This window comes from Schistocerca piceifrons, chromosome X, assembly GCF_021461385.2.
Source record: "Schistocerca piceifrons isolate TAMUIC-IGC-003096 chromosome X, iqSchPice1.1, whole genome shotgun sequence".
In the NCBI taxonomy this organism is placed as follows: domain Eukaryota; kingdom Metazoa; phylum Arthropoda; class Insecta; order Orthoptera; family Acrididae; genus Schistocerca; species Schistocerca piceifrons.
Genome location: NC_060149.1, coordinates 542,389,396 through 542,461,484, shown reverse-complemented (window position 1 = coordinate 542,461,484; position 72,089 = coordinate 542,389,396).

The following is a 72,089-nucleotide window of genomic DNA, read 5'->3' as shown; positions in this document are numbered from 1 at the left end:
TAGGTTTCTCGCTTGAGGATCCATGCCGCGAACAGCCCGACGATGGTGGCTCCACAGATTCTCGATTAGCTTTAAATCCAGGGAGTTTGGTGGCCAGGTGAGTTCGCTGGACTCATCTTGGTGCTCTTTGAACCAGGCACGTACATTACAAGGTGTGTGAGACCTTGTATCGTCCTGCTGGTAGATACCAACATGCCGAGGGAGAACTAACTGCATGCAGGGATTGACATGATCCATGATGCATACTTGCATTGATCCAATGTTCCGTGCAGAATGACGAAATCACCCAGGAAATGCTCTCCCACCTGGACCCTTCCGACGGCTGTTGCTGGGTTTTTGCTTTTAGACTTCTCGCACCTTAAGCGCCGACAGGCTTCTCTCTGATGAAGCATAAAACGTGGTTCAATCTGAAAAGGCCACCTGTCGCCACTCAGTGGGCGTCCAGTTACGGTATTGGCATGCGCATCGCGGCCGTCGTCGCCGATGAACAGCACTCACCATGGGTACATGAGCCAGGAACCTATTGCAGAGGCCCATACACAGAATCTTCTAGTAAGCAGCTGTTTAGGAGACACTGTTGGTAGGTCTTTAGTTCATCAAGGTAATCAGCTGCTCAACGGCTGCACGGTTGTTCGCCCTGTACACCTCCACAGGCATCGTTCAGCAGTCATATCTATTGCCAGTAGTGCACCAAAGCTGTCGCAGCGCCGGATTTAGATAGGACCATTTTATATACCTATTACTTTAACAATGTGGCATGCGAACAGTTTACAGATTAGTCGTTTGGGAAATGTCTCCACCCTTTTCTCGATAGCCAATGATCGCACCCGTTTGGGCGTCGCATAAATCGCTCCGTTCCCTCGTTACAATAACAACTGCACCGTTCTCCGCATCTCCCCGATAAGTGTTATATACCCTCCATTGCTTTTGCTGCCACCTTCAGTCCGTGAGTGGCTATTGCACACTGACGCCAAACGTAGGTCGTACTCATATTAATGTGACGGGATCGCATATATTGTAATGATGAGGCAGACGTGGAAATAATTTTGTGACCGGACACATGTGAGATGAAATTTAATTATGGGAGCAGAGGTGAAAAGAGAGGTACGTATTAAAAAAGAAATCTACATGAGAAGAGGGTATAGTACATACAAGGATGGTACAGAAAGCATTGTGTGTGTGTGTGTGTGTGTGTGTGTGTGTGTGTGTGTGTGTGAGAGAGAGAGAGAGAGAGAGAGCAATTGAAAGACAAATCTTACAAAAATATCTTTGCCTTTAAAGGAAACACTGCAACTTCGCTCCGCCTTTACGCTGCATAATAGTATTATGCTCATAATATACGGATGTACATATGTGTATACAAATGTCTATGACTTCCACGAAAATAATGAGTATCTTTCAATTGGGTGCTATTTTTTGTGCCTCATTTTATCACTACGCTGTGATTGGCTGGAGAGGAGGAGGGTGTGAGGTAGAGAGCACAGCTGGGCATGTTGGACTTTTTTTAAATTTATTTTATTTATTGATACCAAAAAAGCCTGTGAACTTTCACAACTACATTCTGTAAGGATGGAGAGGGGGACTGGGTTGGGGAATAAACAACAGTTGAGGTAGATCTACCGTCTTGAATTTTACAGTTTCCAAGTAGCACAATACTTGCGTTTGATAGATTTCTCACCATTTCCCATCTTAGATTTCTAGATTTGCCTCCAATTTTTAAATTCATAGCATCAGCCAATCAGCCATTTTGGGAGTTTTAATATCCCCCTACCATCAGGGCACAAGCGACTGCAGTTCCTCGATTGTGTCACCATCTACTGTTGGAAATTTGAACTAAGGCCTATAACAACTATAAACATTCCACTAACGCAAATTCATATCTTTCAGACTACAACATCATTCAACCTACTTTAATTCCTATTGCCAGTAGATATCCAATGTTTCATATTTGGCTATTATGATTATACTAGCTGCAGCACCCGACTTCGCCCAGGGAATTCCCGCACCGGGAATTTTCTTTTAATATTAATGTTGATATCGTCGAAAATATTATTTTCAGCTGCCTAAATTACCCATTCAAATAGCCAGTCCGGACTGGTATAATTGTGAACGATGTTAGGAAAAATTTTGTGGATGAGTTCGGTTTCAACAGCGGCTATGTTGCAGAAGTCAGTGTTGAGCTCAATGAGGCCGGTCGGCCGGTCAGTAGGACATGTGCCTTCACCTATTTGTAAAAGGTGTTGAGCAAAGTGAACTAAAAGCTACTAACGAGCATGTTGAAAATATTGTAAAGAAAGTACAATCTGGAATCACACACAGCCATCGAAAGAAATTAGAGGCCATGCAACTAAAGCTGCATCAGCAACAGAACAACCAACCATTCAACAAAACACAGTTTTATGACAGAGTCATTAACTTAACTAACCTAATCTTCAGAGAAACGAACATCATCTACTCAGGAAAGGGCTGAAACACGATGTAAAACACAGATTAAGATTTTAAAGACCTCTTCTATAGTTGTTCTCTGTATATGTCAATTGTTTAATAATTAGATCTCTGTCCCCATGAATAAATTCATCTTTGATCACAGTATGTACAAAAACATCGGCGACGTTTTTACAGATACGTGTGTGCGAATGTGCCTCTTGAGTGAAGTGGTAAGTACGAACAGGATGGAGAAAAGTATGTATGATGATGCTAAAAAGTTAAAAACGCTTTTCTTGCGCTATGTGGTAGTCTCACACTCTTCATATTTTTCACTATTTCGCTCATATTTTCCGCCTTCGACTCACGAAATTTATAACTTAATAACTTAACATCAAACGTTTTCAAGACAAAAATATGCATTTCACTTCATTCAAGAGAAAAAATAAAGCGTTTATTACGACAAATTACACTGATGAGGGACCCACAGGGTCCGAAATGCATCGTGAATTTAATAAAACAGGAAATTTTGTGACTGATGCCGTTTATTAATTCACAATTCCAGTGTATAGAATACAATCATGTTTGAAGCTGTAAAATATGGAAAAAATTAAATTAAAATGTGCTGTTGTTTCGCCTTTCGATAATTCAGCTCTCATTTATTTTAGTCGCAGTATTTGTGTGTGTGTGGCCAGAGATGTGATTTTTTTTAAAGCATGCATTGAAATCATCTGCAGGTATTGGCTTGGGGATAACCGAAAGTGATTGTCGAAAATCTCCTCTGAGTATGAGCAGAACTCCTCCCACCATTACAGAGTTGTCTCGCAATTCTTAGAACGTTCTGTCCACGGCATTGAGTGATTTTTTATGTGCCACTGTGTGCTCGTCCGAGAAGATAATTTTAGCTTGCTGTAGAAGTTCACCCCGTCCAGATGCTCTTCAGATTGTACATAGCAAAAACTGTTCTTAGGGCGCAAGGGGTAGTTCATCCTCCTTCGATAAGTGTGTCACCAATGCCGAATGATGATCTGTTATTGTTGATCGGAGTGTCACCGGAAGAATCCATTTGAAAGCAGGCGTTGTACCCATTTTGAAGTAAGTGTTTTGATTCTGTAGTTTCCCCAATCACGTACTACCTACAATTCCTGCGGATGTGCTTGCATTAGTGGTAATCGAAATTTACCATTCATGTAAGAGAATCCTGGTGTTTCTGTAATGAATTTTTTCACATTGCAAAATCGGCAGATGTTATCCATTTTTCCGAAAACGAAGTGTTTGTTATATTCTATCGTCGGGTCGTAGTGGAGTGCAACATTTGTACTGTTTACTTGTCCGCTCTTCTCTTAGGGTGCCATTCTTAGGCCTGGCTTGAGTTCGCAGTCTTATATTGTAAGATTGTCATAATTCTTGTTTCTTCATTCCGTTTATTTCGTTGTTCTTCGGTTTCTCTGCTTCTCAAAGTGCTCATTCTCGTTCGTTGGGAACTTAAACGTGCGTCACGCTCTTGGTCTGTTCCGTTATTCACTGTTTTTCGTTTTCAGCGTTTTCTTCAGAACTGACAAGATGTTCTTCTATTTTAAGTATGGACATTGTCTGAAATATAAGTCAATACAAGTTTTTATTAACAAATACATTAAGTACACTTTCCAAATTTTACATATTTTTCATTTTCCATTTATAGTCAGTCACTGTATCACTCTGACTATTCACACTTCACTCCTTGTTTTTATACAGTCACTGAAATACTGTTTTGGTTCCTCCCCTTGTCAGTGATTAGAAACTGATGAGCAAACCAACGACGGATCTCATTTTATACACCCCTATCAATTGGTATCCCTACCATTGGTGATTTCCAGAAAATACCAAAAAGCCTTCGAATGGTTCACAATGTTTCAGAACATTCCACAACATTCGAGAGTGTTCTGGAATGTTCCACAATTAGCGTATGTTCCAGATCATTCCGAAATCTTACCAAATGCACCAGACTATTCCCGAACATACGAGAATATCCCGGAACATTCTGGAATGTTGTGGAATGTTATCCAATACTCTCGAATCTTCTCGAATGTTTGCGAATACTGCCAAATGTGGTGGAATCCAAAGTATACGGACACCTGGCTGAAAATGGTTTACAAGTCCATGGCATCCTCCATCGGTAATACTGGAATTCAATATGGTGTTGGCTGACCCTTAGCCTTGATGACAGCTTCCACTCTTTTCTCCTCAATAAGGTAGTGGAAGGGTTCTTGGGGAATGGCAGCCCATTCTTCACGGAATGCTGCAATGTGAAGAGGTATTGATGGCGGTCGGTGAAGCCTGGCACAAAGTCGGCATTCCATAACGTCCCAAAGGTGATCTAAGGGATTGAGCTTAGGACTCTGTGCAGGCCAGTCCATTACAGGGATGTTATTGTCGTGTAACCACTCCGCCACAGGCCGTGCATTATGAACAGGTGTTCGAACGTGTTGAAAGATGCAATCGCCATCGCTGAATTTCTCTTCAACAGTGGGAAGCAAAAAGCTGCTTAAAACATCAATGTAGGCCTGTGCTGTGCAAAACAACAATGGGTGCAAGCCCCCTCCATGAAAAACACGACCACACCGCAACACCACCGCCACCGAAATTTACTGTTGGTACTACACACGCTAGCAGATGACGTTCATTGGACATTCACCATACCTACACCCTGTCATCGGATCGCCACATTGTGTACCGTGATTCGTCGCTCCTTACACCAAGGGAGGCGTTGTTTGGCATTTACCGGCGTGATGTGTGGCTTATGAGCAGCCCTTCGACCATGATGTTTTCTCCTCTCTCACCTGACCGTCATAGTACTTGCAGTGGATCCTGATGCAGTCTGGAATTCCTGCGTGATGGTCTGGATAGAACTGCCGGCGGTCTTTGTCAGTCAACAGGCGAGGTCGGCCTATGCGCTTTTGTGCTGTACGTGTCTCTTCGCGTTTCCACTTCACTATCACATCGGAAACAGGGGACCTAGGGATGTTTTGGAATGTGGAAATCTCGCGTACAAACGTATCACACAAGTGAAACCCAATCACCTGACTATATTCGAAGTCCGTGAGTTCCGCAGAGCGCCCCATTCTGCTCTCTCACGATGTCTAATGACCACTGAGGTCGCTGATATGGAGTACCTGGCTGTAGGTGGCAGCACAATGCATTCAATATGAAGAACGTATGTTTTGGAGGATGTCCGAATACTTTTGATCACATAGTGCATATGTTTATTATAGCGTCTATATTCCCACTGTACAATGATCAACTGTAAGTTGCTCATTGCTACTCTCTTGATAGTGACAGAATCTTGTGAATGTTATTCATGTCCAGTGATGTTCAGTCTTTAATGCTACCCTGATATTTTCCGTTGCATGATTTCACACAAGCGCGTGTTCCGCGTTCGAGTTTCTCTTCTCACAGCAGAGACAGACTGCGTTCTTTACAGTGTTACTAGTGTCATTACTGATTTTGTTACAAGGCATAGTTTCTTCCAATCTGGGCCAGTAGGTTTATTACGTAGTAGAAAAACAATTCCTGAAATGGCCATACACTTCATAAATTAAAAGTGCTGGCTGGTCATCTGGCATCACAGAGACATCAAACGACTGTATACTGTCATCAGCAGATTTCACAATTTCGTGAATTGGTTTATTAGAGATATCAGCTTCTTCATAGACATGTGAGCCGGCTGTTTCGCAGTAAACTGACATCAACTGCCATTCAAAAGAAGTAAATGCTGATCACAGAAATATAACAAGCTTCATCGAAACATCAGCTGACTATGCCGACAAATGAACTGGCGTTATACGTACGTCAGTTGACTTTATGGAAAATTGGTTTGTTTCTTTTTTTTTAAAATTCTTTTGATCCTGCAGCAGCACAATCTAGTTTTATAGGATAAAAGTGCCTTTGAAGACACATCAACTGGTTTCACACAGATATAAATTGATTTTAGACAGAGTTACTGAATTTATTGATACGTAAAGTGAACGCAAAAAGGTAATGTCTTATAGCGCTTTTGGCTGGGAGACACCGAATGGCAGGTTCAGCTGCCTTATGAGAAAGGTTTTCTGTGCTTCGTACACAATGGTACTCTTCCTCTGTGAAGTGTGAGTGTTGTGCGTGTTCGAATCCTGCCTCGGGCATGGATGTGTGTGATGTCCTTAGGTTAGTTAGGTTTAATTAGTTCTAAGTTCTAGGCGACTGATGACCTCAAGTGTTAAGTCCCATAGTGCTCAGAGCCATTTGAACCACTGTTGTGCGTGTATCATTTAAAGGTGTCTGTCACGCCGGCCCTGGTGGCCGAGCAGTTCTAGGCGCTTCAGTCTGGAACCGCGCGACTGCTACGGTCGCAGGTTCGAATCCTACTTCGGGCATGGATGTTTCTGACGTCCTTAAGTTAGTTACGTTTAAGTAGTTCTAAGCTCTAGGGGACTGATGACCTCCGATGTTAAGTCCCATAGTGCTCACAGCCATTTGAACCATTTTGTCTGTCATGTATATGTGTAGTGTGGCGTCATGATCGTGTGGGTTGATTATGAGACAAAGAGAAGTGGGAGAAACCCAGTGCCAGTACATATCTTACTGTTCCTGAATAGCACTGGTCACTGGGCGCAATTCGAGGCGAAACTCTTCACTGGGGACAATTCTTCTCCAGTCAATGGGATTCGCAGCCGCAGACAACAACGAGTGATCGTCTGGATCCCTTTCGTTGTCATCTTCGAAACTCGTAAGTACAACGGTACGCCAACGATATTCTTCGCCTCATTTTGTTGCTCTTCAAGTTGAGCTATTCTGGGCTTACATTTTTGTCTTTCAGGAAGATAATGCACACTGCGCGGGTTTCTACTGCTGGTCACCGTGCTTGCCGAATACTAGCTTGGCTATAAATGTAGACGGATCTCTCGCCAGTTGAGAACATTTAGAGCATTCTGAGGAGCGTCGTACAATCACCTCGGAGTTGGGACGATCTAACACGCCAATTAGACAGTGTTCTGCATGATACCCCTCAGGAGGTTTTCCGACAACTCTATCAATCACTATCAAGTCGAATAACAGCTTGCATAAATGCTGGAGACGCTCCAATGCGTTACTCACTTGATCAATTGGTGAAGCTCTTTCTCTTGAATAAATCATCCAAGTTTTCTGAAACTGTAGTCTTTTAAGTTCTTCGAGTATTTGCTGCAATAATTAATTATAAAAAGTGTTGTTATTAAGCTGTTTTTAATCGTTTACAGTTGTTATAAATATAATCTAAATGTTGTTACATTAGTGGAAGTGATAATGAAGTATAAAATAAGATTAAACGGGGTAAGAAGCGTGTTTTTCTTCTCGCGCCTGTAGCACGAATCCTAGGCCTAATTTCACGCACGTGAATCGTAAGTAAGCAGTGAATTAAACTTATATTGTATTTATAGCAACTGGAAACGTTTACCTATAAGTGTTGTTACATTAGTGGAAGTGTTAGTGAAGTGTTAAAGAACATTAAACGTGGTAAGATGTTTATTTTCCTTCTCGCGCCTGTAACTCGGATTTTAGGCTTAATTTCACGCACGCGTATCGTAAGTAAACAGTGAGTTAAACTTATAAGAGCATCGAGTGACATTATACTGAGCGTACTATCCGAAAATTACCTCGAGCAATTAAACAGAGAACCGACTCGTGCAGATAACATCTTGGACCTACTGATAACAAACAGACCCGAACTTTTCGACTCTGTATGTGCAGAACAGGGAATCAGTGATCATAAGGCCGTTGCAGCATCCCTGAATATGGAAGGTAATAGGAACATAAAAAAAGGAAGGAAAGTTTATCTGTTTAGCAAGAGTAATAAAAGGCAGATTTCAGTCTACCTAACAGATTAAAACGAAAATTTCTGTTCCGACACTGACAGTGTTGAGTGTTTATGGAAAAAGTTCAAGGCAATCGTAAAATGCGTTTTAGACAGGTACGTGCCGAGTAAAACTGTGAGGGACGGGAAAAACCCATCGTGGTACAACAACAAAGTTAGGAAACTACTGCGAAAGCAAAGAGAGCTTCACTCGAAGTTTAAACGCTGCCAAAACCTCTCAGACAAACAGAAGCTAAACGATGTCAAAGTTAGCGTAAGGAGGGCTATGCGTGAAGCGTTCAGTGAATTCGAAAGTAAAATTCTATGAACAGACTTGAAAGAAAATCCTAGGAAGTTCTGGTCTTACGTTAAATCAGTATGTGGCTCGAAACAGCATATCCAGACACTCCGGGATGATGATGGCATTGAAACAGAGGATGACACGCGTAAAGCTGAAATACTAAACACCTTTTTCCAAAGCTGTTTCACAGAGGAAGACCGCACTGCAGTTCCTTCTCTAAATCCTCGCACAAACGAAAAAATGGCTGACATCGAAATAAGTGTCCAAGGAATAGAAAAGCAACTGGAATCACTCAACAGAGGAAAGTCCACTGGACCTGACGGGATACCAATTCGATTCTACACAGAGTACGCGAAAGAACTTGCCCCCCTTCTAACAGGCGTGTACCGCAAGTCTCTAGAGGAACGGAGGGTTCCAAATGATTGGGAAAGAGCACAGCTAGTCCCAGTCTTCAAGAAGGGTCGTCGAGCAGATGCGCAAAACTATAGACCTATATCACTTACGTCGATCTGTTGTAGAATTTTAGCACATGTTTTTTGCTCTAGTATCATGTCGTTTTTGGAAACCAAGAATCTACTCTGTAGGAATCAGCATGGATTCTGGAAACAGCGATCATGTGAGACCCAACTCGCTTTATTTGTTCATGAGACCCAGAAAATATTAGATAAAGGCTCCCAGGTAGATGCTATTTTCCTTGACTTCAGGAAGGCGTTCGATACAGTTCCGCACTGTCGCCTGATAAACAAAGCAAGAGCCTACGGAATATCAGACCAGCTGTGTGGCTGGATTGAAGAGTTTTTAGCAAACAGAACACAGCATGTTGTTCTCAATGGAGAGACGTCTACAGACGTTAAAGTAACTTCTGGCGTGCCACAGGGGAGTGTTATGGGACCATTGCTTTTCACAATATATATAAATGACCTAGTAGATAGTGTCGGAAGTTCCATGCGGCTTTTCGCGGATGATGCTGTAGTATACAGAGAAGTTGCAGCATTAGAAAATTGTAGCGAAATGCAGGAAGATCTGCAGCGGATAGGCACTTGGTGCAGGGAGTGGCAACTGACCCTTAACATAGACAAATGTAATGTATTGCGAATACATAGAAAGAAGGATCCTTTATTGTATGATTATATGATAGCGGAACAAACACTGGTAGCAGTTACTTCTGTAAAATATCTGGGAGTATGCGTGCGGAACGATTTGAAGTGGAAGGATCATATAAAATTAATTGTTGGTAAGGCGGGTACCAGGTTGAGATTCATTGGGAGAGTCCTTAGAAAATGTAGTGCATCAACAAAGGAGGTGGCTTACAAAACACTCGTTCGACCTATACTTGAGTATTGCTCATCAGTGTGGGATCCGTACCAGATCGGGTTGACGGAGGAGATAGAGAAGATCCAAAGAAGAGAGGCGCGTTTCGTCACAGGGTTATTTGGTAACCGTGATAGCGTTACGGAGATGTTTAACAAACTCAAGTAGCAGACTCTGCAAGAGAGGCGCTCTGAATCGCGGTGTAGCTTGCTTGCCAGGTTTCGAGAGGGTGCGTTTCTGGATGAGGTATCGAATATATTGCTTGCCCCTACTTATACCTCCCGAGGAGATCACAATTGTAAATTTAGAGATATTAGAGCGCGCACGGAGGCTTTCAGACAGTCGTTCTTCCCGCGAACCATACGCGACTGGAACAGGAAAGGGAGGTAATGACAGTGGTACGTAAAGTGCCCTCCGCCACACACCGTTGGGTGGCTTGCGGAGTATAAATGTAGATGTAGATGTAGATATGTAATCACCAGTTTTTTTATTCAGTACTCATTCAATTTATTTATATCTGCCTGAATAGTTTCAATGGACCTTTGTTTACGTTTAGTCAGTACTTAAATAAGTTTATACGATATCTGTTTTTACCATGAGTGAGAAGTGTGTGACATGCCGTAGGATCGTTAGTTCCGGGGTGTGGTGTGATGGGTGCTGTAGTTTCTTTCACTGGGGTGAATGTAGTGGCGTGGGAAATGGGGATATAAATGAGGCTCACCAGTGGTATTGTAGGATCTGCAGTAGAGATAGGAAAATACTGGAACAGGAAGGGAAAATTGCAGCTCTTCAAGCTGACTTAGACAAGGCAAGGGAGGATCTGGACAGGTTAAAGAGGGAGAAGGGTGAACAAGGTGTTAAGTGGCAACAGGTAATAAGGGGAACAGTCAAAGGAGAGCATCGGATAGCTTTGTCATAAATCTTGAAAATAGATTTGGCCTGTTGCCTCTGTCAGAATCGGATGAGCCTCATGTAGCTGAAGCTGTAGAAAGGGCACAACAAGCTTTCAAGGACTTGTAAATGGTAGGGAATTTTGTAAAGAGGAAGAAAGCTCTGTTGTTAGGTAGTTCCCATGGTAGAGGTGTTGGCGAACTACTGCAGGAAAATGTAGGTCCAGAGTACCAGGTCACAAACTTCTTCAAGCCTAGTGTAGATCTGGGTCAGGTAACAGAGGATGTAGGTTCTTTATGCAAGGATTTCACAAAGGAGGATGCCGTGGTTATAGTGGGTGGTCCGGGAAATAGCATTGAGAGAGACTCTGAATATTCATAGAGAGTGACCTGGTGAAGATAGCATCAGCAACGAAGCATACGAGGGTGGGATTTGTGTCTGTGTTGGGACGCCATGATCGGCCTCATTTGAACTCTTCCGTCGGGAGGGTGAACTTGGAGTTGGAGTGGCTGCTAAGGACGGATACAGGGTCCCATATTGGTTTGATTCCTGTGGATGCTATCGACAGGTGGGACTACACTAGGCATGGCCTTCATCTCAATAGGAAAGGGAAGGGAAAACTGTCTGGGTTGGTTGCAGAAAACTTAAGGGGGGACACTGTCACAAGTGGTAAAATACCAGTGGTCACAGGTGTCAGAGGGACGCCTTTTTTAGGATAGGGAAGGGGGAAAGAAAACGAGTTTTAAGAGAGATTGGCAGACACACTCAGTTTGAGAAAACAGATGAACAGGAGTCAGATTTTAGCATACAGCCTCCATTTAAACAATGTTTAACAGAAAGAAATCAGAAACTGCCAGTTCATCTTCGCCAAAGCAGCTATAATCCCATTAGTATGCAGTATCAGTTATCTTTATTACACCAGAACATTCCGGGACTCAGAAATAAAGTTGATGAACTAATCATTTGTATTGATTAAATGAATTCGTCTCACCAAATTGACATAATCTGCCTCTCTGAACATCAAGTGACCACTGGTATAGATATGTTAAACATTTCAGGATTTAAGCTCGCTTCCTACTTCTGCAGAGTAGATATGGATGGACGGGGTGTTGCCACATTTATTAAAAACTGCCATAAATTCAAGAACATTGACATTAATAAATCTGTGTAGAGCAGCATCTAGAAGCATGTGCAACAGAAGTAGAGTTCCATAACAGATCCTATATAATAGTAGCTACTTACCGAGCACTTGCAGGAAATTATAATCTATTCATAAATCATCTAGAAGCTCTTTTGGGTTATTTAACAGGAAGAAACAAAGAAATCTTCCAGTAAACATTTCCTGCTGTTAATAATGTTGCCTTTCAATCTAACTCACACCGTTAACTTTCCAACTAGGATCACTAAATCCTCAAAGACAGCCACTGATAACATTTTTATAGACATATAAAAGGAACAAAATCATATCGTAAAACCTGTAATAAATGGACTGTCAGATCATGACATGCAGCTCCTTGTTTTAGATGTAAATTCTAAGCTGATTATCAAGACTGCTAAATCTGAATACAGGAGAGTAGTCAATCAACAAAAAATTGAGAGTTTTAGAAAACTGCTCAAAGATATGAACTGGAAGGATATTTATAGTGCTCATGACATGAACGAAAAATATAACACATTCATGAACAATGTCAGTACCATGTTTGAAAACTGTTTTCCTCTAAAAGTTACTCCAATCAAACAGAAGTCTATAATAAAACCATGGATTACACAAGGAATAAAGGTTTCCCATAAGACAAAAAGGAAAATGTATCTGTCAACCAAGAATAGTTCCAATGCTGATGATTTAGCTAAATACAAGGAATACTGTAAAATATTTGAAAAAAAGTAATTCAGACATCTAAACAAATGCACTACGATAAGAAGATAGCAATGTCAGGGAACAAAATAAAAACAATATGGGGATATAGTGAAGGAGGAGACTGGTAGAACCAGAAAGGAACAGGAGCAAATAGCATTAAGGGTAGATGACACATTAGTAACCGATGGGCATAGTGTGGCAAATCTATTTAACAACTACTTTATATCCGTTACTGATAGGATGGGATTGTCAGGATCAGTAAATAATGCCCTTGAATATCTGAAACTAGCCTTTACAAATAGCTCCAGGTACATAATATGTCACTCACTTCACCAAAAGAAGTAACTTCCATAATAAAATCTTTAAAAACAAAGCATTCTAGCGGTTATCATGAAATATCAACAAAGTTAATTAAGGCATGTTCTTGTGAGTTTCGTACAATTCTAAGTTACTTGTGTAACCAGTCAATTATAACTGGGACATTTCCTGACTGGCTAAAATATCCAGATATTAAGCCTCTAGTCAAGAAAGGGGATAAAGAGATACCATCAAACTACAGACCGATATCACTTTTGCAAGAATTCTCAAAAATTTTAGAAAAAGTAATGTACAGGCAGCTTCTCAACCATCTGACCACAAATAACATATTATCAAGAACACAGTTTGGATATCTGAAGGGTTCTGATACCGAGAAGGCTATTTACACCTACAGTGAAAATGTACTTAATTTGTTAAATAACAAATTACAAGCAGCAGGTATTTACTGTGATTGGTCAAAGGCATTTGATTGTGTGCACCACAACATCCTTTTAAATAAATTAGAATTCTATGGTGTCACAGGCAGTGCTGCAAAATGGTTCCAGTCACACCTCGCTAACAGGAAGCAAAGGGTGTCAGTGCAAGGGACTGGTGAATTAAGTCATCAGTCATCATCAGAATGGGAAGAAATTACATGTGGTGTCCCACAAGGATCCATCTTAGGGCCATTGCTTTTTCTTGTGTCCATTAATGATCTCTCATCAGTTACACTGCCAGAAGCAGAGTTCATTTTGTTTGCAGATGACACAAGTATTGCAATAAATTGTATGTCGAGTGTAATTCTAGAAAGATCTGCTAATGATATTTTCATGGATATTAATAAATGGTTTAAAGCCAACTCACTGACATTAAACTTCGAAAAGACTCACTACATGCAATTCAGAACCTGTAAGAGGTTTCCACCCAGCATATGCATAAAGTATGAAGAAGAGCAGATAGAAGAGGTTGACAGCCTTAAATTCCTGGGATTACCACTTGATAATAAATTCAGTTGGGAGGAGCACAATACAGAATTGCAGAAACACGTTAACAAATCTGTATTTCCAATTCGAGTGTTAGCAGACATAGGCGACATAAAAATGAAAAAGCTTGCATACTTTGCGTACTTTCATTCCATAATGTCATATGGTATCATATATTGGGGTAACTCTACAAGTCAACCAAAAGTTTTCAGAGTCCAAAAGTGTGTAATACGTATTATTTGTGAAGTAAATTCACGGACATCCTGTAGAAACCTCTCCAAAGAACTGGGTATACTAACTACTGCCTCTCAGTATATTTACTCCTTAATGAAATTTGTCCTAAATAATATATCTCTTTTTCCAACAAACAGCTCAGTTCATACATACGATACCAGGAACAAAAATGATCTGCACAAGGACTTAAAAGCACTTACTTTTGTTCAAAAAGGGGTCCACTACTCAGGAACATTTATCTTCAATAATTTGCCAGCACACATAAAAAATTTAGTTACAAATAAAGATCAGTTTAAAAGGAGTCTGAAAGACTTACTAGTGGCCAACTCCTTCTACTCCATTGACAAATTATTCAATAGAAACAAATGATGTATTGTATATACTCATACCATTAGTATTGTTATTTCAGCTTAAAAAATGATGTATTGTATATACTCATACTATTAGTATAGTTATTTCAGCTTTAAAAAAAATTTACATGTTCCACATCCACAAGGATCTCCTCAGCACGGACCTATGGAACGAAAAACTAGTCTAATCTAATCTAGCACTAACTCATGTCGAACCAGGGTAAGAGTTACGAAACCTGCGTCTCTGAAAAAAAGTAACCGCCTACTACTGGCTTTTTTAAGTTTTCACGGAGGGGAAAGATGATTTGCTCTGAAGTCGTGTCACTTCCCACGACAACAACCGAACAGATACAATATTAAAAATCTTTATCTAAATCGCCTGTGCGTTGGAGCTTGTTAGCCATACATTTCTAAGACACTGAAGTTCTTATACAACTGAGGCGGCCAATGGAAGTGGTTCACAGGCCTATTTGCAGTATCAGCGAACACAAAAACTTCCGAATTTTTATTACACATGGCTCTGTACACAATGCCTGATTTACGACTCCACTGTGTAGACACGTTCCTTCAGTCCGTCGCCCCCAGCCCAGACTTCTGCTGGCGCCACTGCAGGTAGCTCGGCATTGTTATTTTGCAGACCTGTCTCGAGGAGTGGCTGCCCTGGCTGCCCTGTACAGCTGTGGACCTGTCCAGCAAGATTTACTGAGGGATGGGCTCGCCACCAATTGCTTTCAACTCCCAACATGCCATTTCTATGAGCCATAAAAGTACCTCATGCTCTTAGCACCCGACCAAGCTCCATGAATGTCTGCTCAGCATGTTAACTTTCTAGAGTCTCGCTCAAGGTGCGTCAGGTTGAAATAAGATCTTTAATAATTTTCTGTATGCGGAAAATCGGTGAGAGACTAACTTGTCCTCTCTCAGTGTCTATGGTGACATCGACTGGCTTGATGAAGGTATCAAAAGACTTGATAAACTGATTTTATAGTGTCAACAACTGGATTTACAGGGATACAAATGGAATTCATAAAAAAGTCAACCGACACAGAAATATGAACTGTGATTACATTGAGAAATAAAACAGCGAACGTAATTGAAATAAATATGTATATGTTCACCATGTGGCCATATGTTTCGCGGAGAAAGTATACTTCAATAAATGACTCATTCCACAACGTAGCAAGAGTTCACAGTGCTGATCAGAGGAGGAAGGAGCTAACTAGTCAACAAAAACTGGGTTAATGGGGACTTAGTTAGCTATACAGAAGCCTTACCGTGTATTTTGGTAGCAACAGTATCAAACATAACAAATGACGTTATTGTAAATGGCTTTATCGAAATATCATCTACCTTTACAGAGGTATCAAGTGGCATTACATAAACTTCAAGTGGTTTTATTGGCTTTGTATACACCTTCATTTGTAGCGATATCAGCTAGCTTTATAGTAACATCAAATGCGTTTATGGACACACCGTCAGAGAGATAGCAAACAGATTTAAAACAAAAAGAAGTGTCTTTGTATAAATGCCACCTGCCTTAATGAAGACATCAACTGGCTTCACAGAGACGACAACTGATTTTACAGACACTACAAGAGGCTTCTTAGAAACGTCCACTGGTTGGATAGAGGCGCAGTTGGCTGTGTACAGGCACAATATGCGTTTCTCTAAATGTTAACTGCCTTCACAGAGGCTTTATAATGCCATCAAGTGACGACATTATATTAACAGAAATAATGCATGTTTTACAATACTGTTAGCTTTAAAAAGACGCAGCAAGTCATTACAGTAACAGAAACCGAGTGCGTAACGACAGGAAATACTTCCATATGGAAACCAACTGACTTCATAAATATATCAAACGACTTTATAGAATACCATAAGTCTTCACTGTGACATCATCTGACTTCATGCAGAAACTAAATAGCTTTATGGAAATATCGATAGGTTTCGAAGGGATATTAACTGGGTTTACTGAGACAACTGGTTTCACTTAGGTATCAAAAGGCTTTATAGCAAAATGAACAATCTTTTATACAGTCGTCAAATAGTTTGACAGTGACCACTGGTGCATTTATAAATGTCTGCTATCTGTACAGAAGTTCAAATGCCTTTGTAAAGATATCAGATTAGTTTATGGCTAAATTGAAAGTCTTCTCAGGGCCAAGAACTCCCCAGTATAATAACATGTACCACACAGGATCAAATAGTTGTATAAAGACGGCAAAGGGTTTTATTGGTTCATTACAGACGCAGCCTGGCTTTACATAGATATCATCTGCTTTTATAGTGACATAAAGTGGCTTACATGTACATCAGCGTCCTTCATAGTAATGTCAATAGGCTCTATACCTACAACAAATTGATAAAAGATACGTTATTAACCTTTATAAAAACAGAACCTAGCGCCTTGGAGACGTTATCTGACTTTATATTGAATAGTAGATGTAATCAGTTTTGTATTAGTGAGGGTCACTACAAAACACTGAATCAACTAAATTGTCGACATTTCGACCGACTTTTTGCGTTCCTGAAGAGGAAGGACTGCAGCAACTCGTCGAAATGTCGGCAGTTTAGTTGCTTAAGTGTTTTATAATAACGTGGCCAAAGACCTAGAATTATTTTATTTTTATATTTATATTATCTGGTTTTCTAAAGACGTCTGCTGGATTCACATAGATTACAAATTGCCTTATATATAAATCAACTGGCTTGACGGAGAAATAAACCTAAAGTATATTTTTGCCTTTACAGAGACCTCGCTTGGATTTAAAGAGCTATCATCTGGCTCTGGAGTCATACTGCGTGGCTTTATAAACACGTACAGCACAAACTGGTACCATAGAGGTACTGAATAATTTTATAGAGACATGAATAGTTTTCCTACAGACCATCAGTGGCCATGAAGTGAATGATGCGTATATTATACGCTACTTTTGTTTCATAGATCAACGGTGTGGATATCCACAATGATGCTGTTTTAATACCGGTTGTTTATAATTAAACTGCGGCTACCCACGGAGGTCCAGTATGGGCTGTAAATCTCTTATGGCAGCTGAACTATGTTCATATGCTAATGCGTTAATGATGACTTGATTTACACTGGAAAACAAATTAGTTCGAATTGTGGCTACCAGGAGCAAATCTTGGGGGATACACTGTTTGTATGACGGTATGTCACCCACGCTCCCATTTGAAAAGCCACAACGTGAGTGAACTATGAGATGCGGAAAGTCGTTAAATGCTTTAAGAAGATGATAATGAAATTCGAAAACACGGATGAGGTAGGAATGGCACCTGGAGGCGGGAGTTCTTGAAGGTGGAAGTAATTGACGAGGTGGCTGTTGCTGCAACCGACCACGTACCAAGTGTCCAGGGTAGTGCTAGTGCTCATACAGGGTCATGAGAATTATCAATCCCATGGTCAACAGTACGTAAAATTATGCGGTCTGTTTTAAAGTGATAGCCTTACAAGATCCAGACAGTGCAGCAACTGAAACATCATGATCTGCTACGTTGTGAATTCGTTCCTCGGTTTCTGGCACGGATCGAAGTTGACGATACCCGACCGGGAAATATTCTATAGAGTGTCTAGGCACATTCTACCTACACGGTGCAGTGTATACACAAAATTGCCGAATTTGGGGTACTGTTAAACATCATACTGTGCACGAAGAGCCTTACACTCGCCGTATGTGATTATGTAGTGTGGACTAACAAGCACTTTTATTCCCTGTCCGTTCTTCTTTGAAAAGAATACACCCAGAGGACCTGTCAAGCCTACCGTGATGTCCGCAGGTTGTCGAGACCTCCTTGTACAGCCTGTGATTCCTGATTTGGAAGAGCGCAACTGTTTGGAAACCACAATTTTTATGTAAGATAGGGCAATACTTCATGTCGCTTGCCCTGTGGAAAATCTGCTTAATGCAGCCTCCCACCAACGTCTTACTTACAGAGGTTTTCTAGATGCATGACTTGCAATATCACCTGATCAGAGTCCATGTGACTTTTGGCTCTGGAGATCAAAAAGAACACTTTTACCAGGGATACATTTCGTCTCTACCTGATCTCAACACCAGTACACAGGAACACGTTGCTCAAATTCTAACGGAACTGCTGCGAGTAGCTTTTGAGTGCGTCGTTTTACGGATGCAGCATCTCATCGACGTCTCCGGTGTTCATGTTAACAAATTGTGTAAGCTGCGGTTGATAACAAATTAATTCAACATTATCCGTTTTTCAGTTGTTGATTTTTTCTATCCAAGTCCAGATCCTAATTCATTACTTGAGGAAACATATCTGTATAACCCTCTTGCATTCACAGTGCCGATTTGGACTTGTTGGATGAAGCAGGAAGTCATTATTTTTTCATCGTAAATCGGTTCCACCTTGACGCGTTGGAATACCTACCACATATCGCTGACATACGATAATTGCCACCCACACTGGACCGCTGTGGGTAACTGCACTTTCGTTATAACTACCTACTATTTACGATGTAAAAAAGGTATTAATCTGTGTTCATGTCAGGTAACAGGGATGATGTAAGATACTTACCTTACATCAGGCAACGGATAGTCAGAAAATCTTTTATTAGAAAATAACATAACAATCTTCCTCCGTCAAGCTCACTGACAAAAGTGATGGTGTACATTAGATATTATTTTACCCAATCTCGGCATGTAGCAGCCCTGTTCAGGGCAAATAACACGCAACGATTACCTTCACCAATCTGGTCACCCATCTTCCCCTATTCCCGATAAATTGAATCCTTTAACGTATATCCAAAACATTTTCGGTTCTGGCGTAAAACAAAGATGAAGAACGCAAGAGCGGAGACGGCGGTGAGACGACGTCGGTCAGTGCTGCGCTGATTAGGACCTGCATCACAACAGGAGCGCCCTCTAGCCGAAGAGAATATAAGTGCCGCTTCTGTCAGCCTCAGTGGGATAGTATTAGCACAGTACTAGCAGATAGCACTACGATAGCAGTGACGTGTGATCCATATCAATTGTTTACATGGACCTTGTATACAGCAAAGGACTTTGTTTGCATGTTTCTCGTCACTTGCGACACCATTGTAAATTAGAAGTATTGTCTATCTTCTTTATTGTAATAAAGCTTTTAATGTGATTTGCTTGAATTGTATTATAGCATTCCGAGAACGCAGCATGCTTTAAGCACCCTATTCGAGACGAGTGGGCAGGACCCCACATTTTCGTAGACAGATTACGCATTCTTGATACTCACTTTCTAACTGCAGGAAAGAGTCGACTGAGAATTATAGACCTTCATGAATGTAGTGATATATACACATTTTCAGAAAAAAAACAGAACACCATCTACGACTAGAGAGAGGACTTTCGTATGCATAGCACTTGTACAGTAGTATGTTATGCAAAAATGATAAGCATTTCGGTCACCATGGTATAGCATATTTCCTGTTACCAAGTGCTGGCGATTGTGGCCGAGCGGTTCTAGGCGCTTCAGTACGGAACCGCGCTGTTCCTACGGTCGCAGGTTCGAATCCTGCCTCGGGAATGGATGTGTGTGATGTCCTTAGGTTAGTTAGGTTCAAGTAGTTCTAAGTCTAGGGGACTGATGACCTCATATGTTCAGTCCCATAGTGCCCCGAGCCATTTGAGCCATTTGAGTCTGTTATCAAGCAGGCACAGGGTCTGACATGGGTCCTGGTTACATGTTCCATGCGCGATGGCATCGACGCATATAAAGCGCGAGTGGCGTCCTGTGGTATAGTCATCCATGCTGCCTTCACCTTTTCCAAAGTTCATCTGTGGTTGGCATTGCGTCACAGCGCTGCACCCATTGTTTCACCATATCCCCCACATTTTCGATTGGTTGCAAGTCTAGTGACCTGGCTGGTCAAGGCAAAAGGCTTACGTCATGTGACATCCAGAAGGCACGTTTTCGTGCAGAAACATATGGTCGTGCATAGTCTTGCTGAAAAATGGCGTGTGGGGTGTTTTGCAGAAAGGGCATGGCTACGGGTCGCAGGACCTCATTCACATAGGTCACACTGGTCAGATCGCCCTGGACACGCAGCAACTGTGATTAGTCGTCGTACCCAATAGCACCCCACACCATGAGGATTTGAGTTGGAGCTCTATGTTTTGTGCGAATACAGTCACTGTGATGCCGCTCCCCCTGTCTACAGCCAACCGAAAAGCAGCTATCTTTTTCAAACTAGCAGAACCTGTATTCTTGCGACAACACTATCTTATGCCATTCCTTCCCCAGTGACGTCGTTCGATACACAATGGCCATCTAGTATGTTTCTGCACATTCTTCAAAGGTAGGCGGAGAAGTGCACGACGTGCACCTAACCAGTGGCATAATAAACGACGACGGACTGTCACCTCTGATACTGTGAGCTGAGTTCCACTGTTGCTCCAGAGATGAAGAGCACGCAGATCAATCCTGCAATGCCATTCGGATGTGGTGTAGATCTTCTCGGGGAGTCTAGGTGGTGGGACCTGACACGCCTGTCTGCAGGTCAAAGCACTGCACCCATTAATTCACCATATCCCACACATTTTCAATTGGTTGCAAGTTTAGTGACCTGGCTGGACAGGGCAAAAGGCTTACGCCCTGTGACATCCAGAAGGCACGTGTTCTTCACACATCCGTTGCACTGTCGAAACATTTCGTCCCACACAAGCAGCTATTTCCTGGATGGATGCATCATATTCCTTCAAACCCTCTGATTTGACGGTACGGTTCGCGCGTACGTCTATTAGGTATTCTGCACATATTTTCAAGTCACACTGACCCATTATCTTCGGTTTATAGTGACACCGAGAGCCGCAGGCACATTTTACTGGTAGATGCGCTTGAACGCACAGGTATTATTTCTGTAAAACGTACTAACGTACGGGTCCTATGAATATAGACGCCCTATATCTAGTCGTTGAAGGTGTATTTTTTTTCTGAATATGACTGTTTTAACACATTAATTCTAGTTTATTTATGGTGAGTATTAGCAATGATTAAACCTCTGTAGTTCCTGTTTCTGTTGTCAGTCTCAGTCATTGATGTGAAGAGTTTATTGTTTCCGTTACTTGCTGCAGGCCTCTCGCAGAGAACGTTTTAGCCTATCTTAAATGTTGTGACCACAGTTTTGTAACAGAAATACAAGTTATGCTAACTGTCTGCTAAAATAACTAGTTCTTCGGATGTATTCATACTCCAAATCAACGTGTACTCTCAAATCTGTGTCAGTATTAGGTTAACATGTGTAGCAAATATTCCGAGAACCAAAATACAGTCGGTAGCATAAAGGCTGTTTGTCAAATGTTCTAATGTGTGTGATATCTTATGGGACTTAACTGCCAAGGTCTTCAGTCCATAAGCTTACACACTAATTAACCTAAATTAGCCTAAGGACAAACACACACACACCCATGCCCGAGGGAGAACTCGAACCTCCGCCGGGGCTGTTTGTCGTTTAGTCGGTATGCTTATTACATTATTACATTGTCAGTTGAAGCCCATAGAACAGTACATACCGCTTTTGTTGGCTTATAATACAGTCACACGTCATATTAGTGAGCAAGTTATGTAGTAATCGATTACTATGTTCAATCGAGACAGTGATGACGATGATTTCGGTTTGTGGGGCGCTCAGCAACTTGTTTGTCATCGCCCATACAAATCCCCATTCTTAGCTCTGTCCAGTCTCGCCAATTTCTATATGATGATGAATTAATGAGGATGTGTATTTGTGAATTAATACACTGCTCTGCAAAACTGGAGGACGAAACAGATAAAGTAACATAACACATCAACTACTACTGGGTGAAAATTAATGAATGTTTGGGAAAATGTGGCCAGAGGTATCGCTGTCGGGAACAGAAAATTTGACGTCACATGTCGTGAGTTCAGCGCAATAAAAGAGTCGAATGGGGCTGGCACCCTAACATGAGGCAGTTGAAGCAACGGGAAAAGACAACGTGTGTCGATCAGGGAGTAGTTAAGGTGCACTTTCGTGGTCTTCTTCATTACAGCATCACCCAGGGACCACATCTGGGTGACTTCACACTGGGAACAACTGTCGGGAAATTTCAACAAAGACAAAGTTTGACTGCTGTAGCTCAGGAAAGTTCTGTTGATCACAGCATAGTTTCACGTGCTTGGGGAGCATTTTGAACCACGGGCAGTGTTGCCCGAAGGAGAGGAGGTGGTCCACTAAGGTCAACTGCAGGAACAGATGACCGCTAAATTGCGCGTTAGGCAAGAAGGGATCCATGTCAGACAGCGGGTGCTACTGCAACAACATTTAACAGAATTTAAAGGTATGAAATCTCACGCTTCACAGTGTCAAAGTGACCTCATGGGCGTGGTGCCTTTCCTCAATGTCCAGTATATTGTGTTCTGTACACACCGGCACATCTGGGGCAACTTTTGAGATGGTGCCAAGAACATAGTGAGTGGACCAACGAAGAGTAGGGACGCATGCTCTACTCGAATGAGAGCACATTCAGTCTCAGTAGTGATTCTAGAGATAACCTCAGATGGTGATAGACAGGAAAGTATAATGCACAGATACATTGTCCGAAATGACCGTTTTGGTGGTCCAAGTGTTATAATGTGAAGAGGCATAATTTTGTATAGGCGTACTGACCTCCAGACCTTTGAACACGGTAAACTGACTGGTCACCGTTATTTTGACCATTCTCTCCTTGCACAAGTACGTCTTTCAGTGCCACAATCGCCCCTGACTTCATTTTTATGGATGATAATGCGCGACCCCATCAAACAGAGTAGATATACGTGCTCTTCTCACGAGAGGAGATTTGGCGATTTGACTGACCTGCCCATTTCCCAGCATACGACTGATCGAGCTCATGTGGGATGTTTTTAAGGGATGTACTTGAGCACATCGACATGCACCAACGAGTATCTAGCACTTGTCAACCACGCTGGAAGTGGTGTTGTTACGCCCTACCATAAAAACTCCTTACCAAACTAGCGGCGACCATGGGAGCACGTTGTAGGGCATCTGTTGCTGTCCTACCTATTGTCATGTCCAGGGGATGATCATAAATCGCAGTGGCCTCAGCATAATGTTTGAATAAAAGCGTTCGTCCTGTTTGCCTCGATGCTTATTTTTTACGGCTACCTTATGAACTACACTGAAGCAGTTTTTCCTATTTATGGTCCAAGTTTCATCAGGTTATATTACAGTGCAGTGAACATAATGCGAAAATTACTTTCGTCCTTAAGTTTTGCACACCATTGTATATGGTGATTAAATTCGTTTTGTATAACCACTTTCCAACAGCCAGCTCTTTTAAAACAATTCTCATCACTCTATAAGAGGCCAGGGCAAATATTATCGTGAATGAAATATTCTTAATTTAAAGTGTCCAATTTACGTAACAATAACGATTAGAAATACAAATATTTCATGTAACAGCTAAAAGTTTATGTTTCAGAGCCTGTTTCAGAGCCTGTTTCAGAGCCTTTACTTATAACCGCAGTGTGGAGCGTGGCGTGTAGAATGATTACGTGTTGCATTGAAAATGGTATCAACGAAAATAGTCTGGGGAACTTCATTCTGGATATCCAAACACTCCAGCAGTACTCGGGGAAGGGTCACTGATAAAACAAGTGGGTATAGGTTACACTGAACAGATAATGACTTCCTCCCATCAGGGAACCAACAACCTGCCCACACAACCTTTCACCACCCACTACCTTCTCCCCACCAACAAAATTCGAGCCCCAACTCTCCCCCTTCTCATCCCTTATAGCTACGCTAATTCAGTGGGAAGCATCGGTCTAGTTCTGAGCGGCATACGGAGACGATCAGTTTTCTTTGGGGTAGGATGTGAGTGTTTATTATAAATCATAACAAGAAATTACATTTGTTGTAATTACAGCTACACGAATTTTACCATCCGAAATATGTACTCTGTAGGGAGACGACCATGGAGTGAAGGAATTTGTTATAAACAACAAATTGATTAGATTATTATTCCAACCACGTGCGTTTCATCCCAGTGCCATCGACGTCGCGTTGCACTGAAATGCGTCACGTCGAATCTCTTTGGGTCAACACTAGTGTCAAATTGCTATCAGCAAGATGGAGGTAAAATGTTACTAGCTAATACAACGAGACATTGTAAATTAATGACGTCATGGCACGTTATGCTACATAGCGATAAGTATTAACGTAATTTATGATGTAAGGCACTACGGTAATGGATCGTGCGGCTATGTTAATGACTTCACAATACATTATGCAAAATGGCAACAAACACTAATGCAATTTATGGTGTAAGACACTACGACAACGCACTGTGTCCTTAAATTAATGACGTCATTGCATATTCGTTATAATATCGGTGCCGCGTGGGATAGCCGCGTGGTGTAAGGCGTCTTGTCACGGCCTGCGCGGCTCCCTCCGTCGGAGGTTCGAGCCCTCTCTCGGGCATGGGTGTGTGTGTTGTCCTTAGCGTAAGTTAGTTTAAGTTAGATTAAGTAGTGCGCAAGCTTAGTGACCGATGACCTTCGCAGTTTGGTCCCATAAGACCATGTCACAAAATTTCCAAAAAATCTTGATAAATATTAACAAGATGTATGACATGGGAGACAAGTATCTGACGCCATACCGAAATTCTCTAAGTACTGCACTTTTTACAATTTACAAGACCTGCACAAATACAGCATGTATGATAATTAGCAAAAATGGTTGAAATGGCTCTGAGCACTATGGGACTTAACTTCTGAGGTCATCAGTCCCCTAGAACTTAGAACTAATTAAACCTAACTAACCTAAGGATATCACACACATCCATGCCCGAGGCAGGATTCGAAACTGCGACCGTAGCGGCCGCGCGGTTCCAGACTGTAGCGCCTAGAACCGCTCGGCCACTCCGGCCGGCTGATAATTAGCACAGTACTACAAGTACGACCACAAAGATGTGAGCAGCGACATGTGGAAGCGGTTTAGAGTTGGCTACAATTCGCGAACCCAACTTCCAGCAATCTGCATTATTTAAACAATTTATGTGTATTCGTTTCCGACACGATTGACCCGGTTGATGGCATAAAAGGTTCTGCTACGGAATCTCGCATTCAGGGATGGCAACCCACACAGGTTAATAACTGCAGTCCTGTCGTAACTCGTTGATGCTTACGCGTTCGCCTGTGGTAATCCGTGAAAGGCTATGCAGATAAGAGTTGGTAATAGTACTCCCTCTTCCCCCTTTCTCTCTGAACCAATCAGAAACAAGTTCCCCCTCCCCGTTAATCATCCAGCTCATGCAGGGACGAGGTTAATTTTGATCAGTCAACCTTCCCAGGCAGAATAAAAAGGCACGCAATCACAATTAACATGCCGCTACATGATATTTAAACAAATAATCTCCTGCTACAGACAGATGCTAGATAGTTCTGTACACAGGTCAAGATCCTCCGTGTTTTTAAACGTGGTCATGACGACTCTTCCAATTATGAATCGTAAACTTCTATAACCAAATGTACGTTGGCGGTAGTAATGTTGTTCTGAACTCAGCTATAAATGGCAGTTCTCTAAATTTTCTCAATGCTCTTTTCACGAAGAGAACATCACCGAATTTTAGTTATCGAAGCATCTCCGTAATAGTCGTCTGTTGATCCAACCTACCAGTGGCAGGTCTATCTGACATAGCATTATGTGTCTGATTTAAAGGAAGCCCTCTACTATTTTATTCATCGGTGACTAAAGAATGTGTTACATCATTTTTTCAGATTTTTGCAAGCAACAAAAGAATTACTGCTACCAAAATTTTCCAAAGTGCGTCCAACGAACTTACAACACGGAAAGTAACACGATTACATAAAATTTAAAACGACAAGTGTTAACGAAATAAGCCTCGAAGAAATAAGTATTTTCCGCCTCCTAGACGATAATATTTGCAAGGTTTTCTGAGAACTGGAGAGATGTGTAACAAAGAATATTAGCGTGTGTCTAATACCGCTCTGTTGTAGCCCTTTTCGGCTGTTGGCGCCTTATCAAGCCCTTGCTTCCGACGAGAGCAAATGTCGGCTGTCTGTGGGCGTTGGGTTATTGCCCGCCTGATGTATCGTTTATGGTCACAGAGCGGGCTGCCTGTGCTCGGGGCACTGCCTGTTTCCACCGGTTAGGATCTCGTGGTCAGCTTCACAACGCATTTCTTCGTCAGCCAGCTACGGACGTAGGCCGCGCATGTAGGGTTCCTCATAATTTTTTACTAGGTTTTTAATGAAGTATATTTATCCACCATTCGCATCCAATGGCGGTGAGTCTATATTTCTCACGTTATTGTAGGACTTTTTCCGGATGTTACCGATAACCAATGAGTATGTGTTGAGGCCGTGGCGGTTCTCCGCCCCCCTCCCTCCCCCCCACACTCATCCACCGACCCTACGGTTAACGTACACACTCTCTCTGAAAGAAGCGACTGTGGCAGCGAGAGAGCGCTGTAATCGAGACTGCGTCTCTGGTGGGTGTAGTAACTTCGCACGTTAACACCAGTACTTCGTAAGCAGCCTTAGTTTTATTTATTGCAGTGCGTGTCACCTCTTCAGCCAAGCATATAGTGCGTTTTCTTGAAAAAACGAGGAGGCAGTCAGTCAAAATAATGTAAACAGTGATAGGTAGGTGTTCGTACATTGGATTATATACGCTATTGTTTTAACATTATGACACTGTACATTAACAGTTCATGTAAAATGTAGAAATGGTACTTAGAAAATGGATATTTGCTCTTAAGTAGTGCATTACGTAATATATTAAACATTCAAGCGTCTCTCATCATTCTACAGTAATAAGAGCTATTTGACGCATACTACGACTTCATACATTAACAACATTATAGGAGTGATTTTGCTTTGGTATGTAGCAAGTGTTTATTTGTTTGAATTTTGTGTTGTGGCATGTTAATTACGATTACGTGCCTTTTTATTCTGCCTGGGAACACTGGGTGATCAAAATTAATGTCGCCCATACACGAGCTCTAGTATTAAAAGTCCGATGCTTGGGGGAGTTTACTTTTTTTGGTTCAGGGAGAAATGGGAGAGTGCTTGGCGCTCCAACTATTAGCGAGGCTTATCTGCACGGCCGTCCACGTATTTCCGCTAGCGGTTGCGTAGTCATCAGCGAGTTACGGCAGCCTTGGGGTTATTGACGTGGGTGGGATGCCCTCCCTAAACGCTAGACTGCGTAGCTGTGCCTTTTATGCCATCAACTAAGCCAGTCGCGTCCGAAACGATTACACATAAATTGTCTGAATAATCCAACTTTCCCTTCCATAGCCCGGGGATTGTAGTCAACCCTACAAGGATCTCACACGCTGCTGGTCACCTCCTCAGGTGTGTATTTGTTCCAATGGTTCAAATGGGTCTGAGCACTATGGGACTAAACATCTGAGATCATCAGTCCCCTACACTTAGAACTACTTAAACCTAACTAACCTAAGGACATCACACACATCCATGCCCGAGGCAGGATTCGAACCAGCGACCGTAGCATCAGCGCGGTTCCGGACTGAAGTGCCTAGAACTGCTCGGCCATAGCGGCCGGCTGTATATTTGTAGTATTGTGCAGACGGTAATTATTCATGTCTTCGAAATCGGTGAACTGCAGTGCTAAGAGAATTTTCCTATTACGTCACATACTAGTGTCTTACGCCATACATTATGTAAGTACTTCACGAGATTTTGCATAATATGTGGTGACATCATTATTTCTCAATATGCCGTAACATCGTTATTTCTCCAGAAGGAGAACGTGCTCGTTTTAACACATACACTAGTAAAATAGGGATGACTTAGAAAGTTTTTATGCACTGCGGTGTGGTATTTGTCTTAGATTTTCCCTCTTGGCTAACTTTACTGATGTGATGAAAGCACGCAGTTCACCTAGAGGAGTGCGTAGACCAGTCCTCGTAAAAGCGCAGCCCATGGGACGCGTGCTACCCAAATCAAGAAATCGTGTGGCCCGCGGTTCTCAACCATATTTTATAATAACATGCATCTTGCAGCTAACAGTCTGATGTGATAACGGCAACTAACGTTAAGAGCGTCGTTTTCCTGCTCAGTAACAATGAAAAAGACTTACAGAGGCAGTATTTTAAGGCGTGTAAATTTGAAATTGAGGGTGGTAAATTTGGCCGTTTGCTAAATAAAGTAGGCCCCCACTTCAGGGACGGAGGAGTAAGCTGCATGGCCACTGCGGTATTAGAGGGCTTGAAAGGGAGAATGTTCTATAGCTAGTCTTTCCCTACTGACAACTCACTGGCGTGAGCGACTCGTACCCATCAGCTGATATTGTATCAATTTTCACAGGGAAGTAACGTGGATTCCTGAACGCTGATTACAGGAAAGATCATCTTCAAATGCGGTACTTATTTGCAGCATAGAATATAAAAGTAATTAAGGCTGGCCGCACGGGATTAGCCGATCGATCTCGGGCGCTGCAGTCATGGACTGTGCGGCTAGTCCCGGCGGAGGTTCGAGTCCTCCCTCGGGCATGGGCGTGTGTGTTTGTCCTTAGGATTATTTAGGTTAAGTAGTGTGTAAGCTTACTGACTGAAGAACTTAGCAGTTAAGTCCCGTAAGATTTCACACACATCTGAACATTTTTTAATTAAGGCTGCTGTAATACACTACACTGGGTAGAAGAAAAGCAGTATTTCAATCATTTGTGAAGCTTTAGAAGGACAGATACTATTATTTATGAAAGTTACTCACACTCAGATTGAAACCAACAACTCTTCATTACGCATCTATTGTGTCACAACTGTTAAATTTATCTAGCTGGCAGCAATCTGAAATATACAACAGTCAATACAAATTGTTTGGAATGGTACCGATATAAAGCAATCAGTATTTAGGGGCTTCAGATCAGCTACCCGTGTATCTTCAATTGAATAATACTATCAGTAATGAAAGAGACCAATAATTACGGAACTTCAGCTTTCGGGCGCTCTTCTAATTACAAAAATTTGTGAGATGGAGGTTTTAATTAAAATTTTCTCGATGTACTTATCACATCGTAAATGTCTTAGCACGCACAGAGAATTTTGTTCATCGTGTTGTAGCTTTTAATAGCAGCTATAGTGGATTTAAAATTGTGTTTCACTTGACAGTTAAGAGTACTCCACGCCTGTATCTGAATACGCCAGTAACATCTTGCAGTATAGCGTACGAACTCTGGATAGTTGGCATCCGCCTGGCGTGCCCTCTGTTGCAACTGTTGGTGCGCCGCTAAGCGTGACAACACAGTGCGTCCCTTCCGTCGACAGTCATCTGCAAAGTAATATTAATAGCACTATAATGAGAATTCTGTGTCACATGGTAGTCAAAGGTTCCGCATTTAGGAGCCACAATTAGGACTGTAATCTCGTACATTCGAATAGGTGCAAATTTGGACAAAAAAGCCAAAAAGTACATCAGAAGAAACGTTAATGAAACATTTTGTATGCTTAAATTTACCTTTAAAATACAAGTCCTCACCATTTTCAATTTTTGGCTTTAACTGACTCCGTTGTCGAATCAAAAAATGCTGGAGGAATTATAGCAGGTGAGAGAAAAGTAGGCCGGTTACCTGAGGAGCGGGCACAGGGGCAGATAGATTTGTCGTTGCAGGGTGAGGTGATTTTACAGGGGGAAAGTTATCTTTCTTATCTTCAAGTGCTGACAGCTCATGGGCGTGTTTTCCCCGCACCGATCAGCTATTATGGTATGAATTCCAAACGATAGCAACATGGATCCCTGAGTGTGCATTGTACAGACTGTCATTCTCAAATGCGGTACATATTTGCAGCAATGTATATGATACTAAATTTTGGTTGTTGTAATACAACGCAATGAGCAGAAGAAAAATAGCATTCAAAACATTTAGTAAATATCTGTAATCGTGTCACCTATTACATAATGCATTTAAAAATAAGTACAGTTTCTGTTATTAAACTCTTAATCATCCCCTTACACAGACAACGCAACAACGCATCGTCAGACAATTACGGGGCCACAATTTTAGGATCACTGAGGGTGTCAGGAATTTGAAGCAGAGGACGGCCAATACGAAGTGTTCCAAATCGTGTCAACTTTTAACGATTGGTAAGCGTACTTGGGGCCGGGCGGCCAATTAAATGCACAAATACTAGTCTTCTGGGGGCTTATAAAAGTTACAGGTTATTCATAAAAAGATCGGCACATATGTGGCTCGGGGTGTCGTCCCACATTGTCAGTATTGGTTTTTGAGTAAAAGATTTTGACAACCACTGTGTTTCATTCACGATGGTAACAGGTACATGTTTCTGCTGATGTTAGGCGACGTGAAATACTCCTATACGGCCCACGATGCATAGGTCGGGCAGAGCGTGTGCTTCGGCCTCCAGCAACCCCTGTTCTCATTAGACAAAATGGTTCAAATGGCTCTAAGCACAATTGTACTTAACATCTGATGTCATCAGTCCCCTAGACTTAGAACTACTTAAACCCAAGTAACCTAAGGACATCACACACATCCATGCCCGAGGCAGGATTCGAACCTGCGACCGTAGCAGCAGCGCGGTTCCGGACTGAAGCGCCTAGAACCGCTGGGCCGCAGCGCATTAGACAAAACTTACTAAACCAGGTAATAGGCAGTACATGGGAATTAAATCCTCCCACGACCTTCTACAACTGTAAAACACGTATCCGAGGCATCCTCACATGTGCCCTAGGCTCAGTACATCGTCTTAATCTGCCAAGAAGTTTAAAACATCGCACACTCGGCTGCAGAGTGAAAATTCTTTCTGATAACGATCAGTATATAAAATAACACAAACATGTATGTGTTATGGTTCATTCTGAAGATGGTTCGGAGATTCGCACCCGAAATACCACAAGAGATGAAGTAGTATGGCTGCATTTCCAGAACGTCATGGATCAATGTATAAAAATGGTACACAAAATACATTTTCAGAAAAACGTATTCAAATAAGCTCAAAACAGGTGTACCGCCTACCATGATTATCATTACATGCTCTGTGACTGTTTCAGTTAGTCGAGCATGGGAAGATTGTATTTCATTTGGTGAAACGAAACAGTAATTCACGTTAGCACTTCAGCTCTGGTGGCAACTAGAGTAAGATTAGCTGCAATAGGTCTAACAATGAAAAAGAAAACTGGATTGCAATTAGACTACTACGAACACTACAGTGGATGTATTATCATAGGCAAAACAGACACGAATCCAACACTCGCCACAGTCTGAAAAATGTAAAGTTTCACTGCCAACAGCTGCTGAGAAATATTCTTTATGGACAACCAGGTTTGGACTAACGACCATCATCAGGTTCAGAAAACATTTACATCATACTAGGTGTTATAAACTCAATGACTTCAAATACTAAAATTCATGAATTCATCACTGTTGTCAAATAGTAATACAAAGGCCGACCGGAGTGGCAGTGCGGTTCTAGGCGCTACAGTCTGGAACCGAGCGACCGCTACCGTCGCAGGTTCGAATCCTGCCTCGGGCATGGATATGTGTGATGTCCTTAGGTTAGTTAGGTTCAATTAGTTCTAGGTTCTAGGCGACTGATGACCTCGGCAGTTAAGTCGCATAGTGCTCACAGTCATTTGAACTAGTAATACAAAGAACATCGTCAAAAATATTAATGTGCCAAACAGTTTACTCATTCATGTTGCATAAACTGTCAGTACTAACGTTATGAATGAAGGTATACTTCGTACCGGAATATTGGCGAATTCATGGATTTTTTTGGTTGGCACAATTGATCGTCAGTATGAACAAACATCGTGAGTTTTGCATAGTTTCCAACACAAAGTTGTAACAGCGAATAGATTATTGGCGAGGAGCCCGGTGGTGGTCAAGGAAACTTACTTGATGGCCCAGTATGAATATAATTCAACAAGTAACTGAAAACGCAGTAAATCCATCTGTCTTTGACGTTCCCTCAGAATGTCCATTCATTAGCTCAGGAAGCTCTTCGCATTAATGTTTCTGAAATCACGCAATGTACGACCATATTGGACCGTTTGGTTCAAAAGTGGTGTATACCAAGTTTTAATCAATATTTTTGCTTTCACTGAAATGATTCTTCGCGAACGGCAAATGAGATTCAGTGGCAGGCCTTAATTGTCTCTCAAAAATGCTACCAGGTAAACCGTAACGCATATTATGCGACCGTAACGCATATTATGCGAATTTAGACTTTCTCGGCGAACCTCGAGGATGTAGTCTTCTCGGGTTATCAGCCGAATCAAGGCGTCATTCTGCGGTAACGTTTCAACAAGTCTCCTACTTGTCATCTTCAAGCGAAATGTCCGGTTCGTATCCCGGTCGGTTCTTTATAGCCGCTGGACCGCAGGCTCCTCTGCCTCGTCTGCGTCGGCAGCGCCAATTGCGCGCCTCCGGCGGAAGGGGTGTCGCGGCCCGTGCTGGAAGCGGAGGGGTGGGAGGTGGGAGGGGGAATGGCGGCCGGTGGGGGCTCCCCGCGTACTGGTGGATGCAGGCGTCGTGATCTGGTGGGGCCTGTCCATTCTGTCCGTTGCCTTCGCCGGTTTCGCATCGGAGCGTTCTTGTCGTATTTCTGTTATCGCTGTATCCCATGCGGTGCTACGTTGTAAACCGCAATCTCGGCTGACAAGGTTATCATGGAATCGTACCTCCACAGCCTCTTTAAAGATCGGATCCCAGAACCCGTTCGCCCTGCATAGCAGCTTTATTTGTTCGAAATCAAACACATGGTTTTCTTTGAGATTGTGTTCCGCAACTGCAGATTTCTCCGTGCGGCCTAGGCGAAAGCTCCTTACGTGTTCTGCGCAGCGCTGCGACATACGTCGCTGCGTCTGGCCGGTGTACTGTTTCCCACAGTCGCAGTTGATGCTGTATTCCTCGTTTGTTCTTCACTGAGCCCAACATATTCTTTATTTTGGTCGATGAGTGAAAGGTGGTTTTAATGTAGCTCTTTTCTAATATCCCGGCAATCTTTGCAGGGGGGCGCTCAGCATACGGAAGGAACGCGAAGCGCTTAGTGCTTTCCTCGTGTACCTCTTCCCTCTTCTTCTTGCTCTGTTGGAAAGTGTGTCTTACCTGTGTCTCAGAACAGCCGTTCTCGAGAAGCATTTTCCTCAAGTGTTGCAGTTCGGCAGTTAGTCTCCTTATCGCATATGCTTCGTGCTTTGCACACTAAGACGGTGAACACGGATTGGCGTTGTGCTAGATAGTGGCAGCTACCGGCGTTAAGGTACAGGTCTGTGTGTCTTCTTCCTGTAAACAGAATGATCTCCGTGCCGTCAGTGTGCTTCTTTATCTTCCACCTCCATTGTGAATTTAATATTGTCATTTATGCCGTTGAAGTGGTTATGGTGTACTTGTAGATTTTATTCGCCATGCGGCCTAATCACGAACCTGTCGTCCACGTAGCGGCAGAACACCATCGGTTTCAGACCCACCGTTTCGAGAGCCGTTTTTTCGACGTGTTCCTTGTAGAGGTTTGCGATACATGGAGCCAGGAGGGAACCCAAGGCCACTCCGTCCACCTGTTGATAGAATTTACCACCACACTGGAAGTATGTGGTAGTGAGTGCGTGGCGGAACAGTTCCACTGTGTCTTCGTCGAAGTGGCCCCTTAGTAATGTCGAGGATTCATCAAGAGGTATCCATGTGAAGAGAGACATGACTTCATGGTGTCACATTCATAGAGACCTTTCTCTTGAAGTACCTTCACAAACACCGTCGAGTTTTTCACATGGTAAGGACAATGACCCATGACCAATGAACCTCTGTGATACACTTGTTTTGAGTGATCCTTCAACGAGATAGCTTTATGGACAAATGAAATATGGCATAATTTGTGGTTAATTTAGTAAAGGTTAATGCACTATCACAGTAGCCCCGGGCCTTTGAATACCACCGTCGCCCCACGACGAGAAACACGAAAAGCAGCGCTGCCAGATGTAGTAAAGTATGAATACGCGCACCGCCCAACGGCGAAAAAGCATTCGTGAACACCGGCGTGAACGTTTAAATATAAGTACAGTTACAATTATTAATCAATTAATCTTCTGCTCACATAGACAACTCAACACTTTATGTGGCGGTTACACTGCCGGAACTATGGATGTGGCAGCAATCTGTAACAGAGCAGTTGACACGAAGTGTTTCGAATGGTGCCCACTTTAACGTCAGTACTTGGTGGCCGCCGGCCAACAAATTGCTACTATGGCTAGTCTATTGGGGGATTGTAACATACTAATTCATGTTGGTTACCAATTAATAATAATGTCGGTACATTTGCGGTCCGAGGTGCCTCCGCACGTCAGTATTGGTCCTTGTGCAAAAAATTTTGACGACCATTTGGAAAGACCATCATTTTGCGCCATTTTTGCAAAAACGTGCAATTACTCGCACGAATCAAATTTAGAAAGAAAGTTATATTTTGTAATGAATAGGTCTCAGTCTTCCACCATAATAGAAAAAAAATTTCCACCAGTTTCCATAACTCATCGTGACGACATTCATTTAACCACAGCTGCATTTCCTTAGTGTTACACTACAGATTACGTTAATACTTACCACCATGTAGCATAATATGGTGAAATGTCATAAATTTATAATGTATCTCTAATGTAATACACTCCTGGAAATGGAAAAAAGAACACATTGACACCGGTGTGTCAGACCCACCATACTTGCTCCGGACACTGCGAGAGGGCTGTACAAGCAATGATCACACACACGGCACAGCGGACACACCAGGAACCGCGGTGTTGGCCGTCGAATGGCGCTAGCTGCGCAGCATTTGTGCACCGCCGCCGTCAGTGTCAGCCAGTTTGCCGTGGCATACGGAGCTCCATCGCAGTCTTTAACACTGGTAGCATGCCGCGACAGCGTGGACGTGAACTGTATGTGCAGTTGACGGACTTTGAGCGAGGGCGTATAGTGGGCATGCGGGAGGCCGGGTGGACGTACCGCCGAATTGCTCAACACGTGGGGCGTGAGGTCTCCACAGTACATCGATGTTGTCGCCAGTGGTCGGCGGAAGGTGCACGTGCCCGTCGACCTGGGACCGGACCGCAGCGACGCACGGATGCACGCCAAGACCGTAGGATCCTACGCAGTGCCGTAGGGGACCGCACCGCCACTTCCCAGCAAATTAGGGACACTGTTGCTCCTGGGGTATCGGCGAGGACCATTCGCAACCGTCTCCATGAAGCTGGGCTACGGTCCCGCACACCGTTAGGCCGTCTTCCGCTCACGCCCCAACATCGTGCAGCCCGCATCCAGTGGTGTCGCGACAGGCGTGAATGGAGGGACGAATGGAGACGTGTCGTCTTCAGCGATGAGAGTCGCTTCTGCCTTGGTGCCAATGATGATCGTATGCGTGTTTGGCGCCGTGCAGGTGAGCGCCACAATCAGGACTGCATACGACCGAGGCACACAGGGCCAACACCCGGCATCATGGTGTGGGGAGCGATCTCCTACACTGGCCGTACACCACTGGTGATCGTCGAGGGGACACTGAATAGTGCACGGTACATCCAAACCGTCATCGAACCCATCGTTCTACCATTCCTAGACCGGCAAGGGAACTTGCTGTTCCAACAGGACAATGCATGTCCGCTTGTATCCCGTGCCACCCAACGTGCTCTAGAAGGTGTAAGTCAACTACCCTGGCCAGCAAGATCTCCGGATCAGTCCCCCATTGAGCATGTTTGGGACTGGATGAAGCGTCGTCTCACGCGGTCTGCACGTCCAGCACGAACGCTGGTCCAACTGAGGCGCCAGGTGGAAATGCATGGCAAGCCGTTCCACAGGACTACATCCAGCATCTCTACGATCGTCTCCATGGGAGAATAGCAGCCTGCATTGCCGCGAAAGGTGGATATACACTATACTAGTGCCGACATTGTGCATGCTCAGTTGCCTGTGTCTATGTGCCTGTGGTTCTGTCAGTGTGATCATGTGATGTATCTGACCCCAGGAATGTGTCAATAAAGTTTCCCCTTCCTGGGACAATGAATTCACGGTGTTCTTATTTCAATTTCCAGGAGTGTATTTACCACCATTTTGCAGATAATATCAGGATACTTCAGTTGACATATAACACGACGCTACGTGACATGATGCGATTTCGAGGACAGTGGGAAAAAACTAATTGGAATAATAATATAATTAATTTGTAATTGGTCAAAAATACCTACACCCTGGTGCTCTCCCTACAAATGTTTAAACTCGTGTACTTCGGACAATAATAAATTGAAATTTTTATTATTGTTTATAATTAACATCCACACCATCATTCCAAAAAACCTGATTCTCTTCATAAAGCGCTCAGAACCCGAAAGATGCACCCTAGTTACAAGCTACACACATCAAAAATAGTTTTCCATCACATCAGTTCCGAGAGTTCCGGAACCTGTACAGAAATTTGGAATAGAGGACAACATAAACATCATTTCCGCCATTTTTATTGCTCATGGAAACCACATATTGCATGTTGTACCACCATACAGCGAGACCTTCATAGGTGGTGGCCCAGACTGCTGTACACCGAGGCACCTCTAATATCCAGTAAAACGGCCTCTTGCATTGTTGCATACCTGTATTCGTCGTGGCGTACTAATCACAAGTTCATCAAGGCACTGTTGTTCCAGATTGTTCCACTCCACAACGGCGATCCAGCGTAGACCGCTCAGAGTGCCTTTTGGGTCACGTCGTCCATAAACAGCCTTATTCAATCTATTCTAGCCATGTGTGATAGGATTCATGTCGAGAGAACGTGCTGACCATTCTAGTCGAGCGATGTCGTTATCCTGAAGGAAGTCATTCAAAAGATGTGCAAATGGGGACGCGAATTGTCGTTCATGAAGACGAGTGCCTTGCCAATATACTGCCGATATGGTTGCACAATCGGTCGGAGGATGGCATTTACGTATCGTCCAGACGTTATGGCGCTTTCCATGACTAATAGTGACGTACGTCGGTCCCACATAACGCCATCCCCAAAACAGCAGGGAACCTCCACCATGCTGCGCTCGCTGGGCAGTATGTCTAAGGCGCTCAGCCTGATCGGGTTGCCTCCAAACACGTCTCCGAAGATTGTTTGGTTGAAGGCATATGCGACACTAATCGGTGAAGAGAACGTGATGCCAATCCTGAGCGGTCCGTTTGGCATGTTGTTCGACCCATCTGTACCGCGCTGAATGGTGTAGTGGTTCCAAAGATGGACCTCGTCATTGACGTCGGGAGGGAAGTTGCGCATCATGCAGCCTGTTGCGCACAGTTTGAGTCGTAACACGACGTCCTGTGGTTGCACGAAAAGCATTATTCAACATGGTGGCGTTGCTGTCAGGGTTCCTCCGAGCCATAATCCGTAAGTAACGGTCATCCACCGTATTAGTACCCCTTGGGCGGCCTGATCGAGGCAAGTCATCGACAGATCCTGTCTCTCAATACCTCCTCCATATCCGAACAATATCGCTTTCGTTCACTCCGAGACGCCTGGACACTTCCCTTGTTGAGAGCCCCTCCTGTCACAAAGTAACATTGCGGACACGATCGAACCGCGTTATTGACCGTACATTCATGAAGTACAGTCCACACAAAGCGTGTACCTCCCTCCTTGTTGTATGACTGGAACTGATCGGCTGTCGGAACTCCTCGGTCTAATAGGCGCTGCTCATGCACGGTTGTTTACGTGTTTGGGCGGGTTTAGTGACATCTCTGAACTGTCAAAGGGGCTGTATCTGTGATATAACATCCACAGTCAACGTTTGTCTTCAGGAGTTCTGGCCACTGGAGTGATGCAAAACTTTTTTTGATGTGTGCATAAGAAGTAAGAGCGGGTGCTTGACTCTAATTGGTCCGGGAACGGTGGTGGTGATGTGGGTGTGAGCGGCGGGAAGGGTTGCTTGGGCTAGATGATGGTTCGCGAGGGGGAGAGGAGTTGGGGGTGACCTCGTCCAATTGCCTCGTATGTAAAATGATACCTGGAAGTCTTCATCTTATCAGTGATCTTGCGATACGCATTATCACTGGAAGTCTTTATTACATCTATGTAACCTGATACCCATCTTATCTTATCAGTAACCAAATGGATCAAATGGCTCTGAGCTCTATGGGACTTAACATCTTAGGTCATCAGTCCCCTAGAACTTGGAACTACTTAAACCTTGCTAACCTAAGGACATCACACACATCCATGCCCGAGGCAGGATTCGAACCTGCGACCGTAGCAGTCACGCGGTTCCGGACTGCAGCGCCTAGAACCGCACGACCACCGCGGCCGGCATCAGTAACCATTTCTTGAATATTCTTCAAGCGTTTTGGTGTCAGAATGCGGGCTTCTATACTACTAACGGAGGAACTAGGTGGGTATCACTGAAGCGACTGTTGTGGTACTTAGCAGTTAGGAATGAGGCCCATCTCTGCTGGTTGCACCTGCAGCTAAACTGGACGGTGGGTGTAGTGTGTGGCCGTTGACGGATGATGGCAGGAGCTCCCCAAACAGCCTTATTTGCAGTCCGTCCAGATCTTCTGTCACTGAACAGAATATGAGCTGACTCAGAAGCGGCGACAGACAGATGGTGTGTTTATACCTTGCATAGCTAGTGGAATGTGGCAATAGAGAGAAAGCATATGAATCGAATTCCAAACTCATTTTCCTTCTTCAGAATTTCCCACTTTTAATAATTATTATATGAGCGTTATTTATTGTTTCGCTAATTGCTGTTCGTCTGTTGTAATTTACTGTACTACATACATAATATCAAAGAGCAGCAAAATCAGATATATTTTCATACAAATAAGAGTTGTCATTATATATAACAGGAACACTTCTAGAGTGCGGACTGTTCTTTAGAACTAAACTAGAACTCCATAAGAACTTTACATTTTCAAAGACTCCGGGAATATGCCATCTTAGTGGAGCCGTGGTTAAAATTATGTTAAGATAATTGGCGAAATACCCATGGTAATGGGAACAGCGCGCAATCTCCGCATGTGTACTGCCAAAAATCGAGGCGCGAGTGATGAGCATCTCCATATACATATGCCAAGGTCCAACCCTTTATCGAGAGAACCGCCCGAGGTCTAGTGGCTGTAAAATAATATTCCACCGCTGGGTAAAGAAAGCACTCTGTGTCAATAATATGCGCCAGAGGCACTCGCAGAGAACACACGACCATTTGTCGCCCCAACAACCAGACATTCTCAACATCTACATACACTATGTGATCAAAGACATCCGGACAGCTCGCTGAAAAATGACCTTCAGGTTCGTGGCGCCATCCATCGGTATTGTTGGATTTCAATATGGTGTTGGCACACCATTATCCTTGCTGCCCATTTTTCACGGAGTGCTACACTGAGGAGAGGTATCGATGGCGGTCTGTGAGGCCTGGCACGAAATCGGCGTTCCAACACATCCCAAAGGTATTCTATAGGATTCAGATCAAGACTCTGCGCAGGCCAGTCCATTACAGGTATGTTATTGTGGTGTAACCACTCCGCCACAGGCCGTGCATTATGAACAGGTGCTCGATTGTGTTGAAAGATACAATCCCCATCCCCGAATTGCTCTTTAACAGTGGGAAGAAAGAAGGTGCTTAAAACTACAATGTTGGCCAGTGCTGTAATAGTGCCTCGCAAAACAACAAGGAGTGCAAGCTCCTTCCTTGAAAAACACGACCAAACCATAACACCACCTCCACCGAATTTTACTGTTCTCACTACCCACCCTGGCCGATGACGTTCACCGTGCATTCACCATACCCTCTCCCTGCAATCGGATCACCATATTGTGTTCCGTGACTCGTCGCTCCACACAACGTTTTTCCACTGTTCAATCGTCCAATGTTTACGCTCCTTACATCAAGCGAGGCGTTGTTTGGCATTTACCCGTGTAATGTGTGGCTTATGAACAACCGCTCGACCATGACATCCAAGTTTTCTCACCTCCCGTGTAACTGTCATAGTACTTTCAGTGGATCCTGATGGAGTTTGGAATTACTGTGCGATTGTCTGGAGAGATGTCTGCCTATTACACATTACGACCTTCTTCAACTTTCGGCGATCTGTGTCAGTCAACAGACGAGGTCGGCCTGTTCGCTTTTGTGCTGTACGTGTCTCTTCACGTTTCCACTTCACTATCGCATTGCAAGCAGTGGACCTAGCGGTGTATAGGAGTGTGGTAATCTCGCGTACAGACGTATGACACAAGTGACACTGAATCACCTGACCTCGTCCGAAGTCCGTATAGTTCCACGAAGCGCCCCATTCTGCGGACTCACGATGTCTAATGACAACTGAGGTCGCTGATATGGAGTACCTGGCAGTAGGTGGAAGCACGATGTACTTAATATGATAAACGTATGTTTTGAGGGGGCGTCCGGATACTTTTGATCACATAGTGTAACTGAAGCAATGGTGATCATCGTCGACACTACGATAGACGGCGCAGAATTGAGTCCGCAAGTCCTATGGCGTGGACCCACTGATTAGTTGCATACTTGCCACGGGTAGCATTATAACAAGTAGGTCTGATATGTGTCGAAAAGAATCTGCGATGAATGCGCCGTCAAATCAAAGTCCACCACAACAATGGGAAATTGTGTTCTACGACGTTAAAGGCAACGCCAGCCGCTGTGGTCGAGCGGTTATAGGCGCTTCAGTTCGGAACCACCCTGCTGCTACGGTCGCAGGTTCGAATCCTGCCTCGGGCATGGATGTGTGTGATGTCCTTAGGTTAGTTAGGTTTAAGTAGTTCTAGGTCTAGGGGACTGATGACGTCAGATGCTAAGCCCATAGTGCTCAGAGCCATTTGAAGCATTTTAAAGGCAACGGTACACAGGAAAATGGCGTAGAAATCCTTTGTCCGTGGACGGTGCATTCGTGTGAGTTCGGCGCGAGCATAACTGAATTCAGCAATGAACGCCGCGATGTATGTAAAGGCGGTCATGATGATACCGACCGGGACCAGCGTGGGGAGGAACACTGGCGCCAGGACGGCAAAGAAATGGTGCGTAATGGAGGCCTCGGCACTGCGCCATTGTGTATACATCGTGGCCACATAAATTGCGCCCGCTCGATAGTGTTCGCTAGGAAGATCAAGCCCTCCTACAAGCGGAAGGGGGTAAGTGTGTAACCTCATACTCTGAAGATTTGCCAAACCGGCAGAAAATATACGTCCGCAGCTCGTGGTCGTGCGGTAGCGTTCTCGCTTCCCACGCCCGTGTTCCCGGGTTCGATTCCCGGAGGGGTCAGGGATTTTCTCTGCCTCGTGATGACTGGGTGTTGTGTGCTGTCCTTAGGTTAGTTAGGTTTAAGTAGTTCTAAGTTCTAGGGGGCTGATGACCATAGACGTTAATTCCCATAGTGCTCAGAGCCATTTGAACCATTTGAGCAGAAAATATACGAATGCCGCTGCCGTAATTGGTATCGGTAAAACCAGCGCAATATGAACCATTGTGGATGCCACATAGCCATTCATGCTGGCAAAGAATCGATTGGGCTTGAGGAGGTGTGATCGTCATACTGGTAATTCTCAAAACCTGGGGAAAGTTGACCGCAGCTACACGGTGCTTTGGCAGCATATAATTGATCCCAACTTAGCGGAGACGTTGGACACAGGGCAGGGGAGCCAGATTTTCGGGGTTAGCTTGCGACCAATAGACGTGGATTTTCGAACATTCATGACATTTCCAGCAGCCTTCCCAAGAGCAGAAATGATGTTGAGAATCTGTGTGACCTCCTCCCGGGAACGAACCAACAGCAGGTCACCTGCGTATGCGCTACTTCGAAAGGTGTAATCGCATGAGACGAATCCTGACAACTGCGCCGACAGTAACCCTATGAGCGGCTCCAGCGCCACCGCATAAAGGTACATGGAAAGGGGCAGCCTTGGCCGACCCAACGTTGAATCGGAATCGGACCCCGACATACCCATGTAACGAACCCGCCCTGCTACAGAGCCTGAACAGGGCAGGGTAACCCATCTATTCTGAGACAGAGTATAGAAGTACTTGGTTCACCCTGTCAAAACGTGCTGTCAAAATCTACAGTTGCTGTCGCTGCAGGAAGTCTTCATACCTCCACCAGCGCAGTCACGTCACGATAGACTCCATTGGCTGACTGGACGTTACCTGCACCGCCTGGCGTCGCCTTCTCGGTGGAGACGGCAAGTGGTAAGAGTTGTCTGCAGCGCGCCACCAGTAACCGCGCAAAATTCTTGTATTAAGTATTAACAGTGTGATAGGGCGTCGTAATTCCAGGTATCTGTTTATGAATGGGAACAATAATACTCTCGATAAAAGCTTGTGCAGTCGCAACTGCAAATGTGATCGTTCGTTATACGTCTCCGCCCATGGTGGAGACGTTAAGACCACAAAACGTAAGATAATATTCATTAGAGAGGCCATCGATCAATGGAGACTTGCACAGGGCATCCCCGAAGTCAGCGATGATGATCTCCTTGGATGTGAAACGTTCCATTAACGTAACTCCCTCCTCAAACGTGAGGGTGCATGGTACGTCCACGGTGACAGCTCCGTCAACGGTATGACAGACTCGGTGATAATGTTGGAAAAAGTATCGACTGTGTCCTCTTGCCAGGTGACCAACTGTGCATGCGGATCAACGAGTTCAGTGACTACGTTTTGTCTGTGGTATCTGCGATCGTGCACAATATGATGCATGGAGGGCTTCTCCCGTCACACCACGTAAGGTCTGTGGACACGCACCACAAGCACTTGCAGGTTTTGGAGAGAAATCGCTAGTAGTTGACCTTAAGCATGCTTCGTTAAGTTTGCACTTCCGGGGAAGATGGCTAGCCATCAAGGTCGCTGACGGCGCTGAGGTAGAAGTCTGTAGTATGCCTGTGCCTACCAGCCATCTTCCTGCTGTAAGTGAGGAATGTGCAATGGAGCGTCGGTTTGACTCATTCCAGTCACCAGTCCACCACTGATGCGTAGGGTCAACGCCGCTGTTTGCACCTCGTCCACATCTCTGTGTTACAGTGACAACCATCAGGTCCAGCAGATCTGCGTGTTAAGTTTCTACGGTGTCCAGCTCCTACAAATTTCCTTGCTGGGAACGTGCGGTGTACACATGTACGCACTGTGGCCAGAGAACACCAAATGGAAGCGCTTTAGATGGAGTACCATATCAACCAACCCACGGGAGACATAAATGTAGACTAACCGACTTGCCGAATCGCTACTGCGAAACATGAGGCCCAGGTCGTCTGCGCGCCGTACCATCCACGACTAGATCGCGAACAATGAGACTCCTTTCGTGGCACGTTATAAAATTTTGGTACTTATCTTTGTGGCCAAGTACACATGTTAAGTCTCCTCCAAGGCTAAGATGTTCATGTCGAGTTAAAACCAGAAGGCAATCAGCTCCTCGTAAAATCCCACCCTTTTACGCCGACGCTCGGAACCAGAAGGGGTATAGAGATTAATGACACTCGCAAAGTGAATCGTAAACGCCATACCCCTGCACGACGAGAGATACATAATGTAGTCAATATGCCTTCGCTTACATACACCGCCACTCCACGGCCATGAGAGGCACGGAAGTCGTATCCTGCAAGAAGGATACAGCGTTGCCGACGGTTTAAGTCGCAATATGCGGAGGACGGTGGCCAATTTGCCTTTGGCAGCGCTGCATCGACGGAAGTTCCTCAACTCATTTCGATCTCAAAAGGAGAGAGGAAGAAGATTCCCGTATTTTCCAAATAAAGGTAAGACTTGTAAATGGCGGGCACATAGACGGGTACGTTCTTAAGAAAGGCATCGTGTGTGTAAAGGGGAAGGGCGACTGCACATTAAAATTTTGTTTACTTCAGGTATTGTTTCCCAATGTTTTTAGATATTTTCGTAGTTCCGTGGTAGACGATCATCTAGATTACCGTAAATCCTTGGCCACAATTAGACAACATATGATTTGGCCATCTATGTGTAAGCATATATGTCAGTTACTGGGGGTGGAGATGTCACTTATGCAAAGAAGGGAATCCGAGTTGCAGCTCGTGGTCGTGCGGTAGCGTTCTCGCTTCCCACGCCCGGGTTCCCGGGTTCGATTCCCGACGGGGTCAGGGATTTTCTCTGCCTCGTGATGGCTGGGTGTTGTGTGATGTCCTTAGGTTAATTAGGTTTAAGTAGTTCTAAGTTCTAGGGGACTGATGACCATAGATGTTAAGTCCCATAGTGCTCAGAGCCATTTGAACCATTTTTGGAATCCGAATTCTAACTCTCACCAGCATCTTCCCGAGTCTGCTTGTGACAGCAGATCCACGGACCATCTCTTTGTGGATTACGTTGGGCCTATTCCTCGTACCTGTGGTTGGGGGGGGGGGGGATATTTTGTTTTGGGCACTGTGTTAGACATTTTACCATTACCCTTAATTACTCCCAGCCGACCTTTGCTAAGCACATGAATAGGAATTTGAAGGGTGCATTGATAATATTTCATGCTAGGCCCCAAAGACGCTGGGACATTCCTATCCCATGGTTAAATTTTCCTTTTATTACTGCTCAGCATGAGATCATCAGGGTCACCCTGGCCCCATTAATCCTGGCCTATCCGATTAAATCTCCGTCGAGTAATCTTTGGACGATTGATGAGCTGTTCCGTGGGTAAGCAACACCAACCCCCTCCCTCACCCAAATTATCCAACATAACTGGGAGAGAGCGAGACGCAACATAGAGCTCCCACGTAGGTATCACACACGTAGACACAATTGCGGGAGGCGCTAGTTCAAGGGGAATGTCGGAGACCGTGTGTTTGTGCATAGATTTAACGTAATAGCCAAGGCTGGTGCAACCTCATCCAAGAAACTGGCTCACTGTTCTGTGGGATCCCGTAAAATTTTGAGATTCTGAAACCAGTTAATATCCTGACCCGCAATAAACTGAACGGGAAGCTGATCAAGAATAATTTGCTTATAATCTGATGACTGAACCTTGGATAATTGTTGCTGCCTACTCAGTGACTGTTAATTGTTTTTAAAATTATGTACCTTGTTTGCGTGTTGAATGACAGGCGGTTCATGATTATTGGCAGTGGTTAATAAGTCATTTGCTTAAAATCTGGTCAATGAATGATGGCTGACTGTAGCTGCTTATTCAGTAACTGTCACTTGTTTTTGAAGTTCTGTGTTTTGTTGTCTACTGAAAGACTGACGGTTCATAATTAATAGCAGCAGTTTAAACGCGATTTGCTTAAAATATGGTCAGGAAAATTTGATAAACTGTAGATAATTATTCAGTGACGGTTAATTGTTTTTAAAATTCTGTACTTTTGCTGTCTACCGAGTGTTAGTGGATTCATAATTAATGACAGCTGTTGAAAGATCATTTAGTTCTAAACACTGCCCAGTGAGTTTTCCTAGCAACAGTTAAAATTTCCTTTTTTTTCTTCTCTACCTTTGATGTATAGTTGGGGGCTGGTGGCTCACAATTTGTGGCAGCTATTTAATAGTCATTTTTCTAAAGTCTGCTCAGGCAACGTTACTGTTGGTTGTTTTTAAAGCTCGTTTGGCTTTAATAAAGGCAAGTAATGTATTAAAGTTGATGAACGCTGAAGCAGTTTTCTGGGGACTCCAGGCATTCCATTAGGGTGACTCACAAATCAGCCCACCCCAATTCCTAATTATCAAATGGTAACCCAGAGCATGGTTATTTCCCTTGTCCTGGAAGGACCGAGAGGGCAGGACGGGCATCCTTTTCCTTCTTGCGATAGCGTACTCAGTTACTACCTTACTCGTCTTAACTGTAAACAGTATTTGGTTAATTACATACAGTTTTCCAGGTAGTCATAATTAGCATGGAACTCAGGCAGTGCCCAGGGATAGGATACCTCAAGGAAGACCACCTTCTGCACGATTTATGAAAGTTACGAATTAGGCAGCGATCGGGAGATGATGCAACGCCTGAATTGGCTGCTCGTTTGGCGGCGCTGTGGGGAACGTCTTTTACCTGAGCCTCGACTTCACTGGTGAGGAAGTTGCTGTGCTCAGTGATGGTTCGGCAGCTTTGGCAGGACTGCGGGGAAATGTGAGTTTTTAGGGGACAGTAAGCCTATGCGCAAAGAAGTGTATAGGAATTAAGCCCACGACACATATTGGGTGAATCGTCTAGGCGATTTAAAGCAGGCATCCGTGAGGCTGCTGTTGATAGCTTAATTAGTCAATCTAGGGGGCTGCAGGATGTTTTGAGTGTTCTTGCATTAGATGACTACTCAGCGCAACCAGTCCTCAGTCAAAGTAAGCTCTGGACAAGCTTCAACGACATCGTGAGGCGTGGTGGTGGAAGGTGGTGTGTCACAGGGAATCTGGATCTTGGCTCGACTGCGCGGATCGTTATGATGGCAAAAACCTCTGTAAGAAAACCCTCAATCACAAGGAGAGCTGCGCGCTGATGAGGTGCATGGCGTTTGAGGTGGAACAGTCGGGCACCTTCTGGGGAATTTGCCGCACCTCAGTTGTATAAATCCTACTCAGGCATGTGGAACTCCGTCTGAGTGGACCCTTATTTCTCTAACTGCTCGTCGGACTGAAATGGATAATCCGTAATTTTCTTCTCGTCCTCCTAGCGGGGTGGGAGGGGCGCTGGAAGATACTAACACCCCACTAACAAGAGGACTCGTGTAGCCAATTCTTCTGACTCAGGAGTTCATTTCAGAATTACAGTATGTGGTAACAAAACGCATGCTGGTTTTCCGAAACTGGTTTTAGTAGTGAAATGGAAGAAGGTTTCGCCCTTCTACATACGAAAGTGTTTAGTGGGAATCTATGGCTGCTTAAAATCAGCAAAGCGTTTGCGCAGTGGGACACTGCTTGTGGAAACTTCAGATTCCCGGAAAGCTACTAACCTTCAAACAGCTAAATGCCTACGGTATATTGATAATTTTCACTTATGGACCGTCTGACAGCAACTGAATAAAACACAATTTTAGTGCCATACGCGTTTCGCCTTTATTTTCTGCAAGGCATCATCAGTGGCAGGTTGCGTAGACAGTTTCTTACATATTACGCTCCTGTTGCATTTTTGGTGTTGTTCGTCTTCCTATGAGCGCCAATTTGCTGTTTTTTCCGCATTCCACAGCACTATGCATTGAACGCTTGTTTTAATCAAATGCCTTGTTAAGTATGCAATAGACACAGAACTTCACAGCACCTCGAATTATAGCAAAGGTGTTGTAACACGCAGGGATCTAGTTCGCATTCCCAAGGAGGAACTGCTACATGAGTGGACTCCAGAAGGTACAGCTGACGTGCAGAACATCATGTAGGGTAGATGGCGATTTCATCAAATCCGACTGCTTTACCAAGACATTCGGTAGCACACAACTTCCTGAGCATGTTAAGGTTGTCTTTCTTCTCCTTTGCGTGAGGCCTTATTTTTCAAACCCAATACGCTGTTTTAAATGACAGTGTTTTGGGCACACAACCCTAGGGCAAAAGGGAGAAGCGATGCGCGGCAGTTGCATAAGGCGCCGCTCCTGAAGGAGTTGGTGGTTCGTCTCCTGCCAGATGAATCAACTGATCTAGAAACCACCCTGTTTGGAGTAGTGACTGCAGAATCCTCCCAGAAGAACGCAAAGTACAGGAAATAAAAACAACCAAGTATATCCCCCATGAGGAGGCCAAAAAGATCTATAAGTCCATGCAGCCATCTACACTTGCTAGATCTCTTGCGTCAATGATTCAGAAGTCTACTCCAAACGGAGGTAGCGAGTGTCAGCTGAGACACCTGCACATGTCAGTGCACTTGCAAGGCAGCAAGTGTTTCAGAGCCTGTAGCCCTCTATAGAACAGCAGACAAAGGTACATGAGCAAGCCCCAGCCACCTCTAACGCCTGAGGCTGTTCAGAACCCAGCACAGCCATTACCACTGCTACTCCAGATCCAGTAAAGCCCTCAAAACAGCAAAAAGCTACTGTAAAGCAGCAACAGCAGGTAAAACCAAGTAGTAAACCGTCGGACCATGTGGATGTGATTCTATCTGCTGCTTTGTCTGACTTTCCCCCAGAGCTGATGGATTATAAGGTATGTGTGGAGCAATCATCTCGCCCCATGACTGAACCTCCACCTGCTCATGTGGAGGAACTTCGCCAACTACCTCAGGGTAGACCACTGTGTCTGTGTCTCCAGGAGACCAATTTCCATTAATAACACACCCCGGAGCTACAGGGCTATGTCTCCTCAAAAAGGACTACCTGAGTAGAGACAGAACTAAAGGAGGTCTAGGCGTATTCGTCAATTACGACTACCACTCCTCGTCTCTCTCCCTTACAATCAATTTACAGGTAGTTGGCATATCAGTACACGTGTGTCATCTGTTGAAAATATGTTCTCTTTATCCACCGCCACATGATGCTCTCAACGAAGAGGCTCTGCACGACCGTCTTACACAGCTCTACCACTCCGTCATCCCCTTCGGTGATTTTAATACACACAATGTGCTTTGGGGCTCTGCGACTACCTGTTCCAGGGGTAGAGCAATTGAGAGATTTCTCGCGTCATTGTGTGCATACTTGCTAAATACGGGACAGAGCATGCACTTCTGCACTGCAGCTGGGTCGTTTTCTGCCATCGATTTTCGCTTTGCTCTCCAGTCCTTGCTCACACTGCTCAAAGGGAATTAGCCATGACTTGCACGGAAGTGATCACTTCTCGATATGGATTCACCCCCCCCCCCCCCCCAGAATGGAATCCGAAAGTAAATGACCGTGATGGATGCTCAGTAGAGTAGACCGGACACTTTATCGGCAGGTGTTGAGGAGTGAGTGAATCATATTACCAAAATGATGTACCACGCCACTGACGCACCCGTTTCACAGTACACGGGACAACTGAAGAGGCAGCCTGTCCCTTGATGGAGTGCAGAATGCCGCTCTGGAATCAGGACTGGTCGTGCAGCTCTGCATAGGTTAAAGTGCCAGCCAACTGTAAACAATCTTGCAGCCGTTTGAGTGGTGGGGGCGAAAGGTCACCGGATTATTCGAGAGAGCAAGAAGAGGTCGTGGCAACAGTTCCTGAACACCATTAATCATTCCACGCAGAGTTCTGATGTATGGGTGACCATCAGGAGATTGTCTGGGAGAGTAGGGAGGTTCCCCATGGCTGCTGTAACGGGGAATGGCACTCTCTAAACCAATCGGCTAATCGGCGAGACACTGCCCAGACTATGGCGGTCTATTTTGTCACATTTACTGCAACCGCCGGTCGGGATGCAGTTGGTGAGAGGAGCAGTTTGGACTTCCAGTCCAACCACTGATGAAGATTACGAGTTCCATGTGGGATCTGGATTCTGCATTGTCTACGGCTCGTTACACATCCGCTGGTCAAGACAGAATCCATTACAGTGTGCCACCGCGACGGCTACTTACTCTGCGTCAGGCATATAAAACACTGTCCACACCATACACACTCGCATACCACACCGTTGCTCGGCCTCCAATGGATAGCCGTTTTCGTAACTGGCAATGGGCAACGAGGTCCCATGAGATTCTCGCACAGGATTGCTTTTTTCCGGTCTCTGTGGCCGAGCGGTTCTAGGCGCTTCAGTCCGGAACCGCGCGATCGCTACGGTCGATGGTTCGAATCCTTCTTCGGGCATGGATGTGTGTGATGTCCTTAGGTTAGTTAGATTTAAGTAGTTCGAAGTCTAAGGAACTGATGACCTCAGATCTTAAGTCCCGTATTTCTTAGAACCATTTGAACCTTTTTTTATTGCCTTTGAGAGATTGATGTAGCCGGTATTAATGTTGTACATCGCGGTTGTAGCATATTTTCACCTTGACTCCTCCGGAGGCCCAGACTTATTTTAGACTTGACCAATTTCAAGAAAGGTAGTACGCCATATTTTAAATTTCAGTCCCCATTTTTAAACATTATAGATATACATCAGCATTTCACAGTAGTGTATACTGATTGCGCCAAACAAAGGAATTCCTTTGGCTGCTCTGTAGTGTTCCTCGACCATGTCACCAGAAATCGCCGTCGTGAGGAGTATACCGTTTACTCAGCGGAGCTCCACGCGATCCAGACGGCACTGGAGGAGATGCGACGTATTCAGGGTAAACGATTTCTCATCTGATCCGATTCCCTTAGTACCTTACAATTGTTACAGAATCTGTACCTATCTGCGAAGTTGTCTCAGCTGATACACGACCAATTATGCGATCTCCAACGGCAGGGAAAGCAGGTGTCATTCTGCTGCGTGCAGAATACAGGCCGCCCGGGCTGCCAAGGAAGCCTATAGGGGACAGGATGTGGCACAGCGTCCTATTGCCTTGCAGGAAGTCGTTTCTGCACTATACAGGAAGTTTATGCAGTTGTGGGATGAGAAATGGCTGGCGGTAACAGATAATAAGCAACGGCTGTTTAAGCCAACTATCCGTCTGTGGCGTTCCTCCTACCAGTTGCTTAGGCGAGATGAAGTGACCCTTACACGTCTTCGCATTGGGCACTGCCCTCTCACCCATGGCCTTTTACTACTGCGGGAGACCTCCTGTTTTTTGATGTTTGTGACGTGCACATCTCTGTACGTCATTTTTTAAAAGAGCTCATTTTATATCGTGACTCGTGGGCAGAAGCAAATATTGGTGGGGATCTGCCCTCTGTTTTAGCTGACGATGAGACAAGTGTGACTAAGGTTTTAAAGATTATGATGTGTTTGGATTCTGGCGTAAACTTTTTGGCTGGAGGTTTTAGTGTTTTGCAAAGTAACTAGCTCATCCTTTTTTATTCTTGCGATCAGCCAGCCACATCCATCTGCTATATTACTCTACCTCCTTATATAATTTTCCTCCTGTTTAGTTAATGTTTTAATACAGATGCGACACTTCATTCCTTTTCTCTGTGTGAGTACAGACATAGTTTTACAACTTCTGTTACGTGTATTTTACGTGCTTTTTTATACTCCTGTTTAGCGTATTTTACCGACAATCGTCTCAAACTGTTTTCGCGCGGGCTCTAAAGATATTGCTCTAGTGTGCCCATGCCAACACATCCATCCATCGAACCAGCCACACATCAATTCCGGATTCTCTCCGAAGAGCGTCACAACGCTGTTTAAGGACCTGTACATCTGGAACCGATTCAGCATACAAAACGCTTTTCAGATACCCCTAGATGTAAGTCCGGTGATCTAACAGGCCATGCTATAGGGCATCCAACGTCCGGGGAAGATGTTGTTGATGTGTCGGCAAACTGTAATGCTGAAGTGGGTTTGTGCTCCTTTATGCAAAAACCACATAACCTGTCGTATTGCAAAGGGCACATACTCAAACAACCTAGACAGAGTATTCCTCAGGAAGTTCACGTACGTTCCTCTGTCGAGGAGTTGTGGAAAAATAACTAGTCCTAGCATATGGTCGCCAAGAGTCTCTGTCCACACATTGATGCTGAAACAATGCTGATGAGACGATTTTCTGCAGCCCACAGATGATGATTAATGACCGAAATTCCATAATTGTGATGGTTTGGTGTAAGAGCCATCAACAAAATACTTCCCATAGAGGGAAATCCTCTGCTACTAATGTTTACACTCGCTGCAGGTGATAAGGATAGTAGCGGCTGTCACGCAGGATACACAAAATCGTAAGTAGGCTTGCACCATGTTGGCAGGCCACTTGCCTGGAGCTTGTACTAGGGGTCGTCTCAACATAGTGTAGAACTCAGTCCACATGTTCGTCTGTCTGAAAGGACCCATTCTCACATAAAGGCCCAAAAAGGTACTGAAATGATGTGTGACGTGGTCTGTGTCTCTGAGGGTACTTATTTTGGTGTAGCCGTGGTGGCTCTCGACCGTCTTCATCTGCTTGGCCGTACACAACCACCATTTCGGTTGTTCCCGACATGAATACCAGATCATTCTGCTGCTTGTGTACGTTCGTTGAGTCAATGACACATCCTGTAACACACAAGAAACACAAGGCACGTGGTCAGAGGAACTTTCGTTCATCAGCGCCATCTACCGTTGTAACGATGCATTTCCGGACACATGTTTATAGGGCCATACTTCCTCCATTTCCAATCAGGAACGTGTCTCTGCAGTTTGTCGGTTTTCATTAATATTCGCCCTTTATAATTATAGATAATAGTGGTATCTTGTAAGAGGGACAAATTGATGGCATGTTGACTATTAGCTGTTAAGATGCAACATTATAAGCGTCCCCTCGCTTACTAGCCTTTGACGACTAAACGAGTTACGAATCACATACATTTTTTAACTCAACATCTGTAAATACTTAGCTACTAAACGTAGCAGGAATCATGTAAAGAAACACAGTTGCATGAAGCTTCTGACATAAATAAATGACTTAGTTCATAATCTCTATTTTCATACTGGCTGCTTCTTGAAAAATATTTACAGGTTATTTTTAACAAAGTATTTGTCTTAACTGCCTGGGTAAGCTTTTGTACAGCAGAATATTGTGAATTCTCTCAGTATGCTACTAGTTTCTTAATTACTATAAAGTGCCAACAGATTCGTCAAGCAATTTCACGTGTTAGTGAAGTGCAACTGTATTTGACTCTTGTACCATTATGCATCGCCGTGCCATCCAACCAGGCTGTCGATCGTAGAGCTGGTGAATCCTGTCAACGATACGTTAATCCACACGTGCTTGACCTGTTCACGAAGGTCTGTAAGTGACGTTGGTTGACGACTCATACGAGTCACATCTTGTCACATCATATCCCACATATGCTCGATTGCAGACAAGTTCGGTGTTCGCGCTAGCCAGAGAAGAAGCTGCAAGTCTTGCAGAGCTCGTTGAGTTTCAAGGGCAGTGGGTGGGCGAATATTATCCTATTACAACAATACATCAGCTTCCTGTTGCCAGAGCAGCAAAAGAACGAGCCTAACAACATTCTGCACCTATTAGTCGCTGGTTAGTGTCCCCTCCGGAAACACCCTAAGTGAATGAGAGTCGTAGCTTATTGCGCTGCAGACTATAAGGCCTGTAGTGGGGACAGTCTGTCTTGGAGGAATGCACTATGCCAGACAGCACTCACCAGGTCTTCGTCGTACGCTCTAACGACCATCACTTCCGTGCAGGCAGATTATGCTTTCGTAAATGAAGGCCACGGCGCGCCATTCTATTTTCCAACTTATCCACTAGCGTGAGTGGAAGACGGGATAGAGGAGTGTGTCCCCTTAGTCCCACAGTAAATAACCGGTTGCCTACAGTTCGTGTTGTCACGCCTCGGTTCACATCCATCTTGTCTCTGCTGTAGTAGCTTTTAAATCTGCCATTGCTACCCTTACAATACGACAATTATGGCCGGCTTCAATTCTGTAGGACGTCCAGAAGCACGTCTAGGTATGTGGAAATGTTCACGTGGTCACAGATATCTTCATTGTAGCAGAACTGATGCAGAAAGTCCAACTTGTGTGGTGGTTCTCTGAAAGGCCCATCCCGCCACTCGGAATGGTGCAATTTCACCCCTTAGTTGGCTGTAGGAAGCAGGAGTGCGCTTCCGTGGCATAGTTGCCTGATTGCTTCGCACATTTGCACCAGACTGACAGTGGGCCTTCAGGCTCTGAGCGTTCACTTTTCAAAGGTGGATACAGATGGCGCTCTGTTAGCTTCGTCACTATATATAATACCCCTTTTATTTCGTGAGCAGTTAAATAGGTTATAAACATCGAGACGCAGTTTTCAGCAAATGTTAGATCGTCGAGGGGCACGTATTTTTTTGTTCGGGTGATGTTTTTAGCACTGGTTTAAACGGAGATATTGAATCCAATACATTTTTTTTAAATGGAGCCGTTGAATAACTGCATTCTATAGTTCTTGAGAAGACAATTACAGTGATACAGCGTTTGTTAATGTTAACGTGGAACCTGTCGTAAAACATTCTAGAAATATCTTAGAGTTTGAGAACACGCTGGTCGGAATCAGCATTAGCGGTGCCAACACCGCCAAGCAGAGCTCTCGTGTTACCCTGTGTCAGAATGTCAACACATTTACCTGTTTACTTGTGTGCCTTGCAGGCCGCTGATTTCTTCTTCAACGTTCGTTGCATGCAGATATGTACACCAATGAGAAGAAGTTGGATATACTACTTTTATATGGTGAATGTAAAATAAATAACGTTAAAACAGTGCAACGATTAAGGCCATCTATCCAGATCGTCATATCCGGCGCGCCAGGAAATTGCTCGAATTATTAAGACGCCATAGCGGACAGGCTGCTTGAACGTCAAAAAGTGGACAAGAAAGAAGATTTCAACTGACAGACAACTCGAATAAAGTGTTCTAGCTACCACGCTAATGGATCGGCACAGTGGCACGAGACATATTGCCAAAGAATATGTAATCAGCAAGACGAGAGTCATTTGCATCTTGCATCGACAGAATTTCCGTCCCTATCATCTGTCTCTACATCAGGCACTCGACAACATTGATGTCTAACGTCGCCCAGAAATTTGTCGGTTCGCCCTTCAGCAACTGAGAGATGGTCCTACTTCCTCCAATGTGTGCTATTTAACGATAACACAACGTTCACTACCACGCTAATGTAAATTTCCGCAACATGCACTACTGGGCAGCCGAAAATCCACACTGGTTTGATTAGGTGCAACTTCAACCACCGTGGATTCTGAACGTGTGGTGCAGCATTGTAGGAGATTACGCTGTGGGACGTTACTTCATCTCAGGCGTTTTTATAGGACGTTCGTACCCACCCTTTCTGATAAACTCTCTGTCGGTTCTTGCAGAAGAAGTACCACTGGAAATTCAACAGTGTATGTGGTTGCAACATGCCGGTTGTCCAGCTCACACAACATATGTTGCAGCAGAAATACTGAATGACAACTTTCCTGGACGTTGGTTAAGGCGAAATTCTGTAGTAAAATTGCCTGCGATGTCCCCCGGTTTGACTCCTCTTGATGTCTTTCTTTGGGGTGCACTCAAATATTTAGTCTATGACGAAGTCCCAGCTATGCCAGACGATATGTGTCGTCGAATAGCCAGTGCATGCTCTACCATGTCATCCACCGCAATTACATCTGTTCCTGGTTCTTTCGAAAGGCGATTGTAAATGTGCCTTTCAGCCCGTGGTCAAGAATTTGAACGCATGCTTAAATAAAGGATAAAGTAATTATTTTGGAAGAATAAATTTATGTTATGTGATTAGGTTGGTGCAAAAGTGGTCACCAAAGTATTTTTAATAAAACGTTTAGTTCAACAAGTATATCCCATACGATATGACTTAGAGCAGTGTACGTAGAGACAGTTGTCCGACCGCATATATTTTCCCTCTAAGAAGCATACAGCACGTACAGGAAAAGACAGGTCAAATCTTCCTTCTAACATTTAAACATTTAATACAGTAGTTGCTTTTTGGAGCTTACAAGACCCCTTGATTGTTGAAGAGTGAATAGTTGATTTCTCTGTTTCAGATCATGTTAGTCTCGGAGGATGTACAAATGGGAAATAGTGTTCCCAAAGCCCTTTGTGATGCACTAAATTATAGCCTATGTCGTATTTCCGTACACGACATTCCTAGGTGAACCTGCATCTAGGTCGTAACTAGGTTCCATCAGAAATAAGGCTTTATTCTTTCAGAGCAACCCTACGTTAAGGTATTCAACTACGCAGCCTGATCCGAGACGCCTGCTTGGCAGTGTTCGGACAGCAAATGCCGTTTCCGGCCACTGTGGTTTCACATTCAAGGACGTCTCTCGAATTTTTTACGACAGGTTTCAACGTCAACATTAACAAAACTATATCGCTGTAACTGTCTTCTCAAGAGCTATCCAGTGCACTTATAAAAAGTATACGGTTCCATTAAAAAAAAAAAAAGCACTTCATTATCTCAGTTGATCCCAGCTTTAAAAACATTAACCAAACAATAATGTATAATATATGCGCCCCTCAACGCTCTAACATTTGCCGAAAATCACGTTTCGATATGTGTACGTTCATGAAACAAAAGTCTACTTTGTTTATACTGATATGGAATACGTGCGAATCTTTGTTGTTTCAGCGAAAATTTTGCAAAATAAACGTGTTAGTTAAAATTCAGCAGTCTGTTCTACGTTCATATCCTGTCATCGCTAGAGATAACTGGAACTGATCCAGTAAATGTTCAAGCAACAGCGAATGATCAATCTGACACCTTTCTGATAATTATTGTGGAAGCCTCACGCACTGGTACAATTTGTTCACCTGATAGATTCCTGTGCTAATATTTTGAAAATAAACTGTATCACAGATTAAATTACTTCGTCAAACAACTACTACAATTTCGCATGAAAGAGGGCACACTCTTGTATGTTTAAAGTATGCCTAATGCTCACAGCGTCAATTCAGAGGCTAATATCCATTAGCATTCTTCGAAACTTTGCGCATATATTAAGCCAGGGTTGAATCAATAAATCAAACAGTAGTTTATTGTGTCACAGGGCACATTTCAACAAGCACCAACGGAATAAGGATAGCTGACATTTCATTATGTCATCAGTTATAGCGGATCTTGGCTGAAGACTAAATATAACAATTAGAATACAAGTAAGTGGTAAAAGAGTCATTATTAGCATCAACATTGTCTGCCTCACTAGCAGCTGCAAAGGAAACATAAATTTACATTTCTGCAATAAACCAACGACGTGCGCCACCATTATTCATTCATGCCCGAAGTGTAACTTCTAAAATGTATCTTGTACTGTATCATAGGCTTTACTGTTAATATGCGACATCCTTGCCCGTTATCACAAAAAAAGAAAAACTTTCATAACAAAGATATCAGACTCTTCACACACAGTAACTGATGACATGTGGCGGCCATCATTCTCATCACCATCCTTAAGTCCAAAACGCACAGTATAAATTTGCTAGTCATTTGCCCACCACTATGTTAGTAGACGCTCCAAGTCAGGAGTGTGTAATTCACCGTCAGACACCTGCGCCTACTGCACATTATAATCACTCCTCCACGTTAGTGTTGACCTGATCTAATAATGTGAAGTTTCTGTAACTGCTATTCAAACCATAAAGACTACTAGCCACCTTAGTTCATCGCGTGCAACTACCAGCATACATAGATACAAATAAGCACAAGGGCAGCCTTGTTATTAAACAACTGGCGCACTTGCCCACCAAGCTTCAGTGCCCAGAAGATACTACTAAATAGACATATCAATGCCTAAGCCAGTTATGAACAAGTGTTTAACATGGTGAAGCAATACCAGGCCGGCCGCTGTGGCCGAGCGGTTCTAGGCGCTTCTGTCTGGAACCGCGAAGCCGCTACGGTCACAGGTTTGAATCCTGCCTCGGGCATGGATGTGTGTGATTAGGTTTAAGTAGTTCTAAGTCTAGGGGACTGATGACCTCAGATGATAAGTCCCGTAGTGCTCAGAGCAATTTGAACAATTTTTTTAACAAATGATTTGTTGTGTGAAAATTTAAATGTAGTTTACATCTAAAGTATTTTGTTGTTATTTTTTCCCTTCGCATTCACCTCTGTAGTATAATACCAATACCTCACTCAAGTGACTGTTATATAGAGAGATAGAGATTGAGAGAGAGGGAGGGAGAGATAAATGAAATTTGACTAATATTTCTTTAGTGAAGTGTAATACAGACGTGTTAAATTTACCAGTCATGCAGTAAAGTATTTGGAATAATCGTTTTAGTGGAGCATAAAGCAAATGACAGATAGAAATGTACTGATGAGGAAGAATGTTAGCTGCTTATAATTTTTTTGGTAAATAATACAGATGTAGATATGTAGTGACTTGTAATCCCATGTGTATGTGAGTATGTGTGTGTGTGTGTGTGTGTGTGTGTGTGTGTGTGTGTGATACTAATTTAAGAAATTCAGTTGATGAAGATTATGTAACTTTTGAAAAAAAATGTAATACTTAGAGTACTTTTTTTGAACATGACATAAATACAGGTTAAGATTATTTAATTTTTGATGTGAAAATGCTGAGGCATAATTAGATAATTTAGAACTTATTAGCTGGTTCGTTCTACTTAAAAGCTACTGCGCTGTACTAGGCTTTTCCATTCTGATGAACAAAAAAAAAATATTTTAAAAAGTCCCCTCAGTTAGTGTCGTCTTGCGTTTTAAAGGTCTCTGATTGGCACATTCATTTTTTAAGGGAAGCTAAAAAAAATTTAACTTCTTGCAAGTGCCCTCTGGAATTTTCAAATTCCTCATCAACATGATGTCATAGAAGGATGAAGGTTTCGTACGCAAAGATTGTTACACAGATAATGGATGTGGCTTGTGCTGTCATGGTGCTTGGCCAATGAGGTATACGAGCCCTGCAAGGAACTTGCAGTGTCACACTAGTAGGCTTGTTCGCCACACTTGAGGAATTCTCGGCTCCATGCAGAGCCCACAGGAAATCAATATCTAATTGAAAACGTACCGATCAACGATCTCAGTTTTTCTTACGCTATCGAGAATTTGCCAGCATATAAACTAAACTTGTCAGAAATACTGTAGTTACTCGCTCCTCGCCGGAGACGGCTGTTGGCACTCGTAAGACCGGCAGTGGCACATGTTGTGACGTACACGCCGCGGCTTTTCTTCTCTCGTGGGGCCTCGGCCTTGCTCAGGTGACGTCACAACTCTAAACAAAGGCTGCTGGCACCAACACAGTTGTGCCGCTATGATCCATATTCATGGTAACCTGTACGACTGTGACCTACTCTTGATGCGACAAACACCTACTGAAACAACACAAAGCCACCTGCATCAGGAACGCCGGTCGGAGTGGCCGAGCGGTTCTAGGCGCTACAGTCTGGAACCACGCGACCGCTACGGCCGCAGGTTCAAATCCTGCCTCGGGCATGGATGTGTGTGATGTCCTTAGGTTAGTTAGGTTTAAGTAGTTCTAAGTTCTAGGGGACTGATGACCTCAGTAGTCCCATAGTACTCAGAGCCATTTAAACCTCTTTTTTTCAGCAGGAACTACAATCTCCACACAGTGCCGTTTAAACGCCTCATTGGGCCGCCTGTGGACTCTACGCCTGCCATCACTTGAAAAGAGACAAAACCGCGACTCGTGAGATCACACGACACTCTTCCGGTAAAGCACCATCCAGCATCTGTACTGTTCAGCCGACTTAAGACGGGCAGCCTTAAGTGCCACTGTGAGCAGTGACCTTTCCGAGGCCTTTTGCACTGTATACGACCCCCAATGTTAACTACTTGCAGATCCTTTCACAATGTTCGCTCATAAGCTAGTTGTAATACTTATACATTCGCCTACAGCAGTAACTCCTGTGGAATTGGAACCTAATGTTTTGACAAGGCGTGACACTGGTCTCCGGGCCCTATCGGCTACAATCATTTCACGACCGTTGTCCTTACACCGGGTTATATTGTTGCAAGTGCTATACCATTCCTTGTAGACACGACGGAAAGTTCCTCTCGATATGCCAACAAATTGGGAAACTTTACTGGTGGCGTTGTTATGAGCATTTCGATATATGTTACCACTTTTGTGCCATTGCATCACATCTCGACTTCGAATCATCTAACTGTGTTGGTACCATACAACCGAGTGCCACATAAACAACACGTCACTCTCATTGCTTACGTCAGCGATGGAGGTTCTCGTGACCACCTGACACCATTTCCACATCATTTAAGGGACTCCAAAGAAAATTAGCATTCCGTACTCCAAAGTTTGTATTTTTTTCACTCTTCAGTAGTGCATAACTGTATCTACTTCTCAAAAGCCTTCTGCCGTTCAAGGATGATACCTTCTACTTGACGTCAACATTTACCTTCTTCAGATCATATGAATGAACATGGCGAGTCTCACAAGATCGCTATTTCTGGGGCTCATATTGCATCAACTAAAGAAATTTTTTATAACCTAAAATTATCAGAATACGCAAGTGTTAAGTGTCTTGCGTAGATATAAACCTGTGTGAACGATATAGGTTTATATTTATAAGCACCTGTCTGAGAAGCGTTTTGAAAATGAAAAAACATGCGTTTTTCCAATCACTTTTAACGGTTTGTTGCTCCACAAACCTGTGACCAACTGCTATGACAAGGGAAGCAATGTCTTAGTCATAATATAGGATTTCACGTATATTCATGGGACCAAGTTGTCTTTCTTCTATTTAGCAATTTTAGCAAATTTTCTGTTCCGTTACCACTTATATTAATATTACTCATTTTGATGTTCGTGTTATGATTGACAGGAGGAACAATATTACGATATTTTGCAGAGGAACAAATTCGGAAATCCAAATTCAGTGTTTTGGGCCCCTTTCTGTCATTCTCTGTGCAGACGTGTTTGGGCTGTTTATCGATTTTACTGTCGCCCTTAACTTCCTATAACTCCCAGACTGCCGTGCTAAACCTTACTTCCAGATCCATTGTAAATTTCTCAGATTATTTTTAATTTGTTTTTGCTCTATTCAGTATTGTTACTCAACAAGAATTTGACTTCACTTAAATGCGTGTTGAAATTTTCTGTGACTGAGTACCATATGCCTACTGCTGTTATTGACCAAATGCGGTTCTTTTCTACCCGTAGAAGCATTACTGGACACACACACACACACACACACACACACACACACACACACACACACACACACATCTTGTAGCGCGTCTGAAGAATATCCTAAAATACTCTTGAATTTAATACAGGTTGAGTCTTGCAGAGAGGAAAACGGCAACCAGCCACCGCTGATAATGCAATTCATCTACGGAAACAGCGTCTTTGGCTGTTTCAAACCGACAGGGTCATCTTCAGACAGCTATCACCTTGAAAATCCAGCGTCATTTTGTTGCGATTTACTCCCTTTGACAATCACAATAAGCAGACACTAACACAACATGAAACACTGCACTAAAGTATAGTAGCCTGCTTGTTCATACATTAGTATATTCGTTAAATTAATTTAAACTTTCAATTAACTGTTACAATTAATGAAATATCCACTGTCGCAATATTTATTTGTGCACAAGTGTTATTCATCATTTATTTTGTTGCCTGTGTGTACCACTATTTTACACAATATCATTTCTGTAACATTTTCGCACAAACTAGTTTATTTATTTGAATGATAATCAGTCCTCACTGAAAGTCAATTGCACGTAATGAAACGGTTATCTTTGCGAATCTGTTACTGTCACATCAATGTACTTACTGAAACATCTCTGCGATATTTATTTTCTGGCACTCTTATATGTCAAATATCTTTGGATACAGACTTCCAAGTGGCAAAAACTTTTTCATGTGGTGTGTGTGTGTGTGTGTGTGTGTGTGTGTGTGTGTGTGTGTGTGTGTGTGTCGGCTTATGCTATGTGAATATTCAGGATATCCCAGGAGGAATGGCCAGTATTGAGAGATATGGTGGGAACAATCACTTGAAGCAAAGAAGTCTATTAAAATGGGCTCCAAAATGCCTGGCCTTAGAGCTATGACCACTACTTCTACTTCGATAATGAGAAAAAAATCTCTTCTTCTGCAAGCTCTTTGCTTTCCATATTATGAAAGTCGCAGTTTGACCGAAACAAGAGAAAAATAATCAGTAAACATGGGGTCTAAAATGCATGCCTTAAGAGCTGTGAGCACTTCTTCACCTACTCCAGTGTGAAACACATCATTTCTCATAGCCCATAAGATATGCATTTTATAGTCCATGTGTAGCAGACTTCTAGCTTCGAATGATCGTTCCTGCCACATCACTGAGTACTGACCATTCGTCGTGGGACACCCTGCATGTCAAAATAGTGCTTCATATACCCTCCACTACTTCGTGAACACAAGCAGTCAACATTGCAACATAATGATGCTGGATTTTCGACGTAGGTAACCTAAAATTGTAGAAGTTGTGTCTTACAGATTTGTATACATTGTTTTCATTCATTACGATGTGTGTAAACAGTTTGCAATCCTATTATGTGTCACTTCACCAACAGACAAACCGGCGGGACTGCAGAAGGGATAAGATATTCTGTTACTCGAGTCTGATGCGACATCAAGACAACCAACTCTTTCTTCAAAGGGTTCTGTTTACTGATGAAGCTTTCATTACAAATAATGTTAAGCCGAATGTAAGAAATATGCCTTATTAGACCGCTGAGAATCCGCGATGTCTCAGGTAACGTGAGTACCGGGGGAGTGAAGCATGAACGTTTGGTGCGGCATTAATGGAGACAACATTATAGGTCCTCACTTCATTGAAGTATCGTTAACGAATAAAAAATTCGCATAGTTTCTTATCGAAGTGCCATCTACTCTTCAAGAGGATGTACCACTGAAATTCGTAGATGTATGTGGTAACAGCACGATGGGCGCCCGGATCAACACTCGCTTCCGTCAAGGAAAGAGCACATCCTGTTATTTCCTGGTTTCTAGAAAGGCCGTGAAGTGTGCCAGCCAGTGCTCCTGGTTTGAAGCCACTAGACTTTTATTTCCGTAACGGAGTGACCTGGTGCAGTGGCTAGCACACTGGACTCCCATTCGCGAAGACGCCATTTCAAATCCGCCTCTGAACATCCTTAATTAGATTTTCGGTGATTTCCCCAAATCGCTCCATGCAAATGCCGGGATGGTTCCTTTGAAAGGGCGTGACCGATTTCGTCCCATATCCATGAAACCGTCCGTGCTTGTGCTTCGTCTCTAATGACGTCGATGTCGGCGGGATCTTAAACCGTAATCTTCCATTCTGCTTATCTGGGGTTAACTCAAAGATAAAGTCTGTGCATAAGTTCCGAAGACTCAGCAGGATGTAAAACATCGAATAACGCAGCAAGTGCAATTATATCGAAGGAATTCCTTCAGTCCGCCAAGAAGTCCTTTCACCAGTGACTGCAGATGTTTATTGCAGTAAACAGTTGGCATTTTGAACACTTGATGAAATTATTGGAATTTTAAGGAAATGTTTACGACCACATTATTTTGTAATTTCCTTTTTGTTGCGGTTGCTGATATAATTTATCAATGTCTGTGTACATCTTGACAAACTCTTGACGTGGAGATATTATTTGACAATCGTTACTCCCCAGCCCCTGTTTTACAAGTCCATTAAAATTTTGATATGCAATTTACTAACGTAATTAACTGGTATATCATCACTAAATACCGCATCCTTTCTTTGCCTCCCACTTGGTGTGTCGGTGCAGCCACATATAGCTGTGTGGTTAGTATCAGTTTTAAGTTGAAATTCTAGCTACACTACCTCTTTTGTAAGTAGACTTTGTTAGCTACGTCACGCTGACGCAGCACATCAGCCTGACGCGACTTTACCGTATAACAACAGGAATTTATGCTTAAGGCAGACACTGGTTTCATGTTCGAAACAGTTTATATTAAGTTCTAAGTATTTCAATTTCTTTGAAATAAAATCAGATTTTGAAGAACGAGAATGTTGTAACTGCGACCGGGACAGTACGGGGTTGAAATGACGGAAAGCGCGGCGGGACCCGCGGAGAGGCCCGCGAACAACAACACAACGGGAGAGGACGAACACGACCAACGAAAGACAGAACGAACAAAACAAGATCGAACAACGGCGTCACAAGGAAACCTAACGAACACGTCCACTCGTACACAGAACAAGAAAGTAAGTAACTTGTCAAACGTGAGGCGATGTGTCCACGGACGTACGCGAGATTAGACTGGCTGGCTGAGCTTTTTTTTTTCTTTATTGAACTTCGATTCCCCCCGAAGTGGGCGGGCTGACAGCAGCTTAGTATGCCGCTCTTCAGCCTACAGACTTTGTTTTAAAAAGGTGAAGATAAATATATAATAAAAACAGGCGATAAAATCGGAGACTGAAATGGTAACATGGCGAAAAAATCGAGGAACTTAAAACATAGAACAAACGTATAATGATGCTAATAAAATACATATGAAGCAGACAGGTAAAATAATAGACAGACAATTAAAAAACATGGCGACAGTCTGGTTTCTGTTCACAAAAGACATAAAATTCGCACCCAGCGATAGCATGGTTTCTGTTCGCAACACTTGGAAAGACGAAACAACACTGAACATTCACTGGAACACTGCACTAAAAGGTAGGCAAATATCACATACCACAGCCGAGAGCAGGTGGGGGGAAACTGGACAGATGAAGGGAAAATTAAAAAGGGGGAAGAAGAGAAAAAGCGAATGTGGGAGGGGGGAAATGAGCCAATGGAGGATGAGGACCCATAAGAAGGGTGGGGGGGCTGGGCGGACGCGACAGGGACGAAGGGGGGAGGGGGAAAGGAGCCAATGGAGGATGAGGACCCATAAGAGGGGTGGGGGAGGCTCAGCAGACGTGACAGGGAGTGGGGAAGGCAGAGGAGGTGAATACAAAAGGATTCGGGGGGGTGGGGGTTGGGAGAAGGGAGGTAGGGAGAGGTTTGGCGGGGAGAAAACAGGATGGAAGGGGAGGGGAAGAGGGAGCCCAGGGAAAGGATGGAGGAAAGGAGGGTGGCTGAGGATCAGAGTTGATTGGAAGGATAGATGGAGGGAGAGAGGGCATCATCCGGGAGGGTGAGCCAATGGAAGCCACCTTGGGAAAGGAGACAAAGGCTGCAGAGATGGAGGGTAAGGAGGACACAACAGTGAAGGTGTGGCAGGGGGCAGGGACAGAAGAGGAGAGGAGCTTGGGGGAAAGGAGGCATATACGGAAGGCGAGGCAGAATGCATGACGCTCAAGGATCTGGAGGGACTTATAGAATTTGGGGTGGGCAAGGCAGATATCCAGGCGGGCTGGCATAACAGAGGATGGGATGGATTCAGCATTTGTAGGTGTGGAGGATGGTAGAGGGATGCAACCCCCATGTCCGGCCAGAGAGGAGCTTGATGAGTCGGAGGCAGTTGTGGGCTTTGGATTGAATGGAGCGGAGATGAGGGATCCAGGTGAGGTGACGGTCAATGGTGAGGCCAAGGTAGGTGAGGGTGGGGGTGAGGCGGACAGGACAGGTGCAAATGGTAAGGGAGAAATCCAGGAGTCGGAAGGAGCGAGTGGTACGATGGACGATGATTGCCTGGGTCTTGGAAGGATTGATTTTCAGGAGCCACTGGTTACACCAGGCGGCAAAAAGGTCAAGTTGATTCTGGAGAAGACGTTGGGACCGTTGGACGGTAGGAGCGAGGATGAGGAATGCGGTGTCATCGGTATATTGCAAGAGGTGTACTGGAGGAAGGGGGGGTGTTGGGGCATATCTGCCATGTACAGGAGGTAGGGGAGAGGACAGAGCCCTGGGGCACACCTGCAGAGGGGTAGAAGGTGTGGGAATTGGCATTACAGATGGTAACATAGGAGGGGCGGCAGGAGATGAAGGAGGCCACGAGTCAGATGTAGTTGACAGGAAGGGCATAGGTTTGGAGTTTAAACAGAAGACCGGGATGCCAGACATGGTCGTAGGCCTTTTAGATGTCGAGGGAGACAAAAGTGGTGGAGCGATGGGAATTAAGCTGGAGGGAGAGGAGATGAGTGAGGCGGAGGAATTGGTCATCGACAGAGAAGGAAGGTCGAAAGCCACATTGGGTGTTGGGGAGAAGGTGGTTTTGATGGAGGTGGTGATGGATGCACCGGATATGGATGGATTCCAAGAGCTTGCTGAACACTGATGTGAGACAGATAGGACGATAGGAAGAGGCATCAGATGGAGGCTTGTTGGGTTTGGAGAACATCAGGATACGGGAGGTTTTCCACAGGTTGGGGTAGAAGCCAGTGGAAAGGATGACATTGTAGAGGGTGGCAAGGACTGAAAGGAAGGAGGGAAGGCAGTGTTTGAGGTGGCAGTAGGTAATGCGGTCATGGCCGGGAGCAGTGTTGCATTTAGTGCGGAGTGTGAGGCTGATGTCCTGTGTAGTGATGGGAGTGTTAAGTTCAGATGGTGGTGTGTGGCCCAAGTACTGGAAGCTAGGAGCAAGGGGAGGAACAGAGGTATTCATACAGTCCATGACGTCAGGGAAGAGAGAATAATCAAATTGGGAATCATCTGGTATGGAAAAAACATCAGAGAGGTGAGAGGCAAAGTGGTTGGCCTTGCTGGCTGAGCGAGAGGCAGGCGCTTAAGTAGTCTATCGGGGGCGCCGCTATTGCCCGCTGCAACCACGTGTTCCACTGTGGCACCCTCACACTAAAAGCGGGCCAGGAGGCGCGCGCCGCCACAGCTTACAGCGCGATGGTGCAGAGACCTCTAGGGGTCTTCGACGTCCATAACGTCTGGCGGGGATTCAAATTCCGCGGCACGCGGTACCAGAGAGACGATGTTGAATTTTTCTCTTTTAGAACTATGACACAAGCAGCAGAAATTACTATTGCTCTATTTGAAAAAGCGAAGTTGATATCAGCGTCTCTGTAATCACAATAACTGTGACTTTTTGCAATTCAGTTGGCTGAAAACAGAAACACGATATTTTTAACTGATCAGGAAATATCTGACGTGAACATCTTAGCAGAATCGCACTGGGTATCACAAACGAAATTTAAGATTTAGATGCTATTGAATTCTGGTCTCAAACAGCTTTCCTTCCTAGTACTATATGTACATTATAAACATTAGAATACAAGACAAACTGTATGACGTTATCATGGACACTCGTGAGTTAACTGAGTGCGTATTAATATTTTCTGTTTTCAGTCAGCAAGGTCGAATGTACTCCTCTGTGAATAAAGTGGCTGATGTGCTCTACGCGACTTAAATCTCCACTGACCGTATGGAGCAGCTCTTTTAACCTTAAAAAAATTAAAAAATATATAAAAAATTTGTGCAAGCCAAAACCCCAGAAGTAAGTTATTTTGTGTAGTGCTTGCACGTGATACAAACGGTACCCACAAGTGCTTCATCTACTTATAGATTCAATAGGAGGGAACATACCTCACCACTGATGAAGTGTCTAAACATTCTTTAGGCAATGTGTTTTCAGATACTGCAGATATAAAAATAAGAAAATTTGGTTACTTCATTTACTTTCATTCCACAATGTCATTCGAGGTCATTTTTTGGGGTAACTCGACAGTATCAAGTTTTCTTATTCCAGCAGCGAGTAATGCAAGTTACCTGTGCTCTGATCTCAACAACGTCCTGCAGAAGGCTGTTCGAGGAACTGACGATATGAATTAATGCTTGCCAGTTTATTTATTCAATAATGAAATTTGTGGTAAAGGGTATGTCTTCTTGTTTCATATGAACATCTCCGTTCGTGGAATCAGTAATTGAAATAAGAATAATCTTCATATAGTTTCTGTGTCACTTTCATTGTTAGAAGATGTGTGCTGGTTGGCATTGTCTTGCTGAAAAGTAAGTCCAGGACGGCTTGTCGACGTGCCGCTGTGCAGCGGATGACAACCAAAGGGCAGCTAAAAACCATCACTCCTTGTTGTCGGGCCGTATAGTGGGTGGCAGTCAGGTTGATATCCCATCTCTGTCCGTGGCGCCTCCTGACACGTCTTCCACTCATACTGGACTAGAATTACATTCAGTGATGAGCCCCGCTTCGAAATGAGATCCGCTGAGCATCAAAGACGTGTCTGGAGACACTCCTGAGTTAACGCCTCGAACAGAAGAGGGCCGCGCGGAGTGGCGCGCCGTCTTGCTCCCTCGGGCATGGGTGTGTGTGTTGTTCTTAGCATAAGTCAGTTTAATTAGTGTGTAAATCTAGGGACCGGTGACCTAAGCAGTTTGGTCGTTTAGGAATTCACACACATTTGAACATTTTTTGAGCAGCAGTGGGAAACCACCATACAACCCGACGACCATGAATGACGGTCTGGGGTGCCATTTATTTTCGCTGAAGAATCCCTCCGATTGTCATCAGCGGCACCCTTACAGCATCCTCCGTATTGGGTCTTTTTTTTGCCTTAGAGTGTAGTTCAAGAAAAACAACAACCTGACACTTTTGTACAGCTTTATTTTCTGCAAGGACACGTTTCGCGCTTTCACCAATCTTCTACTTGCGCAATATATTTGGATCAGTATATTCATTTATTTTGACAGCAGTTTTAATACTGCAGCTGCGTTTTGTTCTCCTTACAGAACAGAACAAACAAAATAAAGGACAGGTGACCCAATCACAGTGCAATCCATAGAAACATTATCTTGATGAAGATCTATACGTATTAACCAAGTAGAAGTTGGGTGAAAGGTCGAAACGCTGTCTTATATAAAATAAAGCTGTACAAAAAAGGTGGTTGGTTCCTGTATTTCTTCAAGTAATTACCATATGTAACTCAGTGTGCTGGATATAAACAAGATTTTTGTTTGTTATTAGTTCTTAAATGAAAATAGGTTAAGATTTTTAGGTTTTTATTTATTTCTAATTCGTGAAGGGAAATGTCATACATCCTTGAAAAACTCCTCGCAATGGGTCTGTGGAACTAAGTATATCTAATATAATACATTCGGTGTCGTTTTTGTCGACTTCGGTATAAACTGACTGACGTTAGGGGAAAAACAATGTTTCTACATCTACATCTACGTGATTACTCTGCTATTCATAATAAAGTGCCTGGCAGAGGGTCAATGAACCACCTTCAAGCTGTCTCACTACCGTTCCACTCTCGAAAGGCGCGAAGGAAAAACGAGCACTCAGAGTCTCCTGTGCGAGCCCTGATTTCTCTTATTTTATTGTGATGATCATTTCTCCCTATGTAGGTGGATGCCAACAAATGTTTTCACAATCGGAGGAGAAGAATGGCGATTGAAATTTCACGAAAAGACCCCGTTGCTACGAAAAACGCCTCTGTTTTAATTATTGCCGCTCCAATATACGTATCATGTCCGTGGCTCTATCTCCCCTATTTCACGATAGTACAAAACGAGCGGCCCTTCTTTGTACTTTATCGATGTCATGTGTCAGCCCCACCTGATGCGGATCCCACACCGCACAGCAATACTCCGGAATAAGGTGGACAAGAGTGGTGTAATCAGTCTCTTTACAAGACCTGTTGAACCTTCTAAGTGTTCTGACAATGAATCGCAGTCTTTGGTTTGCTCTACCCACAACATTATCTATTTGATCGTTTCTATTTAGGTTATTTGTAATTGTAATCCCTAAATATTTAGTTGAATTTACAGCCTTCAGATTTGTGTGACTTATCGGGTAATCGAAATTTAACGGATTTCTTTTAGTACTCATGTGAATAACTTCACACCTTTCTTTACTCAGGGTCAATTGCCACTTTTCGCACCATACAGATATATTATATAATCATTTAGCAATTCGTTTTAGTCATCTGATGATTTTACAAGACGGTAAATGACAGCATCATCTGCAAACAACCTAAGACGGCTACTAAGATTGTCTCCTATATCGTTAATATTGATCAGGAACAATAGAGGCTCTATAACAATTTCTTGGGGAACGCCGGATATTACTTCTGTTTTACTCGATGACTGATACTACGAACTGTGACCCTTCTCACAGGAAATCACGAATATAGTCGCACAACTGAGGCGATTTTCCATAGGCACGCAGTTTGGGTAGAAGACGCTTGTGAGGAACGGTGTCGAAAGTAGAAACATTATAGATAAATAGTTTCTATCGTTAAATCGTGTCATGAGCACGATAAACACATTTACTTTAGTAGTTTCCTAACAAAGTCTATTTTTGTCTTATTAACTACCAATTTGAGGTCAAATTTGTATCCTGATTAGTATCAGTATTGTGAGAAACTGCGCCTGTAGACCGATACTGCACACTACTGTCCTCCAGCGTCTGAAAGAAACAGATCACGTGTAATGCCACACCAATATCGACATGTGGCTAAGCTGACGTGAGGCGTGCAGCAACAGAAAGTGTGTCCCAGCTGAGCGTCCCCTCGCCTGCGCCTGGCTTGGCGCGTGGTGCGAGCGGACGCCGCGACTGGCGCTGGCGTCGACCCGCGCCAGGCTGCGGCGGGCGCGCGGCCTCAGCTCGGCAGTCTGGTCTCGGCTGTCGGGGCGCGCGCTGCTTCACGTTGCACAGCCGTCGCGATGTGTCGGCGCTCCGCGTGCCAGCCGCCGAGACGCCGTCGGCCGCTAGCCTGCACACCCGCGCTCGCTCCTCTGCTGCTGCTACTGCTCGCCGCATCGTCGCTTCCTGCCATCGACGCCGCCGACAACCTAGGTACGCCTAGGAGCTAAATCCATTCTGTCCCACTGGCTTCCAGCCAATTAAAGCCAAACGGCTCTAAGAGATTTATGCGTCGATAAAACGTTTGCGTTTTGACGGCATATTTGAGAATAATAAAATAAAAAAATCCATATGTGAATAAGATTCAGATTTTTCGAATGTGGACATCGGTACACCGTCGTACCTCTGGCACATAATACGATGTTTTACTGTAATTGGCACTGTCTTCAACAATAACGTACTTGTTTTATAACTGTCAAAATTTTGTGACTTAAGTGTGAATTTACTGTAAAAATTTGCACGTATGCCGTGTGTTTTGGGTGCCCTTGTGTTTGAAGCCGCTTACAACTATCATGCCTTTCATCGAATTTTGGAGTTGCAGTGATGTCTTTGCTGTTCACCCAACGATTTCACACTGTTAGAGTTTTAGCAGTAGGGTAACACTTGTACTGTGTGAGACATCGAAACATGTATTTGGTATTAGGTCACAAAATTATATGTATCAGAAATGATTGTACACAATATGCACCCTGACGTTCTCGAAGAAATATTTTTTTTTATAACTTCCAGTACCTTTTAAAATTTATAACAAGGTAAAGTGCTTCTTTTCTTATAAAAAATTTGCCCTCTGACAAACCTCACTTGTAGCCATCAGTGAAATCTGTGGTTCCGTTCTCTTTCTCTCTCTTACTCCTACATAGAAGTCTTTCCCTTCTAGCACTGCCTTACATACGCGTACTTATGTTTCATATTAAGACATTTTAGAGATTATTTAACACTTATATACCTTAAAATACGTGTCATTAATGAGAGAAAGAGTTTCGCGAGACTTTGAATAAGAAGAAGCGTCCTTAGTTTGTCCTGAAGACATATGTTTCTGATGAATGTTGTGTTTAAGTCCCACGCCTATTCAGTGCCGCACAATTCGCAAACACAGCGCTATGTATTGTTGCATGTCTACATTTTCTCACCCAAAAACTGTTTTGATAGCAAACGTTATATAGATGTGATACGAAACACCTCTGCCACAAAGCTATCCGTAGGATAAATAGTACAAATTTCCCTTAAGAATAAGGAGAGCACATTCGCGTCTATCTGATGTACGTCGTTCGAACTGAAATAAGAGACAATGAATAAATGACTATGGCCATGTCTCTATTTCAGAGATGGAATGTGCTCCGACATAAACACCCCGTAATAAATAGGTTAACAGAGAAACTTTCCGTCACAGTTTTCCGTCTATTACAACCGCCCATTTACGCACACATCCTTACACTTTAGAATGAAGCATTGTTAACAGTGCTGAAGTACTTACACGTAATTTTATGCGTTATAAGCGAGTAATTAAACTAAATTAATGTCCGTATAGCGAGGTGTGCAGAATATAATTCCGTTCTCACCGCGTGGCTAGTAATGAGATTTGTTTTACGGAATGACAGATCAGTTTATGCAGTTGTGGCGCCGAGTAGAAGAGATGCGTTATAGCTGAGTGATCAATAATTGTTTTTCCTTGCTCCAGATCTCAACG